The sequence below is a fragment of the Colobus angolensis genome, unplaced genomic scaffold (assembly GCF_000951035.1).
Source record: "Colobus angolensis palliatus isolate OR3802 unplaced genomic scaffold, Cang.pa_1.0 Scaffold57, whole genome shotgun sequence".
NCBI classification, from domain to species: Eukaryota; Metazoa; Chordata; class Mammalia; order Primates; family Cercopithecidae; genus Colobus; species Colobus angolensis.
In genome coordinates, this window is record NW_012119265.1 from 2851583 (window position 1) to 2920316 (window position 68734).

Below are 68734 nucleotides of genomic sequence, written 5' to 3' on the forward strand. Positions count from 1 at the left end.
CAAGTGGAGGAAAAGCTTCCCAGGGAATGGTAACTAAATATTGAAATATCAATATATAGATCTGAGGCCGGGCGCGGTGGCTCACGTCTGTAATCTCAACACTTTGGGAGGCCAAGGCAGGTGGATCACTTGAGGTCAGGAGTTCCAGACCAGCTTGACCAACATGGTGAAACCCTGTCTCTACTAAAAATACAAAATTAGGGCCGGGAGAGGTGGCTTACACCTGTAATCCCAGCACTTTGGGAGGCCGAGGTGGGCGGATCACGAGGTCAGGAGATCAAGACCATCCTGGCTAACAAGGTGAAACCCTGTCTCTACTAAAAATACAAAAACAAAATTAGCCGGGCGTGGTGGCGGGAGCCTGTAGTCCCAGTTACTCGGGAGCTGAGGCGGGAGAATGGCGTGAACCCAGGAGGAGTTTGCAGTGAACCGAGATCGCGCCACTATACTCCAGCATGGGCGACAGAGCGAGACTCCCATCTCAAAAAAACGAACAAACAAAAAACAAAACAAAATTAGCTGGGCGTGGTGGCACATGCCTGTAATCCCAGCTTGAACCCGGGAGGCGGAGGTTGCAAGGGGCCGAGATCGCTCCATTGCACTCCAGCCTGGGCAACAAGAGTGAAACTCTGTCTCAAAAAAAAAAAAAAAAAGTACATACAGATCTGGATTGGATCTCAGAAGCAAGGTCTTCTGAGCTGTAAATTCACAAGTCATCTGAATATAGGTGTTAACTGAAGCCATAGTTTAGGATAAAGGATATATAATGGAAAATGAAGGATTAGGATGAAGCCTGAGACTCCTTCGAGCATTGTCCAGGGTAAGGAGAATAGTCTGCAAGGGAAATAGACCAACAGGAGAAGCAGGAGCTCTGTATCCCAGAAGCCAAGGGGGAAGAATGAAGGAAGGAAATGCTTCAAAAACAAGAGAGTGTAACACTCTGGAATGCAGCTGAAAGGTCAGAGAAGATGAAAACTGAAAAGAATCCATTCGATTCAGTGACCATGACAAGATCTATTCGATGAAAGTGGGTTGAGAATTGAGTGGACGGGCAGAGAGCAGTGTTTTGTTGTTTCTAATGAAATTTACGCATATTAAAAAACCTAATGGGATGGATCCAAACGATCCTTGATGGCGATTTATTTAATTCTCCACTTTATTTTTATGCTTGGGGTCCATCCCATGTAAGAACAGAAGCCAGAGCCCCCAGAACCAACAAAACTAAAGCTTTTGACAATTACTTTAAGCCCAGCGCCAAAGCTTTTTGGGTCGAAAGGTTTCCAACTGCCATAGGAAAGCAAAGATAAGGAGAAATCCTCTGTAGGAGGCTAGGGAAAGGAGCAGACAGAAAAAGCTAAGGTGAGGCCGAGAGAATTCAATTAGAATTCGAGTCCTCCCCCAAAACGCCGCCAGGTGGAAGATGCTCGAGGCCCACCAACCCCTGGAACCTGGCCACGGCCCTGGCAGGGAAAGCGGGATTTGGGGGAGCCCTCCGATGGGACAGACTCCTTTCCCTCCAATCTACAGCTCAGAAGCTGAAGCCCTCCATCCCGAAGGGCCTTCGAGGGGCCTCCCCAACCCCCCTGCTCGCGGAAGCACCCTAGTCCCATGGCCAGCTGGGCGGGTCCACCCCGGGCCCGGCTGGAGGATGCTGCCCTGAGGCGCGGCGGCGGAGGCCAAGTACTCTAGCTGAGGGCAGTGGCCAGCCGCTGGGGCGGAAGCGGCCGCCGCTCGCTCCCGGGTGCTGCCCGCCGCCGCCGGCTCCGGAAACCGGGAAAGCCCAGCAGGTCGGCTCGCCCAGCCCTCCGGCCCCCGCCCTCCCAGCGGCAACTCACCATTTTCCTTCCGGCCGTCAGGGACCTGTCGCCTTCACTCGGGCGCCTTTAAGAATGGCACGGTGGCCGCCTCCCTTCCTGCCCCAGCGCCTGGCCCAGTCGCCCCCACCTATCAACGCGGCCTCAGCGGGCCGGCACGTGACGGCGGACGGCAGGAGGCGCGGCTCAAAATTATCCAGGATGCGAGCGCCTGATTTTTCTTTTTTTTTTTTTCCCCCCCCTGCGCCCTCTACAGGAGGATGCTCTGCCTGGCTGCAAGTGAGAAACAAACCCAAGGTGCATACTTAAAAGTCATGCCAGTTATCCGGACCTTATTAACAGTCTTCAAGCTCTGAGAGCATGTTCATGGTGACATCAGTGTTTTCAATGGTAAATGTGTGTACTGACCGCAGCCTACCTTCCAAATTTGATCTCCTTCAAATCTAGGCACAACTCCTTTCCTACCACCCTCTCCAGAACCCCACCTCTGACCATTGCTGCCTTCCAGGACTTAGTTAACATCTCTCTCTCTCTCTCTCTCTCTCTCTCTCTCTCTCTCTTTCTCTCCCCCCTTCCCTCTCCCACTGTCTCCCTCTTTCTCCCCCCACTCCCTCTCCCATTCTCTCTCTCTCCCTCCCCCTTTCTCTCTCTCTTTCTCTCACACACATTTCTTCTCTCTCTCTCTCTCTCTCTCTCTCGTCTCGTTCTGTTGCCCAGGCTGGAGTGCGGTGGCACAATTATAGCTCACAGCAGCCTCAAACTCCTGGACTCAAGCAATCCTCCTACCTCAGCCTCCTGAGTAGCTGGGACTACAGCCGTGTGCCACCACACACCCGGCTATTTTTAAAATTTTTTTGTAGAGATAGAGTCTCCCTATATTGCCCAAGCTGATCTTGAACACCTGGCCACAAACAGTCTTCCTGCACGCCTCCCAAAGCGCTGGGATCACAGGTGTCAGCCACCATGCCCAGCCTCTTTTCTCCGTACAAGTTATTTATTGAAGTATGAATGAATGATGATTGGTGCTTCAATGAACACTCTTATGGGCCACTGCCTAAGTAAACATCAAGAAGTCTCTGTACCAGAAGCAGACTTAGTGTAACAACCAGATTAGAGGCATGAGCCACCACACTGATGGGGTGGCCTGCCCCTCCACACCTGTGGGTATATCTCATCAGGTGCGATGAGAGACTGAGAAAAGAAATAAGACACAAAGTATAGAGAAAGAGCACTGGGCCCAGGAGACCGGCACTCAGCATACCAAGGACCTGCACCAGCACCGGTCTCTGAGTTTCCTCAGTATTTATTGATTACTATTTTCACTATCTCAGCAAGAGAAATGCATCAGGAGAGCAGGGTGATAGTGGGGAGAAGGTCAGCAAGAAAACATGTGAGCAAAGGAATCTGTGTCACAAATAAGTTCAGGAGAAGGTACTATGCCTGGATGTGCACATAGGCCAAATTTATACTTCTCTCCACCCAAACATCTCAGTGGAGTAAAGAGTAACAAAGCAGCATTGCTGCCAACATGTCTCACATCCTGCCATAGGGCGGTTTTTCTCCTATCTCAGAACTGAACAAATGTACAATCGGGTTTTATACCAAGACATTCCATTCCCAGGGGCAGGCAGACGACAGTGGCCTTCCTCTATCTCAACTGCAAGAGGCTTTCCCCTTTCACTAATCCACCTCAGCACAGATCCTTTACTGGTGTCGGGCTGGGGGACAGTCAGGTCTTTCTCATCCCACGAGGCCATATTTCAGACTATCACATGGGGAGAAACCTTGGACAATAACCGGCTTTCCAAGGCAGAGGTCCCTGTGGCTTTTTGCAGTACATTGTGCCCCTGGTTTATTGAGACTAGAGAATGGCGATGACTTTTACCAAGCATACTGCTTGTAAACATTTTGTTAACAAGGCACATCCTGCACAGCCCTAGATCCCCTTAAACCTTGATTCCATATAACACATGTTTTTGTGAATTCAAATTTGGGGCAAAGTGGCTGGGGCAAAGTTACAAATTAACAGCATCTCAGCAAAGCAATTGTTCAAGGTACAGGTCAAAATGGAGTTTCTTATGTCTTCCCTTTCTACATAGACACAGTAACAGTCTAATCTCTCTTTCTTTCCCTACACACACCCAGTAGAAAATAGTATTTTAAAAATAATCAAAAACAACAGACAAGACTAGAGTCTACCAGCAGGTATATTATAATATTTCTCTCTTCAGTCTCTCATTTTTATCAGAGACAAATCAAGGTAGGACCAATTTGTAAAATAAGTTTTAGTTTTATTATACTTGGCCTTATTATTTGTATAAAGTGCAGCAAGAATAATTATTTGCCATACAGGCTCTCTTTTAAATTGACTTTGTTGGAACTTTTTCCATAAGGAATCTCAGATGAGACTTTTTAAAGCCTTGAGCAGGCTGTATAAACTGGGTGAATTCCTCTCCTCTGGACATCCCAAGATTACTTGGAGATTCTGGGCCTGTTAGAAAGTGACACTATTGGATGGGTGCAGTGACTCACACTTGTAATCCCAGCACTTTGGGTGGCCAAGGCAGACAGATCACTTGAGCCCAGAAATTCGGGACCAGCATGGGCAACATGGTGAAACCCTGTCTCTACAAAAATTACGAAAAAAAATAGTGGGGCATGGTGGTGTGCACCTGTGGTCCCAGCTACTCAGGAGACTGAAGTGGGAGAATTACATGAGCCTGGGATGCAGAGGTTGCAGTGACTGGGTGACAGAGTAAGGTCCCCTGTCTCAAAATAAATATAATAAAAAATAAAAAGAAGGTGACATTCTGTACATACCACAGGTTGGGAACTCTGTATAGGGCTGCATAGACTATGAGGCCAGTTTTCCTAAGGGACTCCTATGGGCTCTATAAGTCAACTTTGATTCCCTAGTCTATTTATATTTGAAAGCATGTCATTTCAGTGAAAACTTTGGTAAAACAACCAGTGTTTCCAATTGTGTTCTTTTATCAAGGAAACAGATTCTTATTGCAATTATGCAAATAACTATATTGCCATAAGTTAAGAATACTCAGGAATAGTTTCCAAATTCTGGAGAAGTCAGATAGAAAGAAATATGCTTGGGCGTGGTGGCGGGTACCTGTAGTCCCAGCTACTGGGGAGGCTTAGGCAGGAGAATGGCGTGAACCTGGGAGGCGGAGCTTGCAGTGAGCCAAGATTGTGCCATTGCACTCCAGCCTAGGCAACAGAGCGAGACTCCATCTCAAAAAAAAAAAAAAAAAAATGTGCTCCAGTTTTTGTTCACAGGATTATACCTTACTCAATTGTTAAAAGCCATAAAAAGCTCAAAAGAAAAAAAAAGTTTTCTTGACTCCACAAAACAAAAAGGATCAGCAACAGTTCAAGCAAAAACTCATAAAATGATTGTTTTCATCTTTTATTACTTCCGTCCATGTAATTAACTTCTATTCTTGATATTTGACACCTTAGCTCTCCAGGAGAGCCTTGGAAGTTTTTCCCTCTATTCTAATGACCCAGTCTCCAAAGTTATCAGAGAACTATATTTAAGAGTATCCATCAATCTTATAGCTGATTATAAACTGCCTTTTGAAAAGGATCAAAACAAGTAACAGGCCAAGTGAGGTGGCTCAAGCCTGTAGTTCCAGCACTTTGGGAGGCCAAGACCAGAAGAAAGAATTCAACTGAGGGGCAGAGGCAGAAGTAGAGACCAAGGCAAGTTTCAGAGCAGGAGTGAAATTTTATTAAAAAGCTTTAGAACAGTGAGGAAAGGAAAGAAAAGAAGGCACGTACAACTTGGAAGAGGGCCAAGCAGGCACCTTGAGAAACCAAGAACACTGTCTAACCTTGATCCTAGGGCCTTTATAGACTGGCTCCTTTCACCACGATTCTTCCTTTAGGGTGGGCTGCCTACACCCGCAGTGTTCCCCTTACCCGGGAAGAGCACACACATGGTGTGTTTAGGATGTTGTATGCATGCCCAACTGAGGCTTTCTTCTTTTTTCCGGTGGAGTCCCCCCTCCTCCCAAAGTAATACAAAGTAATACTCTAACATTTTGTCTCGTTTTTCTTTCTTTCTTTTTTTTTTTTTTTTGAGATAGAGTCTGGCTCTGTTGCCAGGCAGAAGTGCAGTGGCGCCATCTCAGCTCACTGCAACTTCCAACTGCCTGGTTCAAGCAATTCTACTGCCTCAGCCTCTCCAGTAGTTGTGATTACAGGCATGCACCACCCAGTTAATTTTTGTACTTTTAGTAGAGACAGGGTTCCACCATGTTGGCCAGGATGATCCCAATCTCCTGACCTCGTGATCCGCCTGCCTTGGCCTCCCAAAGTGCTGGGATTACAGGCGTGGGCTGCCCATACCTGGCCGCCATTTTGTCTTGCAATGGGCATGCCTAAGAAGTTGTTTCTCCCTGGCACCTGCATTCAGTTAATGCTTTAGTGGAACAGTGTGGACCATTAGGAAATAGTCTCTCCCTGGCATCAGCGCCCAATTTATCACTTTTAAGAGGCAATGTGATAATTGTCAAACCATCACTCCAAGTTCCTAGTGGGTGGGGGAGAGCCCTCTCCTGCCCCACCCATGCCTGTCTGACTACCTGTAACAGTAGAAGGAGTTCATGACTTTAAATCATCTAGTAAAGACAGTGTCTGACCTGCCTAATTTAGACCAAATGCCTAAATTTTGAAGATGTTTTTATTTTATTAATAATTTGTAAAAGTGTCTGTATTTACCATCGATTACTAAAATAATGTGGACTAAAATGCATTAAGGCTTTTATTTTTTTGACCCAATATTTTATTTAAGCACTAAATTTTCTTTAAGCCAATTGATTAGCGCTCTTTTATATAAACATTACACACACCACATGTAAGCACAGACACAGACAGAAGCAGGTCTAGTAGGGTTATACGTTTTTCATTTGCCAGTTTAAGTTTTTCTTTCCCATTTTAGACTATCAGTCTCTTGATTACCTGTTTTCTGCCTTAAACAATTGTCAGCTAGGCAACTCTAAATTTGCATTTTTCAAAAGACAACTCTTAGGTGAAACAAGATACAGAATTCACCTTTTACTCAAACCAAGAAAAAATGGCATGAGTAAAAGTTAAGATGGCCAAGAAAAGCAGACATTCTTACACATCGAGATTTCCTTAAAGATGTACATTTTGAAAGTTGGATTACTGGATTTAGAGTGGAGCCTTTTAAGGAACAGGGCCAAGAAAGCATGCAGTTTCTAACACCTAATAGGTGAGCACGGCTGAAAGGCAGAACAGAACCCCAGAAGCCAAGGAGCTCATTTTTATACCAAATTTCGGGTTCTCAAAAAGAAGAAACCACTACAGGATGCGACAATGTAATGCTTTCACAGCGTATTTCCTTGCTTTTTGTTTTGTTTTGTTTTGTTTGTTTGTTTTGAGATGGAGTCTCCCTCTGGTCCCAGGCTGGAGTGCAGTGGCACAATCTTGGATCACTGCAACCTCCACCTCCCAGGTTCAAGCAATTCTCCTGCCTTAGCCTCCCTAGTAACTGGGATTACAGGCACATGTCACCATGCTCGGCTAACTTCTTTGTATTTTTAGTAGAGGTGAGGTTTCACCATGTAGGCTAGGCTCGTCAACTCCTGACCTCAAGTGATCCACCCACCTCAGGCTCCCAAAGTGCTGGGATTACAGGCGTGAGCCACGGTACCCAGCCCACAGTGTATTTCATTGTAAGGGCATTTTCTGAAGCTGCTGGACAACCAAATGCCTATCAGCCAGCTCTGCAATCAGCCCATGTCACATTCCATACCTTCCAGGTGCACAAGAGCCTGTTTTTCTCATCGAAATGTGCAAAGAAAGGAGTATTACCCTGTAATAATAACTGTTCACTGTAAGCAACTGTCATTAGCCATCCCTAAAAGTGTATTTCCTACCTATTACATACAAAAGCTAACAGTTTTCTCATAAAGCAAAATAATTTTTGATGCCCCCAACAGTAAAACAGGTCAGGTAACACAATGCAAAACAGAGCAAAGCCTTTGATTTTAAGAGGAACCTGTCTGTTTACAATTCTTGAGGTTCCACGAAGACAAAAAATTTTCTACCAAAACACGGTCTGTCGCACCTCCCATGTTTTTCCCAAGGAGTCCCAGGCTGTCAGAAATTACCTTAGGTCCTCTCATGTGGATATACAGGGTGGCAAGAAGATAGAAGTAAATGGAGAAACAATTCAGTCAACTGAGAAGAAAAAATACATTGTTTTTTCCAAAAAACAAGACCCAAGAAGAGAAAAAAGCCTAAAAGCCTTATAAAATTAAGCTGACTTTTAACCATAGAACTCTTAAGAACAAAACAAAAAACTTGGCCAGGTGTGGTGGCTGATGACTGTAATCCCAGCACTTTGGGAAGCCCAGATGGGCAGATCGCTTGAGCCCAGGAGTTGGAGACCAGCCTGGCCAACGTGGTAACACCCTGTCTCTACTAAAAATACAAAAATTACCTGGACATGGTGGCGTGCACCTTTAGTCCCAGCTACTCAGGAAAATGAGGCAGAAGAATCACTTGAACCCGGGAGACTTAGGTTGCAGTGAGCCGAGATCATGCCATTGCATTCCAGCCTGGGTGACAGAGTGAGACTCTGTCTCAAAAAAACAAAACAAAACAAAACAAAAAACGCCAGAGGTGTCAGCTGTTTGTCCTAGTTAACAAAAGATTTAAAAATGTACTTATACTTTTTGAGAAGGAGTCTCACTCTGTCACCCAGACTGGAGTGCAGTGGCGTGATCTGGGCTCACTGCAATCTCTGCCGCCTGGGTTCAAGCGATTCTCCTGCCTCAGCCTCCTGAGTAGCTGGGATTACAGGTGCATATCACCACACCCGGCTAAGTTTTTGTATTTTTGTAGAGATGGGGTTTTGCCATGTTGGTCAGGCTGGTCTGGAACTCCTGGCCTCAAGTGATCCACCCGCCTTGGCCTCCCAAAGTGCTGGGATTACAGGCGTGAGCCACTGTGCCCGGTCACCTCTGTCTTTTAAACCTTTTATATATATGTATATGTCTCCCAGCCCCTACTCCCCCTTCTCCAGTCCCTGCAAAGGTATTTTCCCTAGTGAAACCAATAAGCCTTAACTAAAGCTATGACTTAACCATGAGTGTATGAGGTATCTTCAAAGAGATGTCAAGTGGTTTTTTACATGATCTAGAATCACCCCAAAGGTAGCTTAGAGAAAGGAAAATTCAAGACAGAAAGTCAGAAGTTGTTTATGGAGGGGAAAAGAATCAATAAATAGCAAAGATCAGACAAATAACAAACCAGAAAGGACTCATTCCCTGGGAATTGAACCCAAGCGGCCCCTGTGAAGGGGGAAAGCCTTAGCTACTGAGCTAACGCATGGGGTAGTTACCATGCTCTTTTCTGACGGAGCCTAGAGCAGTCATTTTCAAGCCTACAGAGGATTTTAACTGTTTGACATGACTTTTTTTTTTTTTTTGAACAGAGTCTTGCTCTGTCCCCCAGGCTGGAGTGCAGTAGCACGATCTCGGCTCACTGCAAGCTCCGCCTCCTGGGTTCACGCCATTCTCCTGCCTCAGCCTCCCCAGTAGCTGGGACTACAGGCGCCCGCCACCATGCCCAGCTAATATTTTTGTATTTTTTAGAAGAGACGGGGTTTCACCGTGTTAGCCAGAATGGTCTCGATCTCCTGACCTTGTGATCCGTCCACCTCAGCCTCCCAGAGTGCTAGGATTACAGGCGTGAGTCACCGTTCCCGGCCACTGCTTGACATGATTTTTAAGGCTAATCATGACGTTATTATGTATTCTTCTTTTAATTTAAATCTTTTTCAAAAATTGTTAAGAATACATGATCTCTAAAGTCCTTTTTCTCTGAATGGTGTACTTAGTTCCGACAGAGACTCAACCCAAAAGCCTTTTAGAGCCCAGATGGTAATCTTTCATTTTTTTTTTTTTAATCATATAAGCAAAAGGTATTTCTAGAGAGATGGTAAAGGAGGCATCTTCATGGTCCCCAAAAATTCACTCTCAGAAATGAGCTTAAGATAGCAAAAGATGACAAAAGTCCCATATGGATGGGACATTTTAAGACAAAACTCACCCCAGGGCTTGACACTTTTGGACCAAGAGTGTGCTGACTCATCTCAAACTCCCGGTCCTTTCAGACTGGCCTCCTGACATGAACCCGAAAATTCCTGCCCTCTGGATGGAAGAGACCACAAGAGAGTACCCCCACATGGTCACAAGGTCATGCTCCCAAGGACATCAAACGAGATGAGAGAGAAACTTCATCCACTTTTTGGTTCAGGGATCCACAGCAAAGTTTGTAACTAACCAGTTTGCCAGGGCAGTGGGCTTTTATAAGTTCTAAGCCTGCATTCTATGCTGTGGTATCCTTCTCCTTGACAGAATGACATAGAAAGACAAATTCATAGCACAAAGAACACCAGATTCACTACAATCTAAAACTTGTCACACAAATCCCTGTTCCCATTAATTAAAACCTTGCAGAAAAGACAAACGGTGATTTTCACTTTTCACTTAACTGGTTTGCACAGAGAGAGAGAGGCCAGAGGCCTGGCTAGTCAGGAATCCTTACCCTTTTACTGGCATGCCAGAGGTTTGGGTTATCTTTCTCTGAATGGCTCAGGTGACCCTGCTCTCTGTGCCATACCTGTGGGTTACCTGTGTGCCATACCTGTGCCAAGGTGCCTATGAAAGAAAATCATCTTTTCTGTTTTATGGAACCATGGGCAAAAGCCTCTTGAATTTAAATTTATGGAGTTAATTTTACTTATCTCTATAGTTGCAGGTTAACCATTTGAGCTCTGAACTTTTCCTATTATGCAGAGAACTAATAATGGCAGTCGCACCCAGGCATCCCTGGTGCCTTCCTGAAGGCTAGATGGGTGTCCCCAGCACTGTTTCAGGCAGTGTCCCCAAACCAACAGGACTACACATTTGTACAGGCAGGCATTCTAAAAGATAACAGGCCTACGGAAGTGACATAATGAGGGGTTTCAAATAGTTACAGGATCAAAGTTCAGGATGCCAGAGAGGGAGAGAGGAAAACAGAGAAAGAGAATTTTTTTCTTGGGATTTGAACTCACAACAACTTAGGCCAGGGGAGGGGTGTGACCTATCCCAGTGCCTGCTGAGTTGATCAGACCTGGATAGTGAACTGTTTTCATCCTTCCTGCATGGATGTCTATTCAGGTGACCCAGACCAGTAAAATAGGGAGGCCGTTTCAACCTGTCCCTCACAGATGTTTATTCAAGCAACCCAAACCACTAAGGATTAGGAAAGGAGAGGCAAAGCACCCTGAGTGACAGAAAAGACAGGAAGAGGAAAGAAGACAGAGGGAGACAAGGGAAGGGAGAAAAGGGAAGGGAGAAAGGCATTGTCTGTGTGGGAAGGTGAGGAGTTCCAGGAGGCAGGAGAGACTCACCCATCGTGGTCACACTGAATCAAAACTTCAGTCAGCTGCTTATCAGCCATAAGGGGATCTTTTCCAGCAGTCCTGTCACCTCACAAGTCACCCTCTCAGATAGAGAAAGGCTCTCCACATCCTGTGATCTTGGATGAGCCTCCAAAGAATATGTTACTGACCACGAGTTTTGGGGCTCTCAATGCAATAGGAATTGACATGAGGCCAAAATAGTTTCCTCAGACAAGGCTTCATTGGAATTTATGCCCAGGCATAATAGAGGCAGCACAAGATAGAGAATTCCCTGACTCAGCCTCTGAAAAGAGCTGGTAGGGTTTTTTTTTTATTAGGCAATACTAAATACATTTATATAGCCTATCTCCAATTAATTTGCCTTTTGTCAGCTGATTTTTCAGTGAAACTTCAGAGGGCAAAGGGGAAGTTTCCCCTTGGCTCAAATACCCTTTTCCTTCGGTTTTTTGGTTTTGTTTTGTTTTTTTTTAATGTTTTCCAGGCCAGGCGCCGTGGCTCATGCCTGTAATCCCAACACTTTGGGAGGCCTAGGCGGGCGGATCACGAGATCAGCAGATCAAGACCATCCTGGCTAATACAGTGAAACCCCATCTCTACTAAAAATACAAAAAATTAGCTGGGCTCAGTACCGGGCACCTGTAGTCCCAGCTACTTGGGAGGCTGAGGTAGGAGAATGGCATGAACCCAGGAGGTGGAGCTTGCAGTGAGCCGAGATTGCACCACTGCACCCCAGCCTGGGTGACAGAACAAGACTCCATCTCAAAAAATAAAAAAAGTTTTCCTAACAGTATAAGCTATACAATGTCTGGTCTCATATAGACCCAAAACAGGCTGCAGAGACTGATATATTGACAAGGAGGCCAAATTGATGAAAATGTGATTTAGTGTATGAGAGGTGTGAAATGAATATAGACTATTTGAACTCAGTCTATACAATATATTTAATTAGGAAAACAATATTTCTATTTACAATGAGGTTAGGGAATGTCATTCTGGCTTGGGTTATTGTAGGGTAAGGAGCAAGTTCCAGAATGTTTTCCAGCACTTTTCTGCCATGGAAATAGCCCTAGGTCACCTCTGTAACAAACTCAAGAATCCAACAGTATTAAGCTATGTCAAGGTCACCGAAATGTGCTTTAGCTACGAAAAGATTTGATGTAAGACGAGATCAGGGTAGAAAGAAAGGAGTATTCTCATTAAAAACTGGGGAAAGATCAGAATTAGATTAATCATTTCTGACTTGGACTTTTCTAAGTTCTTCATTCTCTGAATTAGCAGCCTTGCTTGTATGTTTGTATTATCAATCTAAAATAATTTGAAAGATCAGGATCCGGTTAAGAGTTTATTCGAGCGCAAGGTATGAGAGTAGCAGGCTGGCCATGGGCACACAGACACCGAAGAATGGTGATTAGTGCTCCTATGTAGGGGAAAGTGAAGATTGTTTGCTTAGGCAAAAAAGGATGTGCTGAACAGAATTATAACATGTTCCATAAAAAGGCTAGCATACAGACATAAGATTTGATTGGCTACTACTGATTACTCTCTAAAGGGGTTCCTTAACATTCTATTGGAAAGAGGTAACAATCACAAAAGTGTCTATCTCCAACGTCATTTAGTCTAGGTTTGAATGCAGAATAGGGATTCTGGTTAATATGTAACAATCCAATACAAAGGTTAGGAAGCAACAGTCATGCACTAAAGAAGAAAAACAGTATGTTATGTGACTCAGTTTCCAGGGCTGAGTCTTTCCCTTTGGCATAATAAATTTGGAAGGTCCTGAAATTTTCTTTTCTTTTCACAGTTTTCTTTACATATTCCCACACATTCATTAGTTCAACAAATAGTTTTTTTGTTTTGTTTTGTTTTTGATTTTGTTTTGTTTTGAGAAAAGGTCTGGCTTTGTTGCACAGGCTGGAATGCAGTGGTGTGATCTCAGCTCACTGCACCCTTCGCCTCCTGGACTCAAGTGATCCTTCCACCTCAGCCTCCTGAGTAGCTGAGATTATAGGCATGTGCCACCACTCCCGGCTAATTTTTTTGTATTTTTAGTAGAGACAGGGTTTCACCATGTTGCTCAGGCTGGTCTCAAATTCGTGAGCTCAAGTGATCAACTTGCCTTGGCCTCCCAAAGTGCTGGGATTGCAGGCATGAACCACTGCGCCTGGCCAACAAATAGTTTTTTAGGGCCCATTATGTATCCTTCCTGGATGCTAAGGTCCAAAGTCCTTTTCTCCTGGAAGTAACATTCTAGTGGAAATGAGGAAGTGACAGACAAGAGCATAGTAAACAGTATTGTATGTTAGAAGGTGATTAGTGCTATGGGAGAAAAAATAGGAAAAGGGAGGTTGGGAGTGCAAAGAAGGAGGGATTTGTGATTTTAAATAGGATAGTTGTAGTCCTCACCAGGAAGGTTATGTCTGAGCAAATATTTGAAAGAGGGGGACTGGGTGCAATGGTTCATGCCTGTAATCCCAGCACTTAGGGAGGCCAAGGCAGCAGGATCCCTTGAGTCCAGGTGTTTGAAATCAGCCGGGGCAACATTGTTAGACTCTGTCCCTACAAAAAAAGAACAAAATTATCTGAGCGTGGTGGTGTGTGGCTGTAGTTCCAGCTACTCAGAAGGCTGAGGTGGGAGAACTGCTTGACCCCAGGAGGTCGAGGCTGCTTGCAGTGAGCCAAGACTGTGCCACTGCACTCCAGCCTGAGTGACAGAGAAAGATCCTGTCTCAAAAATTAAAAAAAAAATTTAAAAAAGAGAGAGATTTTGAAACTGGGGTAATTAGCCATGTGGATATCTGGAGGAACATCCTATGCAGAGGGAACTGCACTGCAAAGGCCATGAGGCAGAAGCATGTACGTTTTAGGGAATAAGAAGGTAGTCAAATGACTGGAGCAGAATGAGCTGGGGATGAGCTGTAGGACATGAGGTCATATTGGGATTGGAGGGCTGGATCATGTAGGGCCTCCTTAAGTGATCACAAGGACTTTGCCCATCCTACCGTTATGGGGATGGCTGAAGACACCCTACCTGACACTGGACAGGTGAGATCAACAGCAGTTTATTGGTCTTATATACTTCCTGCACAGGGGAAGAGGACACAGCATGGCCCAAGGGTGCTGCACTTGGGAACAGAATGAACAATCAGGAGCTGTGGAAGGCAGGCTTTGTAGTGTGTGGGATACTCAAGAGGGTGGGATACTCCAAAGGAGTTCAGGGAATGCCACCCCCAAATACGATGCCTTGGTATGCTGATTACTTTGAACTGAGGACACGTGGGGAACAAGGGTTGCAGGCAGAGGCTTTCTCTGAGCATCCCCCAATCTGCCTGAAGATGCATCCTCCAAAAGGAATTTGATTGTCATGAATCCCCTTTCTGGGAATCTTATTAACCATATCAATCAGGGAAGATGAACTTGGATTACAGGGGAGGAGACGGGAGGTTTACCCATGCTCAGACAGACTATCACCTATTTTTTTGAAGACTGCTTTAAGACAACTTTTATTACCCAAGGGACTTTTTATCTGTATAACAAGACAACCTTTATTCAGCCAAATTTCCTCCCCTCACTTTTCCATAACTTATATCACCATCACCCCTCAGAAGCCCCAACCCACTATTCCTTTCTGTAGCTCAGGATGCTATATAAGCTTCAATCATCTGACTCTTCTTCGAGTCTCATATTTTGTGGGATTCTCATGCACACATCCATGATTAAATATGGCTTTTCTCCTGTTAATCTGTTGCATGTCAATTTAATTTGAGGCCAGCCAAAGAACCTAGAAGGGTAAAGGGAAGCTATTTTTCCCTCCCCTGCAGCTCTTTGGTTCCTGCAGTAGGATGTGATGGGCTTGTTTGAATAATCCCGTGGGCTGGCAGGGAACTGAAACCCACTACCCAGGGATAAGCAGGCACTGTGCCTGGTCCTCCTGATAAGGACAGCTGTTTGGCTAGGGACTTTATCCACGGGAGCAGACTGGGGAAAGGAACTTGAGGTTAAGCCTTTCCCCATTTCACCAGATGTCAAGACAGCACATAATATTAGATCTTAACTTCAGGATTTGCACCACAGGAAGTCAAAACTTGCAGAATGACTAGAATGACACCCAAATTTCCTAGTTATTTTTTTCTCCTTTACTGTTTGATTCTGACCTAAGCGGGCTGAATCAGAGAAGCAGACTCAGCAGAGTAGAGACTGAAAACTGGGCTGCCCTTCTGTATCTTGATTGTGATTACAGTTACACGACCTCTATACATCTGTGAAAACTCATAGATCTGTACACCAAACATGGTGAACATTACTGTATATAAATGAAAAATTAAATTTTAAATAAAGTTTTTTTTTTTTTTTTTGAGATGGAGTCTTGTCCTGTCACCCAGGCTGGAGTGCAGTGGCACGATCTCAGCCCACTGCGAGCTCCGCCTCCCAGGTTCAACCGATTCTCTGGCCTCAGCCTCCTAAGTAGCTGGGATTACAGGCATGCACCACCACGCCCGGCTAATTTTTGTATTTTTAGTAGAGATGGGGTTTCACCATATTGTCCTGGCTGGTCTCGAACTCCTGACCTCATGATCCACCCACCTTGGCCTCCCAAAGTGCTGTGATTACAGGCATGAGTAACCATGCCTGGCCTTACATAAGTATTTTTTAGAAAGAAAAAGAATAGATTGTGGAGAGCAGAGGCAGAAGAGGGACACTATTCAGGAGGCTACTGTGGTAACCCAGGAAAGGACATGGCCTGGACCAAGGTGGAAACAGTAATTTGGTGAGAAGTGCCCAGGGTCAATAGAATTTTCTGTACCAGGGTTTCTCAACCTCAGCAACATTGACGTTGGATAATTGGATAATTTTTTGTTGTGAGTAGGCGGCACTGTGCATTGTAGAATGTTTAGCAGCATTCCTGGCCTCTACCCACTAGAGACCAGTAGCAACTTCTTAGTTGTGACAAACAAAAATGTCTCCAGACATTGCCAAATGTTGAAGTGGTAGGGAGGAACACTTCCAGTTGAGAACCACTGTTCTAGATGAATGTCCTAAGCTTTGGGCCATAGGCTAAATACCACATTAATCATCAGTGTCAGCTCAGTTGGAGCAGGCTTCGAGTAGCCTCCTACCACTTAGTATGTATACACAATAGAAGCCCAACATCTGAAACCATGAGAGTTTCAGGAACTTGGAAGTTCTATGGGCTATAAAGAGTTAAGCTGTTAGGTTCTGCCAAAGTACTATAAGATTTTTCACAATTCCTGTTATCTATGACCTCATATCAAAATTGCACGTTCAGTTCCGTTTGCCAGTTTCTCAAGTTTGAAACTCAAAGTTAGGACACTTATTATTTATATTCCTACCTATTTATATTTCTAAATTGAGATAAATCTGACCTTCCAGGAAAGCATGTGGACTATAGAAAGACAATATAAATGAAAGGGTTGGCAGCTCCAAGACAAATACATAAGGGAGATTATAACTTTCAAAAACATGTTAATATTTTTGCATTTCTTGGCTGGGCATGGTGACTCACACCTATAATCCCAGCATTTTGGGAGGCCAAGGTGGGTGGATCACCTGAGGTCAGGAGTTTGACACCAGCCTGGCCAACATGGTGAAACCCCATCTCTACAAAAAATACAAAAATTAGCCGGGCATGGTGGCTCGCACCTGTAGCCCCAGCTACTTGGGAAGCTGAGGCAGGAGGATCACTTGAACCTGGGAGGCAGAAGTTGTGATGAGCCAAGATCGTACCACTGCACTCCAGCCTGGGTGACAGAGAGAGACTCTGTCTCAAAATATATATATATATATTTTTGCATTTCTCTTATGAGACCTTCTCCTTGGTCAGTCGGAAGTATCTATCAGCATCAAAGGATAAATAGAACTGTAATGTCAGAAATTAAAAAGAAAAAGCTAGGCTGGGCGCGGTGGTTCATGACTGTTATCCCAGCACTTTGGAAGGCTGAGGTGGGTGGATCACAAGGTTAGGAGTTCCAGACCAGCCTGGTCAATATGGTGAAACCCCGTCTCTACTAAAAATATAAAAATTAGCTGGACATGGTGGTGGGCGCCTGTAGTCCCAGCTACTTGGGAGGCTGAGGGAGGAGAATCTCTTGAACCCAGGAGGCAGAGATTGCAGTGAGCTGAGATCATGCCACTGTACTCCAGCCTGGGTGACAGAGCGAGACTGTCTCAAAAAAAAAAAAAAAAAAGCAGCTTTTGACTTCTAAAATAAGATGTTTGAATCTCGAGAAACACAGTCATCTTGAAAAAGCCTGACACTACCAAGAAGGAAAGGCTTTATAAACTTTTAAAGTTCAGTTAACATTTCAAAATCGAGACCTTGGCAACAGTAAGAGTGGTATTTAATGTATGCCATACGGCAGGGAAAGTGAGGCTATGACATAAGGAAAGTACCTGCCGGGTGGGAGGGAAGGAAAGTCTTCTGCTTGTGATCTGCTGGAGTGTGGGGAGGAGAAAGGGCTAGAGCAGGTGCAGCATCATATCCACCCATTCTGGTTTCTGCCTTGTTCCATGAAATGGCAGTATAGGCAAAGCAGCTCCCAAAAGCCAAAGGAGCAGAGAAACCAAAGGAGGCAGACAAATCGAGTTTGTTTGTTTTGTGTGATTTATTAGGGAAACTTACAGATAGAAATGTTGTCTTGGGCAGCTGCAAGACAATTAGATCTCTACATTACAACACCCCAGACCCAGGGCTTATATCTTGGGAAAAGAGCGTATGTGCTCTTGAAGGAATGTATAGGTGGCTATGGGTGTCAGAGCAGAGCCTGTGATTTCTGCAACAACGCGGGTTGTTTTGGAGGAAACTTAAAATGAATAGGTGTTCCTGTTAGAGAAACCCCTGCTTTTCAGGCCTCTGGTTTAATAAAGCATGAACAGAGGGACTCCATCTTGAGTGAGTAACTAAGCACTCACAAGGCACCTATAAGGTTAATACTTCTGGTCTGAAAATAGTCGCATCTCAAGCTGACCACCACTTATAAATGCAGAGTATTTATAACCATACATCTCCCACCAAACCTTCCAAATGTCCAGATGTCCTAAGAGTGCAGCCCACTTTACTTAAAGATACCATTAACTAGGAGCCTTAGGTTGAAGGATTAATGGTCATCTGTAACATCAATAGCCCCTACTTTAGCGAGCATATCTGCATGTTTCAAGTGCATTTTTGATCCTTGTAGCTTCGTGTAAGTATAGAGGCACTAACAAAGGATGGAATGTTCCTTCTGCTGAAGACTCCTACTTTGTAACAGAGTAGTTTCCAATAAACTTGCTTATTTCACTGTTCTCTCTGACTCACCTCAAAATCTTTCCATACACAAGATCCAAGAACTCGCTCTTGGGGTCTGGATTTTCCAGCAATGTTTCTACATAAAGAGTAATACATCAACAAGACCCATTTTGAAGGCATTCCTGACTCAGGGTTAGTCAGAAGTTACATGGCAGATTAGCATTTAAAATAAAGTCACTTGACTGGGCGTGGTAATCACCTCTGTAATCCCAGCACTTTGAGAGGCAATGGCAGGAGAATCACTTGAGCCCAGAAGGCTGAGGCTACAGTGAGCCATGATCACACCACTGTACTCCAGCCTGGGTGAAAGAGTGAGACCCTGTCTCAAAAATTAAAATAAAATAAAGGCAGTTTTGTTCCCACATCCCTCCAAGCTAGAATCTCAGGGAAGCAGGTGGTTGTAGTGGAAGCATCCAAATAGGTGGGGTATTGGGGCCAGGTGCAGTGGCTCACACCTGTAATCCCAGCACTTTGGGAGGCCCAGGCAGGCAGATCACTTGAGGTCAGGAGTTTGAGACTAGCCTGGCCAACGTGGTGAAACCCCGTTTCTACTAAAAATACAAAAATTAGCCGGGCATGATGGTGGGTGCCTGTAGTCCCAGCTACTTGGGAGACTGAGGCAGGAGAATCACTTGAACCCAGGAGGTGGAGGTTGCAGTGAGCCAAGATTGCCCCACTGCATACCAGCCTGGGTGACAGAACAAGCCTCCGTCTCCAAAAAAAGAAAAAAAGAAAAAAAGAAATAGGTAGGTACTGGAGAAACTGAAGAGATTGGAGCTGGTAGTCCACTTTCCCTCTAGGAAAGGAGGAAAGGCCTTGCATTTGGCTTCGCACCACCTTCACCATGGTGCTAGAGCAAGGGCCTTCAGTGGAAGAGGTAGCCTGATTGGGCATCCTAAGATCACTGCTTCTCAGTAGCCTGCATGTGACGTATGCGAGAATCTACATGTTTACATATTGCCCCTGTAAGTAACACTGGAGATGGTGAGCAGTCTGGTGAACTAGTAGAGCTAAGGAGCCATAGCTTATGAGGGTTTTACAACCAGAGGTAAATGGCTAGAACCCTGGATCTCTGCTGTGAAGGCTGGCCTGGTACCACAAAAAGCCAGATGAAACCCGCTTCACCTTAGTGAGGACCTACAGGTGTCATGCAGAGCTGAGGTCTCATTTTCCTGACCTCCACCATCAGGTCATATGAACACCTTGTACAATCAGATATTGTCTTGGGAAGAATCATAAGAGAGAGAAGAGACTAAACATTTTCCTAAAGGAGACCCCTTCCTAAAAGGCACAATTAAACTTGAAGAGTCTAAGATAGTTTTTTTTTGAGCCAGAATCTCACTCTATTGGCCAGGCTGGAGTGCAGTTATACAATTTCAGCCCACTGCAACCTCCACCTCCCAGGTTCAAGCAATTCTCCTGCCTCAGCCTCCCAAGTAGCTAGGATTACAGGCACCCACCATCATGCTGGGCTAATTTTTGTATTTTTAGTAGAGACAGGGTTTTGCCATGTTGGCCAGGCTGGTCTCGAACTCCTGACCTCAGTTCTCTGCCCGCCTCGGCCTCCCAAAGTGCTGGGATTACAGATGTGAGCCACCATGACTGTCCTAAGATACTTTTTATTGATAAAAGTGCTGGGATTACAGATGTGAGCCACCATGACTGGCCTAAGATACTTTTTATTGATAAATTTAAGCTCACATTTTCTTCTTACTCCATCTAATAGTAGGGTGGGGCTTCTTTCTTTTACTTCTTTTTTGAGACAGGGTCTTGCTTTGCTTCCTTTTTTTTTTTTTTTTTTTTTTTTGAGACAGCATCTTGCTGTGTCACTCAGGCTGGAGTGTAGCAGCACAATCATGGCTCACTGCAGCCTCAACCTCCCTTGCTCAAACAATCCTCCTACCTCACCCAGTTAACTTTTTAATTTTTTGTAGAGACAGGGTCCCACTATATTGCTCACGCTGATCTCAATTCCTGGGCTCAAGCCATCTCCCTGCCTTGGTCTCCCAAAGTGCTGGCATTACAGGTATGAGCCACCATGCTGGGTCTAGAGTGGGGTTTCAAGCTAAACTAGATCAGTTATAGATAACAAAGAACAGCCATTCTTCCTGTTCATCTGAATCAAATTTAAAAAAAAAAAACAACCCTAATATAGATACTTTGTGCTTCCATGTAATCTCATGGAGAAAAGCTTATTTCATTTATTAATTCAGTAATGTGACTACCCAACATATGCTAGGTACTGGTGGCACAAACATCAATTAGGTGTCATTCCTGTGCTCATAGAGCTGGGTACCTAGCAGGCTAAATACACTAGTGAGCAGATGCTCACCCAGAAATAAGAGGGATCCCATACAGTTACATACTGGGTCCTTTGGGAGAGGCATCTCCCCAAGGGTTTGGAAGCATCCAGGAAGGCTTGCTGGAGAAGGGAGCTTCAGAACTGAGTCCTTAAAGGTAACTAAAAGGTAGCCAGGAGAAGGAAGGGGAGGAAAGAAGAAGGACTTTCCAGACATGGGAAGAAATATGCATGGCCAATTCTGAGATCTGCAAATGGCTTATTTCACTAAGTTAAAGATTGGTGTCCTCTTCCCATCCCCAACCCCCAAATTTTAACTTCTCTGAAGTCAGGATGCACCTAAAAATCCATCTTAAAATGTTTAATCTTGGGGATAAAGATGCAGCTTAAAATATCCTAGTGTGAATGAAGTTTATTTAAGTGTGGGGGCCCCTCATTTGCCTGGGGCCTTTCCAAGGCCTTATGCTTAATTTTGTAATTGTAATTTTATGTTCACCTTCTTGGAATGGGTCCCCCAAATGGTATGAGTTTCAGGCTTTGAAAATCTACATCTGCAATATCTCTAGTGTGTTTTAGAAGACTGGTAATTCAGTTGGGCTAAGGTTAGTGTTTGTAATAAGGAGGAGAGGATGCGGGAAGGGGAACAAGGATGAATGGTGAGAGACTGGAGATTTAGAATCCAGTTTCAGTGAAAGATAGACATCCATTGGGACATCTTGGGAAAGAAGCCAGAAACCTCAACTCCTGCCTCTATCCCATATGCCATGTCCAATCAAGCATGAAATCTTATATACTTCTATGACAGAGACTCCTATTTTCCTTTTAATTTTTTTCCTCCTTCTATCAGTAATAGGACTCTCTAGTGTAGCAAGCACATGACTATCTTGAACAAAGACTGTGTCTTCCAGCCTCTCTTGCAGTTAAATGCAGGCAAGATGTGGAGTTCGGATGTACGGTGTGTCCCTAGAGTATCATCCTTAAATGGAAATGGTGTCTTATTTTCCCTCCCCTTCCACCTCCCTGCTAACAGGAATACGAACCTGATGGCTGGAGCTGGAGCAGCCATCTTGGATCATGAGGTGATCTTAGGAATGGAAGCTGCACATGGTAGAGCAAAATAGAAGCCTGGGTCCCTTGCACTGTGGAGCACTATATTGGCCCTGTATTGCCTACTTGTGGACTTTCACTTGAGAGAGAAACACACTTTTATCTTCATTAAGATACTATTATTGTTTTCTGTCACTCACAAAGAAAACCATTTCTAATTAATAATTCACTTTGCTGCAAGTCCTGATGACTTTGCCAGAGTTAGTAATATTTCTTGCCTGACCTTTTGAAAGAATCTATTAATTGATGTCCCTATATTCACTCATATCTGCCTCAGCCTCTTTCCAATTAGTTTTTTATACAATAGCCAAAGTGATTGCTACAAAATGCAAATAGATTGCCACACATGACCCCTTCAATCTTGTCACTGGAGTCTCATTGTTCTTAGTATAAATTTATGTAGTTAAAATGGCATGACTCCTGTATGGTCTGGGCCCTACCTATCTCTCCATCTTCATCACATACCCTGTTCCTTCTCACTCACTATGCTTTAGCCATACTAGTCTTTCAGTTTCTCACCTCAGGACCTTTGCATGTGCTGCAGCTTTTGCCCTAAATGCTCTTCCTCCCCTCCTGTTCCTTTGCCTCTCTCCATCAGACCTCATCTCAACTATCTGTTCTTCAGGGAAGGTTTCCTTGTTCTACATTATATTCTCCTCATTCTCCCCATTATATGCTCTCAGAGCTCCATATTTCTCTCTCTCTGAGACAGAGTCTCACTCTGTCGCCCGGGCTGGAGTGCAGTGGTGCAGCGAGTCTCAGCTCACTCCAACCTCCACCTCCCAGGTTCAAGGAGTTCTCGAGCCTCAGCCACCCAAGTAGTTGTAACTACAGGTGTGCACCACCACACCCAGCTAATTTTTGTATTTTTAGTAGAGACAGGGTTTTGCCATGTTCCCCAGCCTGGTCCCAAACTCCGGCTTCAAATGATCAGCCTGCTTCGGTGTTGCAAAGTGCTGGGATTACTGGCGTGAGCCATCATGTCTGGCTGCCCATGTTTCTTTTTTTAAAAACACTTGTCATAATTCTGCCTTTATATTTTGTTCACGATTCTTTGGTTAACATTTATCTCTTCCCTGAGATACTACGCTCCATAAAAACAGGGATATGTCATTTTCTGATTATTATTGTATCCCTAATTGTATTCTAGAATGTCTGGCACATATCTGACACACAAACATTTTCTGAGTAAATGAGGGAAAATTAGAAGTTGAGTCATGAAGAAGCGAGTATACCAAACAAGGACCTTGGGAACTTTGTCCTCAAGGAAATAAAACATGACAATCAAGGGTTTTTGGTAATGGAGTAAAGTACATGCTGTGGAAAAATCATTTTTGTGTATCACTGTGAGGAATACATTGGAAAATCTATGCTGGAACTAGAGAGACAAGTTTCAGTGGCCATAGCAGATATCCCAGTGGGAAATGATCAAGACTCTAGTTAAGTTTGTATTAGGTCTTGCTCTTTTTGAGAATTATTCAAAGTAAATCAGTTTGGGTCTCACTTTTCTCCACAGAGGGTTTGGGATGTGGCTTTCATGTATTGGTTAGTGAATTATCCCTATTCATCATCCCAATATATTGCTATATTTCCTGTTCTTGTTTTTGTAGATTTATGTTTTTAATCTCTTTACTGTAGTTTTAGTGGACTTGCAGAGGAAGAAAAATTAAATGTATGTGTTTAATGCCACTTTAACTTGGAAATTCCTACATTTTCATTTCATTATAAAAACTTTGGGTTTTTTCTTCATTGTTATCATAAAACTGCCTTTCAGATTGGCCAATATTTTTGTTAAGTGACAATATCAAATGATGGCAAAACTGTGGATGAAAGAGTGGAATACAAATTGGTACATTTCAGTATCTCCACAAAGTCTTTAAAACATATATATATTTTTTAACCATAGTTCTGTGTCTGGAATTGGTTCTTTCTGGTGGGTTCTTGGTCTCACTGACTTCAAGAATGAAGCCGCAGACCCTTGTGGTGTTACAGTTCTCAAAGATGGTGTGTCTGGTGTTTGTTCCTTCAGATGTTCAGATATATCCAGAGTTTCTTCATTCTGGTGGGGGTTCATGCTCTTGCTGACTTCAGGAATGAAGCCACAGACCTTCGTAGTTAGTGTTACAGCTCTTAAAGGTGGCGTGTCTGGAGTTGTTTGTTCCTCCTGGTGGGTTCATGGTCTCGCTGACTTCAGGAATGAAGCTGCAGACCTTCACAGTGAATGTTACAGCTCATAAAGGTAGTACAGACCCAAAAAGTGAGCAGTTGCAAGATTTACTGTGAAGAGCAAAAGAACAAAGCTTCCACAGTGTGGAAGGGGACCAGAGCAGGTTGTCGCTCCTGGCTTGGGTGGCCAGCTTTTATTCCCTTATTTGGCCCTGCCCACATCCTGCTGATTGGTCCATTTTGCAGAGTGCTGATTGGTATGTTTACAAACCTTTAGCTAGACACAGAGTGCTGATTGGTACATTTACAATCCTCTAGCTAGACAGCAAAGTTCTCCAAGTCCTCACCTGACCCAGAAGCCCAGCCTGCTTCACCTCTCAATCCCTGTTTTAAACAGGACAACCCAATTGCTGTTAGGAATTGGGCGATGACTGCTCTAGCTACATCCTGCTGGATGGGGTGAAAAAGGGCCACTGCTGTTATAGTGTCCTCCAGAGGGGAACTCTTTAGGCCAGTGAAAGGGCCAGTGGGTGGGTCCAGGGGTCCTCGGTAGAAGTTGTTAGTTGAGCTCATTTGGGGTTCCATTTGTAAGACCAGCTTCATGGCCTCGATTCTAGAATAAACAAATTTGACAAGGAGGTTAAAAACACAGGGCCTGAAGGCAAGTAATAGCAAGATGGCTGTCACGGGACCTAGAAAGGGGAGAAGCCATGTTGCCCAACTCCAGAGGTTGGTATAAGAGTTTGAAAGGCGGCCGGGCGCAGTGGCTCAAGCCTGTAATCCCAGCACTCTGGGAGGCCGAGATGGGCGGATCACGAGGTCAGGAGATCGAGACCATCCTGGCTAACACGGTGAAACACCGTCTCTACTAAAAAATACAAAAAACTAGCCGGGCGAGGTGGCAGGCGCCTGTAGTCCCAGCTACTCGGGAGGCTGAGGCAGGAGAATGGCGTAAACCCGGGAGGCGGAGCTTGCAGTGAGCTGAGATCCGGCCACTGCACTCCAGCCTGGGCGGCAGAGCGAGACTCGTCTCAAAAAAAAAAAAAAAAAAAAGAGTTTGAAAGGCGTTGTCTGATTTCAGAAGACTTTTCCTGTAAATGCTGGGTGGCATCTCGTACTATCCCTGACTGGATAGTGTAAAAGCAACATTCTTCCCCTAAGAAGGTGCAAAATCTTCCTTTCTCAGCAGTGAGAAGGTCTAGGCCTAGGTGGTTTTGGAGAGTCACTGCTGCCAAAGAGTCTATGTTACTATTCTTACAGGATAGATTTTGTTATTTCTTGCAAACTGTCTGAGAAACCCTTTGAGACTATGTGGTAGTGGGATCATGTATGTTATACTGTTAACTTTTAGCAAACTTTAGTTGAAAACCTTGTAAGTTTGGGATTTCAATTTTTCTTTGCTATTAATAAAACCTCATTCATACATATTAACTTAGAATTGGTATAGATGGCTCCTTCCTGATTCTGTAAGTACTTTAAGATTTGGCTGAGTGCAAACAACTCCCACGTTTGAGCAGACCAATTATTAGGCAATTTTCCTAACTGCTTCTACAAGTGTTCCCTTATCACTTACTGAATACCCATTGTGTCTTTTTTTCTTTTTTCTCCTTAATTGCCTAGGAGGAACCATCTATCGTCCTGTCCTGAAGGGAGTTCCTCCTAGAAGTGGTCAAACCTGTATATGGTAATTAAGATTTAGATCCCCTGTTAGGAAACATGTTGGGTTAAGGATTTTTGATAAGAAGGCTATGGGTTGTCAGTGTCCTCAGTGCTTCTGGGCTATGCCCTTATTCACACTGACAAGGGGGTATTGGAGTGTTATAGGGGCATGGAGAAGATCTTCAATTATCAATTATAAGTTTTAAATTTACCCTGGCTTTTAAGGGAATAGGGTACACTGTTTTCTTTACTACTTCCATCTCTTTCTCTGACTTCTTTGCCTCCCTCTTTCTGACTCCCTCTTTGTCTCTGTCTCTTTCCTTTCTGCTGGTCTTTCCCTGCCTTGCTAGCCGCTTATGCTGCTGTTCTCCCCTCTCCTTCCCCTTTCTGATGGCTTTGGCAGTGTAAGACAGCCACCTCCTTGGGTTTTTGCACTGAGTGCAATAACTCCATGATTTCCTTGTGGTATTTAATGGGGGTTCCCCCAGAGGTTAGGAACTCCCTTTCTTTCCATACTGCAGCATGGGCATGTAGGACAAGATAAGCATACTTGCTATCTGTATACACATTTATTCTTTTTCCCTTTCCCAGTTCTAAGGCTCGGGTAAGCACCACTAGTTCTGGTAACGGGACACTTGGCCCTGGGGGAAGAGGCTTACTTTCAAGTACGGTTACATCACTAACTATGGCATAACCTGCCCTTTGTATCCCATTCTCCACAAATCAACTTCCATTGGTATATAGGTTAAGGTCAGGATTAGCTATGGGGACTTCTAAGAGATCATCTCAAGCGGCATAAGTCTGCTATAATTTGTTGGCAGACATGCTTGATTGGTTCCCCATCCTCTGGGAGAAAAGTGGCAGGGCTGAGGGCCATGCACATACGTATTTGAAGCACCGGTCCCCAAGGAGTAGTGCCTGGTATCTAAACAGGCGGTTGTCTGATAGCCATAAACTTCCTTTGGCACCTAGTATGCCATTTACAACATGAGTAGTCCAGAGATCGAGATCATTTCCTTATATTATTTTGATAGCCTCTGACAGTAAGACGGACACTGTCACAATTACCCTTAAAACAGTGAGGCCAGCCTTTTGCTACTACATCAATTTCCTTGCTTATGTATGCCACTGGTTGTGGGGTTGTCCTGCGAGTCTGAGTAAGGACTCCAACAGCTATCCCTGCTCTCTCTGTGACATACAAAGAAAAGTTTCATCCTATGGGAAGGCTTAAGGCCGGAGCTTGAGTTTGTTCCCTCCAGTGCCCAGACTTCAGGGTTGATTCACTCCTCCAGTAGGGGACAACAAATGGGTAACTTGTCCCCCATATTCATGTAGATAATAGCTCAAGCTTTGGCTAATATGTCCCTCCCTAATAAGGGTGTGGGACTTTTAGGCATAACAAGAAAGGCATGTGGAAAGAGAAAAGTCTCCCAATTACAACTGAGGTGGTGGGAGAAACACCTGGTTACAGACTGTGCCAGGATTCCTCGGATGGTAACAGACCTCGAGGACAGTCATCCAGGACAGGAGATTAACACTGAGAAGGCGGCGCCAGTGTCCAGGAGGAAGTCAATTTCCTGGCCTTCAATGGTTAAACATACTCGGGGCTCAGTGAGGGTGACGACATGAGCTGGTGCTTGCCCCGGGCACCCTCAGTCCTGTTGTTGGATCATCCAGCTGGGGGTTTCTGACCCAGAGAACCATTGCACTCTGGGGCAGCGCACCTTCCAGTGATTGCCTCAGCATAGCAGACATGGACAAGGGGGCAGCTTGTTTCCTGTCTTTTTAAAAGTGTCCTTGCAAACCACACTGATAACAAGCCCGACCGGGTGATTGGCCTGCTCCATTTTCTGTCCTCTCTGAACCCCCAAGGTTTGTTTGTCTGAGTGCCATGACTAAGGCTGCAGCCTTTTCCTGATCTTGCCTTTCCTTTTGGGCCTGTTCCTCTTGGTCCCTATTATAGAACACCGAGGTTGCCAGGTTTGATAATGCCTCCAGATGTTGTTCAGGGCCAAGGGCTTGCTTTTGGAGCTTTCTCCTGATATCTGCGGCTGCTTGGGTAATAAACTTATCTTTTAGGATCAACTGACCCTCTAGTGAGTTGGGTGACAGGGGAGTATGTTTTCTTAAGGCCTCCCATAGCCGCTCGAGGAAGGCAGAAGGATTTTCTTCCTTTCCCTGAGTTACGACAGATATCATTGAATAATTCATGGGCTTTTTCCTAATTCTCCTTAATCCTTCTAGAACACAGGTCAACAGACGTTTACGACTCCAGTCCCCATGATCTGAGTTGAGGTCCCAGTGGGGATCCATACTGGGGATGGCTTGCTGGCTGGTAGGGAATTTGTCCCTTTCTTCAGCTATCATTCTATCATTTACTTAAGATACCAGGTATCTCCAAACTCTCAGGCTGCAGCTAAAACCACATTCTTTTCATTAAAGGCCAGGGTTTGACTTAACAATAGCATGACATCTCTCCAAGTGAGATAGAAGGTTTGCCCTAGACCCTGTAGGACATCTATGTACCTATCAGGATCATCTGAAAACTTCCCCATGTCTACCTTGATCTGCTTTAAATCAGAGAGGGAGAAAAGGACACTTACCGGGTTGGGCCAAATTCCCCTGCCCCTACAGCTTGAAGGGGACATAATTGATAGCTGGGGGGCTTTTGTGGTCCTTTGGAGATTTTTTTGCTGATTTCCTTGTGGGCGGGGGAGACTAGAGGAGGCTTATCATTAACAGGAATGAGAGCTATAGGGATGCTAGGATATGGGGGTAAGCTGAAAGGTCCTCCTGTAGGATGTAAATTGCAAGCTGTGCATAGCTGTGTGTTCTCCTTCAATGAAAAGAAAGCTTGGACATAAGGTATTTCACTCCATTTGCCTTCCTTCTTACAGAAAAGGTCAAGCTGCAGGATAGTATTGTAATTTATACGTCCCTCAGGTGGCCATTTTTCCCCATCAGAGAAAGAATATTGGGGCCAAGCCATAGTGCAGAAAAAAAAAAATGAGCCGCCTTTTTTTGGGGTTTTCGGGTCATATTGGTCCCAGTGCCTTAGTATGCATTTCAAGGGTGCACCTGTTGATGCCTGAGTGTTTCCCATCTGAAAGACAAAACTGCCTGTGGTTTTGCTTTGTTTATTTCTTCCCCTGCCCAAGAACCCTAGACCACAAGGAGGACCAAGAAAAATCGCAGTTAGTGGCCCTTCCTGACGCATTCTCAAAAACCTGTTAGAGTCCTAAGCATTCTCCTGTTAGTATTGGGACTTTACCCGTGTCACCCAAAAATGAAGTGGAGGGCCATACCCTGAGGGAGGGAAGGAATCTCCGGTGTTGGAAGAGTGATGCCTTTTGTCCTCACTTATATGAATATGAAGTATACAATTTTTGAGGCTCCCCATATCCTAGCTTCAGGAATAGCTTTTGTTACGCCTGCTTGTCTGAGGAGGGATCCTAAAATTCCAGATAGTCCCACCTACAATGGGGCTTTGGGCAAAAATTACGTCTTTCTAATTGGCAAGCCTGGGTGCCTAAAGAAGGTAACAGAGTTCTGAAGTTTATACTAGAAATCATTCTTATAGGAGAAACTAGAAAATCACCACAGACAGGGAATGGTTTTTAGAAGCGGGAGTAGCCTTGGAGAAGAGGCAAGAGGAAGTTTGTCTGACAGGCATTAGGACCCAGGAGGCAAGGGTCAGGATAGATAGGATAGATGGGCCAGTCTGGCTTGGGCAACACGACTTTCAGAGTTCTGCTCGTGGTCACAGGGGTAGTTAGAGAGCCCTTTCACATAAAGCCTGATACCCATGTCTTTAGTCCGACGGCCGCGCTAGTCGCTTTTAACTGGCTGACAGGTGCCCGGGGGTATTTAGCCCCCGAATTCTAAGGAAAAACAGGACAGAAGGGCAAGCGAAAGCGGTTCGATGGTGCTCACCGCTTGGTGATGGTCGATAGTCCCTTTGTGGTCGCCAAAATGTGTCTGGAATTGGTTCCTTCCGGTGGGTTCTTCGTCTCACTGAATTCAAGAATGAAGTCGCAGACCCTTGTGGTATCACAGCTCTTAAAGATGGTGTGTCCAGCATTTGTTCCTTCAGATGTTCAGATGTGTCCAGAGTTTCTTCCTTCCGGTGGGTTCGTGGTCTCGCTGACTTTAGGAATGAAGTGGCAGACCTTCGCAGTAAGTGTTATAGCTCTTAAAGGTGGCACATCCAGAGTCGTTTTTTCCTCCTGGAGCCAGTGGCTAGCATTTAGTCCCTTATTTGGCCCCGCCCACATCCTGCTGATTGGTCCATTTTACAGAGCGCTGATTGGTCCATTTTACAGAGTGCTGATTGGTGCATTTTTAACAGAGTGCTGATTGGTGCGTTTACAAACCTTTAGCTAAACAAAGAGCACTGATTGGTGCGTTTAAATTCTCTAGCTAGACAGGAAAGTTCTCCAAGTCCCCACCTGACCCAGAGGCCCACCCTGTTTCACCTCTCAGTTCCACCTCTAGTAATTTATCCTAAGGAAATACTTTAGCTGTAGGGATGTTCACTGCAGTGTTACTTATAGCAATGAAAAAATTGTCCAACAATTGAAGGCTGATTAAACTATATACTTTCACAAATCCGATATGTAGTAATTTAAAATTGTATTGTAGAAGCAAACTTCTCAAACAGTGCTACTCCAGAGAATACGTGGTCATTTGCCAAGGAATATGTGAGGCCATAGGACAAACTTAGTTCATCTTTCTCAAGCACGAATTTTATTGGTGATTTGGGAGTGTGACAGAGGCTACTAGTTACCTGTCCCAATGTCCATTCTCTTTCTTCCTCAGTAACAAAACTCTTGATTTGTAGCAGGGTGTGTTGCTGCTCACGAATAATAAGACTACATATCCCCATTCTCCAGTGTGACTAGATGTGGCTTTAGGATTAAATGCAAACCAATGAGGTGTCAATGAAGTGTTATGAAAGACTTTCAGGGAGACCACCTTGATGGAGCTGACTCACAGGGTTGAGACAAGGGACTGACCTTTTAGCTACTTTCTGTACTTTTAAAAAAGCTTCTGTGCGGTTAAAAAAGTTTTTTAAAAATTATTCTTCAAGTGGAAACAAATATGGGTTCAAATGTTTGGCTAATTCTAATTTGAGGAGTACAAGAAGAGGAGAAAAAGAGGGGGATATGGGAGGAAGTGGATGCTTTATTTCTAAGAGAATCTTGGATAAGCAATGCTGATTTTCCTCTAAGATTAAATCCAATCTGAAAAGGCTGACAAGTCTCGTATAAACTGCTTGTGGTAGGGACTCCTTCTTTTGTGTTTTCACTGTGCCTATGGTTATTTCATTTTGTGCAACCCAAGATGCCCCCCCTTCTCCTTCTCCTCCTCCTCCTTCTCCACCTCCTCCCAAATTTGCCTACTATATAATAGGCAGGGTTTCAGGATTTAGAAACGGTGCACGTAGATTTCAGACTGTGCCTCTCTCTGACATCAGAAAACCTACATTGCCTAAGGCTGGGACAGAGTTGGCCCCAAAGTCTACTTAGAATTTGCCCGCGGCACAGCAATGACCACTGGGCCGCAGCGCCTAGAATGCCCGCGGGGTACCAATCCTGGGAGTCAGGGGCGGTGCGAGTCGGGATCCCCACCCCTGGTCTGCGTAGCCAATAGCTCGGGACGGGAGCGGGAGGGGCGTGTCGTGTCGTGCAGGCGGTGCCGTGATTGGCACGCCGGCTCCCGCTGCCGGCGAGGGTGCCCTAAAGTCTAGCTTGCGAGAACCCCAGGCGAGTGCGGACCTACAAAGTTTGTCCGCGCCGGCGCACCGTAGTGGCTTTTACCCTGGCCTGGCGGGCTGGGTTCAGCCGGGCTGGGCTGGGCTACGCGGCTTGAACCTGGCTCTGTCCGGAGCGAGACCCTGATGGCTGCGGTGTTTCTGGTAACGCTTTATGAATACTCGCCGCTTTTCTACATCGCGGTGGTCTTTACTTGCTTCGTCGTGACCACCGGTCTGGTATTGGGATGGTAAGTGTCCCAGGGGTGAGAGACGAAGGGGCGAACACCCCGGGAGTGGGGTCGCGACGACCTGCAGGGGACACAGGAGCTGGAGGGCCGCGGGCAGGAGGACGTCGGGGATTCGGTGCCCCCGGGTGCCTAGGACTCCGACTTTCTCTGGAAGGAAAACAAAGTGGACCCTGCACCTGCGTCACTGCCCTGCATCACCGTGTGGTCCGCGTCGCTGGGGCATCTTGGGGTGGTTTTACTCAGCTTTGTTTCTAGGCGATAAAGCAGCCAGGAAGGGCTTGGGCCTGGTGTTGGGAGAAAGTGCTTCTCTAGTAGGCTTCTGTCCTGGATTCGGGCCTACTGTGTGTCCAGGATGAGTCAGTCACCTGTGCTACAGTGCACAGACTGGATAGTAAGCGAGGTTAATAGTTGTGATTCTGACCTGAATGGAGCCCTTAGCCTCAGATCCTTCAGAGTAACTTGTAACTGAACTGTTACCGTTTGAGAATTTAATGGTTTCTATATACATTCCACACCTTTTGAAGTAATATTTTGTCGATAGAATTGTAAAATCATAATTTTAGAGCTGGAAGAGACCTTAGAAATAAGTTACACCGAAGGTGGACAGTTGCCTATTGGAGACAAGAGAATGGTCTGTTAGATAACCGCTGAGCGATTCTTCTAGCCTAGAGGTTCAATTTCTATCTTGAGGAGATGCTATTGTATCATGTTTAGACAAGCCTTGTAAATAACAGCGAGTCGAAACCGTGTAACTAGCCCACAACAGTTTTTCTAGGCCGCAGCCTCCAAAGTCCCTTTGAGAAGATAATAGTTACAAAAAGATCAAACAGCAGTTCTAAGTAGATAACTGCCGTGGTCTGAGGTCAGAGAGGACTCAGTTGAAGAGAGACATGAGCTGGATTTTGGAGAATGAGCATCTTGAAAAATAAATGGAGTCAAATATGTATAGTAGGGAATAAAAGGCATTTCAGAGAAGACAGCATCAACAGAGGGGCAGAGAACATGTTAGTGAATAAAGAAGGCTATGTAAAACAAGTTTTAAAATAGCCTTTGGTCACATATATGTGATTGCCTTAAAGAACACGGGCCCGTGTCAGTTTCTGAAAATATATGCCATCTTTAGGAAGTGATCGAAGTTTTAACAGGTCCACACTGCTCCTCACCCTACCAGCAATACAGCGTAGAATTCCTTGCCTTGTATGTGGATGAGGATTGGAAATACCAGTTCCTTACATGTGGGGGTAAGATTGGAAAACAAAGACCAATCTTAACACAGTTGGTTATTCTTGACCCGTCAGATTTCATTGCTAATGTTCATTACACAAAAGTTTGTAATTGGAGTTAGGAAGGTGTTGCCCATGTGGAAAAAGCAGTCTTAACACAAGATTTTTAAATGACTATAATGTTAGTGTTATTCTCTTAATGAAGCATAATTTTCCTCCACTAAGGAAACTAGTAACTAGTTGATAATTGCCTTATGTGCTTTAAATTTTATTTTAAATAGGCCAACTAGTTAGATATCTTAGATATCAGTCTTTAGTACTGGAAAGAGGATAGTCAGGAGCCTCATGTTTGTAGTGGTTAACAGACACTTTTTGGAGTCAGACAGACATAGGTTTAAATCCTGGCTCAGCCAGCTTTAAGACTTGGTTTGAACATTTAATAATTGCCAAATCACCCCATTTAGGTAAGACTTTTACAAGAGTGGAAGCCCATGTAATCATAGAACGTTTGGAAGTCTCGGCTAAGCACTGCTAAGGCTACAAGACCATGTAAATACCAGTCACTTCCATCCTAATTTAGGCCTAACCAGTCATCTTGTGCCTAACACAACCCTTTTCTCCATCTGAGTTAGCTTTGTCCATGTAGATAAACTTTTTACTATGTTTTTTTGTGAACTTAAGCCAAGGCCGCATATTTATTGACTAGAAATGATGAAAACTTGGACACCATCTAAATCTCTTAAAAACGTCTTTCTAATAGTACCCCATCAGAAGGGTAAACTAGTTAATATGCATGTTTTTCACCCTTGTCATTGTTTTGTTTTGTTTTAACCTCCCATAATACCATCCCTACTGTTCATGTGTTTTCTGTCATCGTTTTTCCCTTAGTACTGCTCTTGAGTTTTTCACTGTTTGCTTCCTTCCACTGTTTGCTATGTCCACCTGCACTGTGTGGGAGTGGAGAAAGAACAGGAGCATGTGATTATTGAAATTCCAATAGCAATAGCAAAGAAGCATGCAACTAGAAATATAGTATTTTTCTTTCACCATGTAGTGGTTTCTGTGATCTCTGATAGCTTTTGCCAGGCACTGAGCACAAAGAAGCCCAAAAGTCCATTTACATCCTTTAACAGTTTCAAATAATCAGGGACCATGACTCCAGTAGCTACTCCTGGCCTGCTCTTGACTACAGTTTATTAAGCTGTTGACCTCAACTTCATACCACCCCTCTGCTTTGTGAATCTAGGGCAGAACTCTAAACTACATTTCTTCTTTGCAAGCTGACTGCCTATGGGGCTTTGCCAACAAGAGAGGGAGGCTGGAAGGCTGGAAGAGGATGAAGGGACTTGCTGCTTCCTATTGATTCCTTTTCTTGTCTGTCACTTGCCACGATAGTGCCTCACTCTGGCATTAATACTTGGTCCCACTTGTTCCAGTTTATGCTTTCCTACTCTGCTAGAATCACCCTTATGCACTCCCTTAAAGATACCAGTATCCTTTCCTCAGATCTGAGTCCTGAGCTCCACAGAGTCTCTCCTCCACATTTCTAAACTATAGTAAATTCTCTTTATTCTCTTTTCTCTGTTCCCTTGTCCTAGGAGTGATAGCTGCTTCCTGCTGTTACTACTTCTTATCACATAAGTAGTAACTCTGTGTCCAGTTTTTGCCTTTTCAGTTTTTCAACATATGGTTAACATTTTTCATATGAAAATTTCTCTTGATGTTGATGCTGGCAACTTTAAAAATCAAATCAAATCTCTCTGTTAAAATAATGGATGCATTTTCAGATTCTTGCATGGACCCTGACTGATAAAGAAATTGTCACTAAGAATGGGATACTGGTGAGAAAACTTTCAAAGATAGAATTTGGGGGTTGGTTTGGTAATTTCTTTAGCTCTTTGCCAATGGGAAATAATCTAAGTAACCCACAACATGTAGTGGCATCACAATCGAATTAATACATTTGGTTGACTGTGACAAAATTATTTCTGAAGCCGTGTGCTGGCAGACCAAGTGGCTAAAGTGCTTGACTGTTATGGCAGTAATGATGACTACAGGGACTGAGAAAGAAGTGAGATGGGTGCTTCTGTGTTCACTGGAGCACTAACAGAAAGAAAATGTCAAACTCAGGTCTTCAAAGCATTAGATCGGTCAAATCTTAGAGAATCAGAAAGTTTCTGTGGTTCTAAAGCACTTTATTTTGTGTAGCCACAGAAAGACTTGCTAAAAATTGAACACAGTTTTATTTTATTTTATTTTTGAGACAGTCTTGCTCTGTCGTCTGAGCTGGAGTGCAATGGCATGATCTTGGCTCACTGCCTATAATCCCAGCACTTCGGGAGGCTGAGGCAGGAGGACTGCTTGAGCCCAGAAGTTCGAGACCAGCCTGGGAAATATGGCAAAACTCGGTCTCTACAAAAAATACAAAAATTAGCCAGGCATCATGACAGGTGCCTGAACACAGTTTAAACTGCACTAGTAATAAAATTACCTGACCTTTGTCAGTGTCTCATTTAGAATATTGATTGGAAAGAAGTAGAACCCTGAGACTTGGAATGGGGACATCTAGGTAGACGTGGACAGAGCTGAGAATCTTGAAAAAAACTCCAGTCACTCTGAGCCTCCATTGTTGACAGAAGCTGCTTACTTTCCATGTGTGAGAAAATTAGCCTTCTCTTGCTTGAAGATCCTGTAATAACCTCACCTTGGGCAGTTGCTTTGCAAAGGGCTATCCACACTTAAGACCTGCCTCTGTTATCTTGTCATGAGGCCCAGATCTCTGCATGCTGCCTAGTATAGGGACAAAATCTGATCTGACTGGAAATAGTCTGTCCTTGAAAAGAATTGCAAAATTTTGCTAACTTATATCTGTGGTATCCTGGGGAATATATGTGAGGATGGACTGTAAGCCAGAGAATAGAATGTAACTCTAGATCAGATCATATTTATTGATCTGGGTATATTCTCAAGAAATTCTGCATCTAAAGCATTAACTCATACTTGTTTGGTTGATTGAAACTTGGACTCATTGGTGATCTGTATTTTGTAATGTTGAGATTTCTGTTGTTGTTGTTGTTTTTAAACATTTAGGTTCAGAGGTACATGTGAAGGTTTGTTACATAGGTAAACTCATGTCATGGGTTTGTTGTACAGATTATTTCATCACCCAGGTATTAATCCCAGTACCCAATAGTTATCTTTTCTGCTTCTCTTCCTCCTCCCAACTTCCACCCTCAAGTAGATCCCAGTATCTGTCGTTCCCTTCTTTGGGCTCATGAGTTCTCATCATTTAGCTCCCACTTAAAAGTAAGAACATGCCGTATTTGGCCATCTCTTCTAGGAGATGGAACAGAAATGTTTAGTGCCTTCCAATTTCCCTGTGAGTACTGCTTTATCAGCATTCCCCACATTTTGACACGTCTTCATTTTTATTTGGGCCATGATTTAAAATAATTTCCCTTTTGATTTTTTTCTTGACTTCTAAGTTATTTAGAAGTTTGTTATTTAGTTTCCAAATATTTGGAAATTTTAAAAATATCTCTTACTGATTTATAATTTGATTCCATTGTGGTTAGCATACTTTTTATGATTTGACATCTTGTAAATTTATTGAGGCTTGTTTTATAATCCAAATATATTCTCTCTTTGGTAAATGTCCTAGTGCACTTAAAAATAATATTTATTCTGCTATTGTTGGGTGAGACTTTTTTTTTTTGAGATGGGGTCTCGCTCTGTCACCAGGCTAGAGTGCAGTGGCACGATCTCGGCTCACTGCAACCCTCCGCCTCCTGGATTCCAGCAATTCTTCTGCCTCAGCCTCCAGAGTAGCTGGGACTACAGGTGCACACCACCACGCCCAACTATTTTTTTTTTTTAATTTTTAGTAGAGATAGGGTCTCATCATGTTGGCCAGGATGGTCTCGATCACTTGAGCTCACGATCCGCCCATGGCCTCCCGAAGTGCTGGGATTACAGGTGTGAGTCAACGCGCCTGGCCGGGTGAGATGTTTTGTAAGTGTCAATTAAGTCAAACTGGTTGATAGTGTTATTCAAGTTTTTGATGTCCTTAATGATTTTCTATATATTGGAGCTATCAATTATTGAAGTGGTGGGGAGTATTAGAATTTCTGACTATAATTGTGGATTTATCTATTTCTCTTGGCAGTTGTATCAGTTTTTGCTTTATATTTTGAAGTTCTATTAATAGGTTCATAAACATTTAGGATTATTTTGTGTGCATGATGAATTGACCCTTATATCACTCTGAAATGGACCTCTTTGATCCTGGTAATAGTCTTTGCTCTGAGATCTAGTTTGGTATTAATGTAGCCACTTCAGCTTTCTTTTGATTAGTGTTAGCAGATATATCTTTTTTTCATCCTTTTACTTGTAAACACTTTTTGTCTTTTTATTTAAAGTGGGTTTCTTGTATGCACCATATAGCTAGATCTTATGTTTTTATCCAATCTGATAATCTTTGCCTTTTAACTAGGGAGTTTAAAACATTTACATTTAATGTGATTATTGATATTGTTAGATTTGATTCCACCATCTTGCTATTCGTTTTTTGTTTGTTTTGTCTGTTCTTTGTTTCTTTTCCCCTCTTTCATTTTGCTAGTCTGTTTTTTGTTTCTTTTTCCCCTTTGTTCAGCCCTCATTTGCATTAAATAATTTATGTGATTCTATTTTTATCTCCTTTGTTGGTGTATTAGCAATAACTTTTTTTAGTGGTTGCTTTAAAGTTTATTATGTGTCTCTTATCGCCATCTACCTTCAGGTCATATTTTAAAGAGATATAAGAAAAGCATTATAATTCCTCACGTAGTTACCATTTCACTGCTATTTATTTCTTTGTATCAATCCAGATTTTTATTTGGTATCATTTTTCTTTCCAAGGCATACTTTAATTTTTCTTGTTGTCCAAGTCTGTTGGTGATGAATTCTTTTAGCTTTTGTTATGTTTGACAAAGTCTTTATTTTGCTTTGGAAAAATATAGGTGTAGAATTCTAGATTGACAAGATTTTTTTCCTTTTAGTTCTTTAAAGATATTCTGCCTTCCATTACTTCTTATTAATATTAAAAAGCTGTCACTCTTATCTTTGTTCCTCTATGTGTAGTATATCTTTTTTTCCTTTTCTTTGGCTACTGTAGTGTGTCTTCTTTCTTTTTCTTAGGATTTTCTCTTTATTACTGGTTTTAAGCAATTTGATTATTGTGTACCTTAGGTAATTTTCTTTGTTTCTTGTGCTTGGAGCTCATTGAGATTCTTGGGTCTGTAGGTTTTCATAGTTTTCAACATGTTGGGGAAGATTTTGGCCATTATGTGTTCAAATACTTTATCTGTCCTCTGCAAACTTCAGTGATATGTTAAGACTTCAGTTACATGGCTGCCTAAAAGTTGGCTTACTGATGCTTTTTGTTGTTGTTGGTCAGTCTTTTTCCTTTCTGTGTTTCAATTTCAGTACTTTTTATTATGTTGTCTTCAAGATTACTAATCTTTTGTTGTGCATTATCTAATCTGCTGTTAATCTCATCCACTATATTTTTAATCTAAAACATTATCTTTTTCATCTCCAAATATTGATTTAGGCCTTTTAAATATCTTCCATGCCTCTATATCATATGTGCAATCATTACTTCTGAAACATATGGAATATAGTTTTAGGAGCTATTTTTATATCCTTGTCTACTAATTCAAATATCTGTATGATTTCTGGATCTATTTCTATAGAGTTTTGCTCCTCATTGTGGGTAATATTTTCCTGCTTCTTTGCATGCCTGTTAATTTTTTTTTATCAGATGCTATACATTGTGAATTTTACCTTACTAGGTGCTGGATATTTTTGTATTCCTCTAAATATTCTTGAGCTTTATTCTGGGTCACTGTTAAGTTACTCAGAAATAGTTTAGTCTGTTAGAGGCTTGCTTTTCAGCTTTGTTAGGCAGGACAGAGCAGTCCTACCCAACTCTTATAAAATCAGACTCATCGAAAGTGAATTTTTATTCCATTTGTTAATTTTATTGGTTGTCTCTCAATGTTAGACTTGTGTGTTTTGAAACTTTAGTTTTCAACCTAAATTTTAGTGGAAGATTTGTTTTTTTATTTTTCTCCCTTTGTTATCACCCTCACTGTTTATCCACTTTACAATTTTTTTTTTTTTAGTTGAACATTTTATTTTATTTTATTTTTTCCTTCAACTTTTAAGTTCTGGGGTACATGTGCAGGGTGTGCAGGTTTGTTACATAGGTAAATGTGTGCCATGGTGGTTTGCTGCACAGATCAAACAGTCAGCTTGATATTAAGCCCAGCATCCATTAGCTATTCTTGATGCTCTCCCTCCCCCAACTCCCACCCTGACAGGCCCCAGTCTGTGTTGTTTCTCCTCCGTGTGTCCATGTGTTCTTACTGCTCAGCTCCCACTTATAAGTGAGAACGTGCAACGTTTGGTTTTCTGCTGTTTGCTGAGGATAACGACTCCCAGCTTCATCCATTTTCCTGCAAAGGACATGACCTTGTTCCTTTTTATGGCTGCATAGTATTCCGTGGTGTTTATGTACCACATTTTCTTTATCCAGTCTATCACTGATGGGCATTTGGGTTGATTCCATGTCTTTGCTATTGTGAATAGTGCTGCAATAAATATATGCATGCATGTATCTTTATAATAGAATGATTTATATTCCTTTGGGTATATACTCAGTAATGGGATTGCTGGGTCAAATGGTATTTCTGCCTCTAGATCTTTGAGGAATCACCATACTGTCTTCCACAATAGTTGAACTAATTTATATTCCCACCAACAGTGCAAAAGTGTTTCTTTTAGGCCAGATGCAGTGGCTCACACCTGTAATCCCAGCACTTTGGGAGGCCAAGGCAGGCAGATCACCTGAGGTCGGGAGTTTGAGACCAGCCTGACCGACATGGAGAAACCCAGTCGCTACTAAAAATACAAAAAAAAAAAAAATTAGCCAGGCGTGGTGGTACATGCCTGGAATCCCAGCTACTTGGGAGGCTGAGGCAGGAGAATCGCTTGAACCTGAGAGGTGGAGGTTGCGGTGAGCTGAGATCGTGCCATTGCACTCCATCCTGGGCAACAAGAGCGAAACTCGGTCTCAAAAAAAAAAAAAGTGTTTATTTTTCTCCACAACTTTGCCAGAATCTGTTGTTTCTGGATTTTTGAAAAATAATCGTCATTCTGACTGACATGAAATGGTATCTCATTGTGGTTTTGATTTGCATTTCTCTAATGATCAGAGTGATGTTGAGCTGTTTTTCATATGTTTGTTGACTGCATGAATGTCTTCTTTTGAGAAGTGTCTGTTCATGTCCTTTGTCCACTTTTTAATGGGGTTTTTTTTTCTCGTAAATTTGTTAAAGTTCCTTATAGACTCTGGATATTAGACCTTTGTCAGATGGATAGATTGCAAAAACATTTTATAGTTATTTATACCCAGATTCCTAGACCTCCAGTACAGGACTAGGTTTTTGTTTTTTGTTTTGTTTTGTTTTGTTTTTGAGATGGAGTTTCACTCTTGTTGCCCAGGCTGAAGTACAATGGCGTGATCTTGGCTCACTGCAACCTCTGCCTCCTGGGTTCAAGCGATTCTCCTGCCTCAGCCTCCCAAGTAGCTGGGATTACAGGCATGTACCACCATGCCTGGCTAATTTTTTTGTATTTTTAGTAGAGATGGGGTTTCTCCATGTTGTTCAAGCTGGTCTTGAACTCCCGACCTCAGGTGATCGGCCCACCTCGGCTTCCCAAAGTGTTGGGATTACAGGCGTGAGCTATTGTGCCTGGCCTTTTTTTTTTTTTTTGAGACAGAATCTCTCTGTGTAGCCCAGGCTGGAGTGCAGTGGCACAATCTCTGCTTACTGCAGTCTTGACCTCCCAGGCTCAAGCAATCCTTCCACCTCAGCGTCTTACCGTAGCTGGGACCACAGGTGTATACCACCATGCCTGGTTAATTTTCTATTTTTTTTTTTTTTTTTGTAGAGATGGAGTCTCACTATTGTTGTCCAGGCTGGTGTCAAACTCCTGGGCTCAAGCATTCCTCCCTCCTCAGCCTCCGAAAATTCTGGGATTACAGGCAGGAGCCAGTGCACCCAGCCTAGGACCAAGTCTTATAATGACAGTTCTGCCTATATTAGTATCGACCTAATTCAGCTCCTGGTTCCAAGTTATAAACCTGGCTCTGGCCCTTGTCTGGAGTAGATAGCCTATGCTGGTCTCCTTAATACATGAAGGCTTTGTTGCCACTGTCTGCTGCCAGACTGAGAACCATGAAACCATGGCATAGCCTTACTCATTACTTTATGTTTCTTTGCTTTTTTGGGATCCATAAAGGTATTCGTTCCCAACATTTTATTATAAAAATTTTCAAACATACAGAATACTAGAAAGAATTACACAGTGAACACACATGTGCCCATCACTTAGATTCTACCATCAGCATTTTATTGTAATTTCTCCGTTACATATCTGTCCACATTAATCCACTCGTGTATCCACACATTGGTCTGTCTTCTTTCATGATGCCCTTCAAAGTAAGTTGTACTCTTCACCTGTAAGTTCTAAAACATTACATATTACTGACTAGAGTTCAGTGTTTGTTTTTGTTTATAGTTTCTTGAAGTAACATTTACATATAATATAAGATATACAAATCTTATTTATTTATTTATTTATTTATTTATTTTTGAGATGGAGTCTCACTCTGTCGCTCAGGCTGAAGTGCAATAGTGTGATCTCGGCTCACTGCAAGCTCTGCCTCCCAGATTCACACCATTCTCCTGCCTCAGCCTCCCAAGTAGCTGGGACTGCAGGCACCTGCCACCACATCCGGCTAATTTTTGTGTGTATGTGTATTTTAGAGACGGGGTTTCAGCATGTTAGCCAGGATGGTCTCGATCTCCTGACCTTGTGATCTGTCCACCTTGGCCTCCCAAAGTGCTGGGATTACAGGTGTGAGCCACCACACCCGGCCAAGATGTACAAATCTTAAGTGTACCATTTACCAAGTCTTACCAAACACATTATCTATACAACTTAAGCCTCTGTCAAGATACTGAACATTACCACCAATTTTCTTATGCTGTTTCCCAGTCAGTCCTATTCCTGTACTTCCAGAAGCAACCATTGTTCTTATTTTTATTTCTACCATAAATTTGTTGTGCCTGATCTAGAATTTTGTATTAGAGAAGCATACAGCATTTATTCTTTTGTGTAAGGCTTCTTTATGCATAGCACGATGTTTCTGAAATTTATCCATTTAGTTGTAGCAATAAGTTGTTCCTTTTCAGTGCTGAATCCTTCTATTCTTTTGTTTAAATATACCACAGTTTGTTTACTCATTTCAGCGGGGTCTTTTTTTTCTTAAAGCATATGGGACTCAGGTATCTGTGGGGTCTGTTTAGTTTTTCTTTTTATTTTTTATCTATCACTGATATGTGTTTGGAGAGAAGGGAATACATCAAATAGGCCCCTAACTGTGCTGTCTTAAACTAAAGTTTCCTAGTTTAACTGGTGTATATTAATTTTAGATTATTTTATGTAAATTGAGTAAACTAGCCGTTTTTTAATTTTTTTAGGAATTGAATTCAGCCCCTTTCATTTTCCTTTGAATTCTGTTGCATGTGCATTGTCAGAGTTTACATTTTTACATGAAATTTAAAAGTAGAAGATATATAAATGAAGAGCTGTAGTTGGTGTTTTAAAAGTTCCATTGTCCTGGCTGGGCGTGGTGGCTCATGCCTGTAATCCTAGCACTTTGGGAGGCTGAGGCGGGTAGATCACCTGAGGTCAGGAGTTCAAGAACAGCCTGGTCAATATGGCGAAACCCCGTCTCTACTAAAAATACAAAAATTAGCCAGGCTTGGTGATGGGCGCCTGTAATCCCAGTTACTTGAGAGGCTGAGGCAGGAGAATCGTTTGAATCTGGGAGACAGAGGTTGTAGTGAGCCAAGATTATGCCATTGCACTCTAGCCTAGGCAATAAGAGTGAAACTCCATCTCAAAAAAAAAAAAAAAAAAAAGTTCTGTTGTCCCATAAGTCATATTAGTCTGCGTTTATTTTATTTTATTTTTTTAACAGACGGAATCTTGCTCTGTTGCCCAGGCTGGAGTCCAGTAGCACGATCTTGGCTCACTGCAACCTCTGCCTCCCAGGTTCAAGTGAGTCTGCTGCCTCAGCTTCCCAAGTAGCTGGGTCTACAGGTTCACGCCACCATGCCCAGCTAATTTTTGTATTTTTATTAATGATGGAGTTTCACTATGTTTTGGCCAGGCTGGTCTTGAACTCCTGACCTCAAGTGATCCTCCTGCCTTGGCCTCTCAAAGTGCTGGGATTACAGGCATGAGCCACCACACCCGGCCAATAGTCTGCCTCTTGAATATATATTTCTTTTTCACATTTAAAAAAATTCAGTAAGTTCATGTGTTTGCTGTTATATTAAGTATAATTTATCTATAATCTCCATTCTCCTTTGTTGTTATCAACAGTATTAACAATAGAACTCTTTGTTTTGAAGAATATGTTGATTCAGCCAGCTGAACAATACATAGTCCTTCCTTGTATCCAAGGGGGATTGATTCTAGGGTTCCTACCCCCATATTCTAGGATGCCTAAGTCCCTTATATAACATTACATAGTATTTACATATAACCTACACACATCCTTCTGTATACTTTAAATTATCTCTAGATTACTTATACCTAATAAAATGTAATACTGTGTAAATAGTTGTTATACTGTATGGCTTTTGAATTTGTACTATTTTTTATTCTTCCCCCCATCCCCAAATATTTTTGACGTGCAGTTGGTTGATACAGAGGGCCAACTGTTTTGCAGTTCTGTGGGATCTCTAAAATAACATAAATTGAGAAATTTAACCTCTTTTTCTGACACTTAATGCTAAAAGGAATAGCCAATGAAGCACAACAGATTTTACACACAACAAAGTTTCAACATTTGTTAAAATAATTTTATTTTTTACCTTTTCTTAGGTTTGGTTGGGATGTTCCAGTAATTCTGAGAAATTCAGAAGAGACCCAGTTCAGCACAAGAGTTTTCAAAAAGCAAATGAGACAAGTCAAGAATCCTTTTGGCTTAGAGATCACTAGTCCATCTTCAGCTTCAATTACAAGTTGGTGGCTCTTTTCCAAAGATTTTCTCTCATTGTTTGCCCTCTTTTTTTAGCCCTTTTATTTTCTTTCTCTATTTCTTTCCCTTCATTAGACTTTTAACAAACATTTGTTGGGCAACTATTTTGTTTCAGGTGCTGTACTGTATATGACAGATATAAAGATAAGATTAAGAAGTTACAAACTGGCCGGGCGCGGTGGCTCAAGCCTGTAATCCCAGCACTTTGGGAGGCCGAGATGGGCGGATCACGAGGTCAGGAGATCAAGACCATCCTGGCTAACACGGTGAAACCCCGTCTCTACTAAAAACTACAAAAAAAAACTAGCCGGGCGAGGTGGCGGCGCCTGTAGTCCCAGCTACTCGGGAGGCTGAGGCAGGAGAATGGCGTGAACCCGGGAGGCGGAGCTTGCAATGAGCTGAGATCCGGCCACAGCACTCCAGCCTGGGTGACAGAGTGAGTCTCCGTCTCAAAAAAAAAAAAAAAAAGAAGTTACAAACTTTACTCCTGAAGAATTTATCACCTAGTAAACAGAGGTAGATGTGTATACAAAGGAGCAGAATGAAGTATTACAGGTGTTAATAGTGAAGTCTGTTAGGACACTATGCCATTTTTATTGGTGTGTAGTAAAGTGAGAAATGATGTGTTATCTCTAAATACAGTTAATGTAAGGTTGCTAACCTTTTGAAGAACAATTGCCTTTTTTTTTTTTTTTTTTTTTTGAGACAGTCTTACTCTGTCATCCAGGCTGGAATGCAATGGCACAATCTCGGCTCACTACAGCTTCCGCCTGCCAGGTTCAAGCGTTTCTCCTGCCTCAGCCTCCCAAGTTGCTGAGATTACAGGCGTGTGCCACCATGCCTGGCTAATTTTTGTTTTTTTCGTAGAGACTGTTTTACCATGTTGACCAGGCTGGTTTCAAACTGCTGACCTCAGATGATCCACCCACCTCGTCCTCCCAAAGTGCTGGATTTACAGGTGTAAGCCACTGCGCATGGCCAGAATGATTGTCATTTAATCTGAAACTATGGTATTTTGGTACAAATTATTTTGATATGTTATTCTGTAGATGGCAATTGTTTGCTTTTGTACTTGCTTGGAAAAATAAGTTGTCTGCAGGACCATGTAGGAACCATTAGAATTGTAAAGAAAGAGATGGTTAAATTTGTTAAGGTGAAGAGGCATATTCAGGAAAGCCTTCATAAAAAAGAATATGCTGGATCTGTCTTATTTTTTTTTCTTCATTCCTCCTTTTTTTTTTTTTTTTTTTTGAGTAAGTAGAATCTTGAAAGATAAGTGTTTACCTTTTAGGTGAGAAGTGGAGTGATACATTAAAGAAACAGTAGTTATGGCTAAAGCATAGGATGGGACAGGTAAGAGAGGAGTCTAAGAAGACTCAGGTTCTTCCTGTGGGTACTCCATAGCCAGATCCTTTTACAAAATGAAGAGTGTGGAAAGAATAGCAAGTTTCAGAAGAAAGGCAATGAATTCAGTTTTGAACTTTTGGACTTTGAAATTCTTTTGTGACAGTTTAATAGAAATAAAGAGTAGGCAGTTCTAGATACAGTTCTGTAGCTTTTTTTCTGGACCGAGACCCTGTCCCTTCTATACTTGCTTACATTTCAGGTTTCTTGCAAACAAATAAACCAGATCTTTCTCTGCTTTTCATCCTATTCTAGCTACTGCCGTATTTCTCTTCTTCCCCTCATAGCCAGCTTCTTAGAAGCTGTTTGCATTTGCCTTCTCTTAGCCTGCTTCTTTCTTACTCTGCAGTGCAGTGCAGTGCAGTCTGACTTTTCCCTGCATCCCTTTACTGAAATGGCTTTCTACGACTTCTGCCCTGCACTTTCGACCCCCAGCAGTCATAAAATCCAGTGGGAGTCTTTCAGGGCTGAGTTAATGCTCTCTCTCTAGTATTTTACAGAGTTGACCTTCCTTTGCAATATCCTGCTCCCTTGCGTCTATGGACCATTCTTGTCTATTCATCCTTCCTGCCTCTAACTCTCAGAATCTAATAACTGGTCAGAAGTCAGTTTACTTAGTCAATATAGATCATCAGGCTTAAGTAAATCTTGATTTGTAAGGAAAAATATATGTTGGTTTTTTTGTTTGTTTGTTTGTTTGTTTTTTGAGACAGGATCTTGTTCTTCCACCCAGGCTGGAATGCAGTACTGTGATCATAGTTCACTGCAGCCCCAACACCCTGGGCTCAAGTGGTCCTCCTGCCTCAGCCTCCCGAGTAGCTGGGACTACGGGTGTGCATGACCATGCCTGGCTAAATTTAAAAAAAAAAAAATTTTTTTTTTGTGGGGGTGAGGTCTTGCTGTGTTACCCAGGCTGGTCTCAAACTCCTGGCCTCAAGCAGTCCTTCTGCCCCAGGCTCACAAAGTGCTGGGATTACAGGCGTGACCCACTGTTCTTGGCCCCAAAAATTACAGAATTTCTTATTCATCCTCTTTAGCTGTAAATACTATTACCCTGTGAATTGATGGAAACTGGGATCTCGGCCACTCCTCTCCCAACTCCATCCCTGTAATAGGTAACAGTTCATTCTGACATTTTTCACGTGGGAAAACCAAATTTTAAGATATGACACAGAGAAAACTAATTTGTTTAAAAGGTAGTTGGTTGTGCATGCCTGATTACTGATTAAAGTGTACACCCAGCTACCAGCTACTCAAGAGGATGAGGTGGGAGGATCGCTTGAGTCCACAAGGTGGAGGTTGCAGTAAGCAGTGATCACACCACTTCACTTCAGCCTGGGTGACAGAGTGAGACTCTCTCAAAAAATAAAATAAAAAATAAAGTATACAGAATGGTGGTGGTTCAATAACTTCCCACCTCTGTGGCCATAGGCTAGAACCTGCTACAATGTCACATCTGGCTCTTGAGCAGGACCCACAATGAAACACCTACCCGCTGCAAGGCCTTCCTTCCTGCAGTACAGTTCCACAGGTCTGAAACTACACTGAAAAACTAAGAAGAACTGATACATTATGAGCAAAACACAGGGCACTTGTGAGGCAGAAAGTGTGAGGAAATCCATCAATCTGCTTTTCAGGCAGAAATAGTCACAAATAGAGCCAGCCCTGCAAATGTTTGAGGCAAATGAAAAGTTAGCCAATAAGTAGCCCTCTTAGCTATGCCTGCACACTAGGTGCTAACCAACAGTAGTGTTACTGAAGTCATGAAAAATTCTTTAAATGTGCGGACGTACAGCATGAATACTGAAATATTTTAATTTTTCAAATACCAATGCATATCATTTATTATCTTTCTCGTATGGGGAAATAAAGAGAAGGATTTTGATAGGAATTATACTTAGCAGAGTAAAATTCATTTGTTTAAACTGTGGAAAAGTGGGTATCATTAAAGATGTCTACACAGAACATTAATATAATACTGTAACAATATTTGTGACACTTAAAAAAGTTATTTCATTTGGTGTATAGATAGTTTAAAAATCTTTTTTTTCACCACTGTACCCAAACTGACATATAGCAGAGAAGAGTGAATAATCTGGGGACCTGATTTAACTTGAACCAGAGGCGGCACGTGGTGGCTCATGCTTGTAATCCTAGTACTCTGGGAGGCTGAGACGGGTGGATCCTCGAGTCCAGGAGTTCAAGACCAGCCTGGCCAACATGACAAAACCTCATCTCTACTAAAAGTACAAAAATTAGCTGGGCGTGGTTGCACATACCTGTTAGTGCCAGCTACTCGGGAGGCTTAGGCTGGGGGATTGCTGAAGTCTGGGAGGTTGAGGCTGCAGTGAACTAATGCCACTGCACTTCAGCCTGGGCAACAGAGTGAGACCCTGTCTCAAAAAACAAAAACAACACACGTGCTTTTTATTTATATTTAAGATTTTTATTTTTATTTATTTATTTGTTTTTGAGACAGAGTCTTGCTCTGTTGCCCAGGCTGGAGTGCAGTGGTGCAATCTTGGCTCACTGCAACGTCTGCCTCGTGGGTTCAAGCAATTCTCCTGCTTCAGCCTCCTGAGTAGCTAGGACTACAGGTGCATGCCACCATGCCCGGCTAATTTTTTGTATTTTTAGTAGAGACAGCATTTCACTGTGTTACCCAGGATGGTGTCAATCTCTTGACCTCATGATCCGCCCGCCTCAGCCTCCCAAAGTGCTGCGATTACAGGCGTGAGCCACCGTGCCCTGGCCATACTTTAAAATTTATAATTTTAAAAAAAAGAAAACCAGAGAATCCATTTTAATCTTAGTCATTTAGTTCTGTTTACCTAGGGGTGGGTTGTTGGGATTTTGTTGTTGTTGTTATTATTATGTAATGATATATTTGGATTTGTGTTTCCATGTCTGCAATATAGAGTCTTTAATGAAATTGTAAATTAGGTACTCAGTATATATTAGTTGAGTTGAATTTGATTCAGAAATTCTGCTATCTTTTTGTAAATAGCTTCCTTATATTTTAGCTATTCACCCTGGTAAGAGCTAACATTAAAGCAAAAGGGTTAGGAAAAAACACAACGTACATGGCATGTTTGGAGGCGTTTGTGAACCTCCATTCCCTACAACCTAACACTTTCATCTCCCAATACTCTGGCTTTATTATCCTCATGAATGGTCTCCTTGTTTTTATTACTTCTTCTCTCACAGGGATCCTTCCTCAAGAAGGTTTGTGGCTTTTCCGCCCCATCGTTTCTCCCTTTTTAGTGGCATAGCACATTTTCTACGGTCCTTATTTTTTCACTTTTTTGCAAGGCTGTCTCTTAAACCCCGCTTTATTTGCTTGTTATAGATAGTCTGGGTGAGGACAGTTTGAGAGATGCCACACCCATGTGCTTCACTTATTTTGATTCTGAATTTTCTGGTTTACAGCTGTGTCCCAATTTTGTTAAGGCTGTTCATCTATTGATCTCAAATGATGTTGTGCGTGTACTGAGTTTTAGAAGGCAAAAAAAATACATAAAAATGGAAACTCTTTGCAGAAAAAAAGTAGAAAAAGTAAAAGGAGAATAGTTTTGATGGGGTACTGACATCTTCTGATAGTGGAAATCATTACATTCTCCCCTCAGTTTATGTAATGGACAAGTTTGTAAAAGATTATGGAAAGTATAATTTTATAGATTCTGTAGTTTTTAAAAATTAGTTTCAGAGACATTTTAAAATCTGATTAATCTCCAATTGTCAAAGGTCTCTGATACTCTTCCCACTTTAATTAAGTACACAAAGTCTATAAACAAGTCTTTTAAGTAACTCTGGCTTTTTTTTCTTTTTACAAAGCAAGTAAACAGGGTAGTTTTGTATGTTCTGTAAGCTGTTGGTTGAGTTTTAAAAGGCTTATCCTTCCATTGTTCTTTTTTTTTTTTTTTCTGTCATCCAGGTGGGAATGTAGTGGTGTGATCCTGGCTTACTGCAGCCGTGATCCTGCTACCTCAGCCTCCCAAGAAGCTAGGACCACAGGTGCATGCCACCATGCCCAGCTAATTTTTGTATGTTTTGTAGAGACATAGTTTTGCCATGTTGGCCCAGGCTGGTCTCAAACTCCTGGCTCAAGCGATCTGCCCATCTTGGCCTCCCAAAGTGCTGGAATTACTGGCATGAAACACCACACCCAGCCTGTTCTTTTTTAATGTAAACAAACACATATATGGGTATCCATTCTTGTGAGATAAACAGTAGCATATATATTTAATTTTCTCTACCTTGCTTTTTTTTCATTTAGTAATATATTCTGAAGATCATTTCATAATAGTATGTGCAGATATTCTGATATGCCTCAGTTCTTTTTTTTTTTTAAAGAGACAGAGTCTCACCCTGTCACGCAGGTTGTAGTGCAGTGGCACGATCTTGACTCACTGCAACCTCTGCCTCCCTATTCACTTTTAATAGCTCCTTAGTACTTTATTGTAGAGTACTAAAAAAGCTGGAGGTAGACAGGAAAGGAAAAAACAGAAAATGCATATTGTAAAACGATGAAAAAGAAAAAAACAAACAGAAAATGATTATTTATTATTGTATTGCCAGCAAAAATGTGAAAAGATGTATGTATGAGGCTATTCATTGTAGCACTATTAGTTATCATAGCCAAATGCTGGAATTAACCCAAATGTTCATCAATGAGGATTAAATGAATAAAATACAGTACTCTACTATAATTTGACATTAAAACCTGCTCCAATTACCTATGCAAAGTTCCTACCAATTAAAATTTTTGCTTAAGTATGATTAGAAGTGGTCATGTATCAATGCTACTGAGACTCTCAGACATTTATAGGAGGCATACCCTTTAACAGGTTCTTTTAACTGCCATCATCTGGCCAGCATGGAAAAGGAAGCTTTTGTTACTCACCCTGTATGATTGTATTAGAAGTTACGTTAAATCACTTTCATTCTTTCTGCTTTGTATTTTACAGCTGGCATAACCTTGACAACAGATTGCCTTGAAGATAGTCTTCTTACATGCTACTGGGGGTGCAGTGTTCAAAAATTATATGAAGCTCTGCAGAAGCATGTTTATTGCTTCAGAATAAGCACTCCCCAAGCATTAGAAGATGCTCTGTATAGTGAATATCTCTATCAGGAACAGTATTTGTATCCTTTTATCTGATATACCCATCAGCACTGAAACTTAGACTTCTTATGGATAAAGTGTGCTAACTTACTGATCATTTTTGGCATATTTTTGTTCTTATGGTTATAGTGGCAATTTGCCTTTACATTTTCAAAAAGTATTAAAAAGGATAGCAAAGAAGAAATATATTGCCAATTACCAAGAGATACTAAAATTGAAGACTTTGGCACAGTGCCCAGGTCTCGCTATCCTTTGGTAGCGCTATTGACCTTAGCTGATGAGGATGACCGGGAAATTTATGATATTGTAAGTAACTGAAAAATTTGGAAGCATTACCTTTAAGTGATTTGAATGGTGGTTCTTCATTCTTTGATAAATAGAAAAAGTTTTGTTTTAATTTCTGAGGATGTGCATTTGGCTTAGAAACTATATACCTATTTAGTTTTTATATGTGTAACAGTACCTTCAGAGTATGACTCATTTTTTTGCCTTATGGATCACAGTAATATGACTTTATTTGAAAAATACAAGATATATAATGGCTGAATTAAGTTAATTTCATCATTAACACCTATTTGGTTGTATACACCTATTTGGTTTTTATATATGTAACAGCACCTTCAGAGTATGACTCATTTTTTGCCTTATGGATCACAGTAATATGACTTTATTTGGAAAATAAAAGATATATAATGGTTGAATTAAGTTAATTTCATCATTCTGTATTCTGTCATATTTGCTGTGTAGAAACAGTCTGTTGGGAAGCATGTTTATTCTGAACATGTTTAGCACTGAATAAATAAGCATAATAATGATCTAAAGTGCTCAATTTTAAGATAGTATCCACTCTTTTTTTTTTTTTTTGCCTGCTTGCAGTCACCTTGTTTCCATCAAAGTCCCTGCTGCACGTATATATTACATGTCTGGTCCCTGTATTTTCAGTAATTATAATAATCTCCTTTTCTCATTATGTGCTAAGTATTTTTTCAGTCTGGTAGTTGATTCCTATTAGGAAGTTAAAAGTATCTTAGAGATCTAAGAGGACTGAAACTTTGACAATCATGTGAGTATAATAGAAACTTAGACATGAAATAAACTTTTAATGAAATTGTATCATGGTAAAAATGTCCTTACACACAATTGACTATTTTTTTAAAGTGTTTAATATAGATTATTCATTAATAAACATATGGTAACATTGTTTTGTGATACTTCATAATATGCAAAGTATGTTCACAAACATTAACTTATTTTTTTCTTCCAACAACCTGGTTTCTTAGGACAAGGCAAGTATTCTCCTTTTACAGACTGAAACAGAGTCAAGAAAAATCCCAGTCATTCAGGCAGTAAGATATGGAACAAGGGTTTGACTCTGAGCATTTTTTGTTTGTTTATTTGTTTGTTTTTGTTTTTTGATTGTATTTTTTTTTAGCAGGAATATCTTCCTGCAACAAGTGTACATTGTGCTTTGGAAGGTACAGAGTCTTTGGGAAATCTAGACTCTCCTTACTCATTTGTAGTTAAGCATCTAGGTTTTTGGTTTTTAATATTTTCAAACTGAAGTTCCATTGAGCTGAGGTCAGCTTATTTTTTTCCAAGTCATGGGGAGTAGAGGGGAAGGAAATGGTGATATGTAGGTCACTAGAGGCAAAGTTGCAGATATATAAAATGAACAGGTCTAGAGATCTAATGTACAGCATAAGGACTATAGTTAATATGGTATTGCTTTTGGGATTTTTGGTGCTCTTGCCACATGCAAAAAAAGTGGAAGTAACTATGTAAGATGACACATATGTTAATTTGCATTATTATAGTAACCATTTCACTAGGTATATATATATCATAACATCCTGTTGTACACCTCAAATATATACAATAAAAATACAAAAGTCATACCAGCAGTAGTGTATTTCCAGAACCTAGTACAGTGCCTAGGACACAATAGGGGTTCAATAAATGTTTAATAAGTAAAAGAAAAAAAAAAAGTCATTCTAGGCAGTGTTAATGAACCTCACAGAACTTGACAGCAAAACACCTTAGCTGTACATTGCATGCACCTTAGTGTGCATGACAGGCCTTCTGGCTTCCTCCCTCCTTTCCGTTTCAGTTGGAGATAAATAAAACATGTTAAGTTAGTGTCTCCTATTTCCAGCTTCTTTGTTCTTGACCCTGTGTGCTTGGGTAAGGAAGCCCTTCTGCCCCCACTGTGTGTGCCCTCTCTTCTAAGTTTCTTGGGTTCTGTTCTCCTTTTTCCTTTGGTTCAACACCAAAGAATCATATCGCAGTCATTTTCCCTCCCAGCTTCCCCCTTGCATTCCTTTTCCCTTCACTGATAGTGCTGTCTACTCTAGGTACTCAGGGTCTTTTTTTTTTCTAACTTTTTTCCCCTGTCCAAACAGGGAGTGATTGTGTATCTGTGTAGTAAAATATATATAACATAAAGTTTGCCATTTTAACCATTTTTGTGTATGTGTGTTTTCAGTTCAGTGGCCTTGTAGGCCAGAGAAGGGTTTGCTATCAGGTCCCTGATCACACTGGATGAAGACTCTGTGGCCCAGCTGTAGTGATGGGAGGCTTATTCCCATAGGGGAGCCTGAGTGTCTCCCAAGGGTTAAAAGCCGTCTTCTCTTGAACTTTGTGTATGTGTGTATGTCTCTGTGTCTGGGTCCTTTTGAATGTCTTTTATTGTCATCTGTGGGCTCCCTCCTTTTTTTCTGTTAATCCTTGCTTCTCTTGTCTCTTATTTCTCAGATTGGGGGTAATATTGGCACTCAAATACATTTATTAGTGTATTTTGTATTAGTGTTCTCTGTTTATAATTTTAAAAGCAAATGAACCATTTCCTATTTCTTTTTCACATGTGTTTTTTGAGTATTTTTTCTGTGGGTCAGGGACTATATATTTTTTTAAAAACTTATTACTAAAACATCATTTTTATTTTAACAGCAAAGAATTATATTTAGGTAGTACAATTAGGAACCAGTTTGTTGTTTTAGGTTAAAAAAAGGAAAGCAGGAATTGTTACTATAAAATTTTGACTTTAACATTTTTTCATTTTTACTTAATTACATTGGCTTTTTTTCTGTATTATTCAGATAATACATTTGTGTCAGGAAAAAAAATTAGAAAGTGTAGATAAGCTAAAAGGAGAGAAGTATAATAATCTGTATTCTATCATCCAAAAATAATAACTGTGAATATTTGTATCTTTCCAAATCTTTATATATGTAATTTTAAAAAATCAGGCTAAAATGATACATTTTATACTATTTTGTGACCTGCTTTCGCTTAATAGTATATTCGAACATTTTTTTCATATCAAATATTTACCCACAGCTACATATATAACTAGTATGATAATAGCTTCAGAGGCTTTTAATGTTAAATCAAATGACAAAATTGGTTTGGTTTTTGTTTGTTTTTTTTTGTTTTGAGACAGAATCTTGCTCTTTCGCCCAGGCTGGTGTGCAGTGGCGCGATCTCAGCTCTCTGCAACCTCTGCCTCCTGGGTTCAAGCAATTCTCCTGCCTCAGCTTCCCGAGTAGCTGGGATTACAGGCACGCACCAGCATGCCCGGCTAATTTTTGTATATTTAGTAGAGATGGGGTTTCACCATGTTGGCCAGGTTAGTCTTGAACCCCTGACCTCGTGATCCACCCAACTCGGCCTCCCAAAGTGCTGGGATTACAGGTGTGAGCCACTGCTCCCAGCCAACAAAATTGTTAGTATGAAGTGGTAACTACTATTTTCTACTAACCCTGTCTTTTTGATTTAGTATTAAAAGCCTCTGATGCCATTACTAAATTAATAAATCTTTATAAGCTTGTAAAGAATATTGTGTTTTTGCAACTAATGTAGGGTTTTAAAACTTTTCATTTGTACATAATTTCAAAAAGTTGCAAAAATAAAGAAGTAAAAGAACACCCATATACCCTGTACCTGGATCTCCTATTGTTAACATTTCTGTCCTTTGCATTATTGTTCGCCCATTTATGTATGTATGTATGTATGTATGTATGTGTTGATTGATTGATTGAGAGAGAGAGAGGGTCTTGCTCTATAACCAGGCTGGAATGTAGTGGCACAGTCATGGCTCACTGCAGCCTCAACCTCTTGAGCTCAAGTGATCATCCTGCCTCAGCCTCCTAAGCAACTGGGATTACAGGAATGCACCACTGTACCAGGCTAAATTAAAAAAAAATTTTTTTTTTTTTTAAAGACAGGGTCTTATTGTGTTGCCCCGGCTGGTCTCAAACTCCTGAGCTCAAGCAGTCCTCCCACTGTGATCTCCCAAAGGGCTGAGATTACAGGCTTGAGCCACCACACCCAGCCTGCCCATATGTTTATACATACACATATATATGATTGTATATATATTTTAAATCAATGATTTGAGAATAAGTTGCATACATGATGATTCTTTACCCCTAAATACTTCAGTGCGTATTTCCTAAAAATAAGGATGCTTTCTTATATAAACACAGTATAGTCATCTTCTTTATAAATTTAACATTGATACAGTATTTTATCCAATTCACAACCAATTTTCTTCTCCAGTTCAGGTTCTAGTCTAGAGCCAGACTTTGTATTTGTCATGGATCTTTAGCTTCCTTTAGCCTGGAACATTTCCATACTCTGTCTTTTATGACATGAGCATTTTTGAAGGGTATAGTCATACACATACACATACCCTTTTTGTAAATTAAAAGATTCTCGTTTTGTTTGTCTGATTTTTCTTATGATCAGATCAAAGTTATGCAGCTGCAGCCAGTGAGCTGCCCGGGTGCTGTGTCGTTTTCAGAGTGCCACCTCTAGAAGCATGCAATGCTCTTTTCTCTAATTATTCATGTTAATTTTGATCTCTTAGTCAAGGCGTTATCTGCTTTCTCCACTCTTCTGTTTTTTTCTCCCCCTTGGTCTGTGAGGAGGCACTGTAGGATCATGTAAATATCATGCTTTTTATTAAAAAATTTTTTTGTCCTAGATTTAACATCCATTGATGATTCTTGCCAGATTTCATCTTTACTGTGATGGTTGCAAAATAATTATTTTCCAACTCCAGCCCTCCCTCCAGTCAGTTCTTGGCATTCTACAACAAGCAAGAGACTTCCTGTCTCTCCCATTTGTTTGTTTGCTTATCTGTTGTCTCTATGGCCTCAAGAATTTTTCCCCCAGTGTTTTATAACTCATGACTGAATTTAATTATTTTGGTGTTCAAACTGCCATTTCCCTGTGCTTCCTGCCAAAACTGAGGGTTTGTAGTCAAACTGTGTCCATAGATTACTTGGATTCTCTCAAAAGTCAGAAAACCTTACGAAGAAATATACTCATGTTGTTTTCTTCCATATCCCTTCCACTCCATTCCCACACACCCCAGTCCTTAGAGATAATTGTTGTTTTCCGATTTATCCGCCTTTTTTTATTTTCTCTTTTTTCTTACACAAAAGATAGCACATTCTCTATGCTATGTATGCTGTTTTGTACTTTGCTTTTTTTCACTTCAGAAAATCTGGAAATCACTGCACACCAGTTTGCAGAGATTATCTTCACTTTTTTTTTGAAATAGCTACATAGCACCTCACTGTGTGTATGCTATGCATATTCCATAGTTATTCTGCCAATCTCCTGTGCTTGGACATTCAGGTAGTTTCTAGTATTCTGCAGTAACAAATAATCTTATGCTGAATAATCCGTATATACATATCTTAATATTGTTGGAATTGTATGGTTGAAGTGTAAATGCATGTTGTTTTGTTAGATATTGCCATTGAAATTGTACCTTTTTGTAAAAAAAATTTCCACCAACAATATATGAGAGTGTATTTCCACAGAGTTCATTGACAAGCTTTTGAATTTTTGTCATTCTGATGAGTGAACAGTGGTGCAGTATTAATTTTAATTAAACATCTTTTAATATGGTCATGGTTCATGTTTATATCTTTTTATGAATTGTCTGTTCATGTCTTTTGCCCATTTTTCTATAGGATTTTGGCCATTTTTCTTCAGTTTTTAAAAGTTCTTCATAAATTAGGAATATTAACCTTTAATCTGTGACACACCTTGTGAATATTCTAGTTCGTCATGTGTTTTGACTTTGTTTATGGTGCTTTTTATCATGTATATTTTTAATTCTTATATAGTCAAGTGTATTTACTCTGGATTTTGAGTCACAGTTAGTGTCTTTCCTTACACTGAGACTAAAATGGAATTTATTCGTTTTCTTCTAGTACTTGTACAGTTTTACTTTTTACATTTAGATCTCTTATGCATCTGGAGTTTATTCTTATATACAGTATGAGGAATGCATCTAATTATATATATTTTCCCATAGCTATCCGGTTGTCCCAATACTGTTTATTAAAAAAGCTCTTTGGTGACTTGACATGACACCTTTATTATATTTTTATACATAATTAGGTCTGTTTCTGGACTGTTTATCCTGTTTCATCCATCTGTCTATTCATGTGCCAGTACCATACTGTTTTAATTTTAAAGGCTTTGTAGTCTGTTTTATTATCTGACGGGGCTAGTTGCCCTCATAGCTCTCTCTTTTCAGTATTTTTCTAGCTGTTCTTTTGTGTTCATTTTTCTATGTGAGAATTTTAGAGTCATTGCATGTAGCTCTCTAAACAAGTGTTTTCTCTGGTCCCTGTATGTCCAAACTTCTTAAGACTGTTTAATACTGACTTTAATTCCTCTCCTTCATTTCCTTTTTTAGTCCTCTCAAAGATTCCTTTGTCCATTGTGATCGCATTAAATTTGTAAATTTGAGTACAATTAAAATAACTCTACCAAAAATATGTCAGTAAACGATTCCTCTGCAGTGATTATGATTTAATCAGATCGATGCAAGTTTTCTAATTTATCAGCCTTTTATTTTTGAGAAGCATTTTTTTTTTTTTTGGCGGAAGACAAAGTGTCTAGAAGCAGTTGAAAATCATTTTTCACATATTTGTGAAATAATGTAAAGATTTTAAGTACTGACCAGTGTTCAATTTTTATTTCAGATTTCCATGGTGTCAGTGATTCATATTCCTGATAGGACTTATAAACTATCCTGCAGAATATTGTATCAATATTTACTCTTGGCTCAAGGTCAATTTCATGATCTTAAGGTAAGTCGTACTCTGTAGTCTTATCTCTGTCTCTTTTGTTTACAGAGTTTCAAAGAATGGCCATTTATGAAAAGATGATTATATTTTTCAGTTAATAATTATAGAAGATAACTATTCTTTGCAATTGGATTTGCTAGCTCATAAATTTTGAGCATCTTCTTATGACTCCCAGTTTTAAAGAGTAATTGTTATTTATAATAATCTTTAAACTTATGTCTTTGATTTTCAGCAACTTTTCATGTCTGCAAATAATAATTTCACTCCCTCCAACAATTCCTCTTCAGAAGAAAAAAACACAGACAGAAGTTTGTTGGAAAAGGTGGGACTCTCTGAAAGTGAAGTTGAGCCATCGGAGGAGAACAGCAAGGACTGTGTTGTTTGCCAGAATGGGACTGTGAACTGGGTGCTCTTACCGTGCAGGCACACCTGCCTGTGTGATGGCTGCGTGAAGTATTTTCAGCAGTGCCCAATGTGTAGGCAGTTTGTTCAGGAATCTTTTGCACTTTGCAGTCAAAAAGAGCAAGATAAAGACAAACCGAAGACTCTTTGAAGACATTGCAACACTGAAAAGTACACTTTCTACTAAAGATGCAGAAATTGATGATCTTGGAATTCATTATAACATGGAATCTACAGTATTGGCCATCAATGAAAATTCTATTTTAACTTCATATTTGTATGGTACATGGATGATAAAAATTGATTATTCCTTTCTGCTTAGTGAATGAATACTGAAATTCATCTGTGTTGATACATAAAAATTCATTCAACTCTTGAAAAGAATCTGTGAGTTTGGCCTTTTATTAGCTAGATTTCCTCTCACATTAATTAGAAAAATCTTTCTGAAAGGCAATCCATTGAAAATTTGAGGAGGTTAAAGTCTTAAGATGTAATCTGGAGAGCAATTAAGAAAAAACTTAATTCTGCTTAAAGTAATTGTGTGTTCTCTAGTTTATACAAAAGAGTTGGAATGAGCTGCTTTATATCTTTTCCTGAAATACCAGTTTTTGTAAATATCCATCTGTTTGGTTTCTAATGTCCCTTATAGTTACATAAATACAGGTCATAGTTTTTAAATACTCGTTCTTAAATCATAAATACAAGATATAATTCTTGACTGTTCTCAGTGAATTATAAAATGGTACTCATCTGTAGGAGGCAGATATATAAAATTTGGATAATAAGATTTTTTGGATAATTAAATTTATTAAGTTGATAGTCAAGTGCGATGAGATTAGCAGAATGTGATCTACCAGGGAAGACCTGCGAGACCGTTCATGCCTTACCTGAGGTTTCTGCCTGCACAGCAAATCCATCCAGAACTGAGGTGGGAGGGGGAAGGTTAGAGAGCTAGAAAAATCACTAAAACAAACAAATAACTATTTTTTCTAGTGTATTTTTATTCCAAATAAACCCTGTATCCTTCTGAATAGTAAATTACTTTGTTCATCCATTGTTCTGTCTTTGTAAGAATTGAAAAACTTGGTAGGCAGAAAGACCCCACCCTCTTCTCTTTCCAAAATGACTAAAAGAAAAAGTTAAATCAGAGCCTTCCATGTTTTCAGTGAGAATTATCCTAACTCACCAAGAAAGCAGATCATAGCAAATAAACTGTGACCTTCAGGGAGATTTTTCAAGCCTCTTTTTGTCCTGTTTGTATTAAGAATAATGCCTTGCCTTTATATCTGTATTTTTATATGGTTCTATTCCAACCAGGTATAGCACTCTGAAGAAGATGTTATCTATTCTCCATTTTATAAACCAAATCAAACTTTCATCTACATTCACTAGCTATGTAATAAATACCTTGTAGGAGCCAGATACTTGTTGAAAGTCTGGGCTACAGAGAATCAGTCAAGACTCCTGATGTCAAGTATTTGAGCATAAAAAGAGCATTGATGGCTAATTGGAACCCCCCCTCCACCCCGCCTTGCGGCCTCCCCCGCCCCCAACCCAGAAGTTCCTAAGACTGTTCCAGCCCTGCCACTGGAAGCAGGGTAGTCCAAAGCTGCAGTCCCTGCTGCTCTTAACTAGCAGTATAACAATCTTGAAAACTCTCTTTGTCACGTAAATTGGGGGAATATTCATACTGCATCCTAGCTCTGCTGCCTCTCTATAGATCTCTGTACCTTAACTGTCCTAGACACATAGTTGGTTTCTCATCAGAAGTAGATTCCAACAAGCCTGCATTCTTATTCCGTGTTTCATAACTACTTTTGTAGTAAAATATACATATACAAAACTTTCCTTTTCAACCATTTTTAAGTGTAAAATTAGTTGACATTAATTATATTCACATTGTTTTGCAACATTCACTAGTATCCATCTCCAGAAATTTTTCATCATCCCAAACTGAAACCCATGCCCATTAAACAATTACTACCCATTCTCCCTCCGCGCCAGCCTCTGGCAACCACCATTCTATTTTCTGTCCCTATGAATTTGACTATTCTAGGTACTTCATGTAAGTGGAATCATACAATATCCTTTTGTGTCTGTCTAAACTTAGCATTTCTTAAACATTCATCCATGTCATAGCTTACATCAGAATTTCATTCCTTTTAAGGCTGAATAATATTCCACTGGATGTGAATGCCACATTTTGTTTATCGATTTATCCATCGTTTTCATAACGTAAAGATAACTTGCCTTTAGTTCTTGTTGCAGCTGAAGTAATTGTAAATAGGAAGAATTTGGTAGGTCATCAAGTAAAAACAAGTATACTGATTCCTAGGGTCTTGTGTCAGAATTTGTCAGATGTGAGTAGTGACATTTTGTGAGAACAACTATATATTTATTTCAGTGGATTATTAGATAAAGTATTTGCTTTATATAGATGCTATTTTTCAAAAGTAGCAGCTTTTGAAACCAGGGCAACATCTAAGCAGACTTGACAGGTGAGTAGCCACCTCCTCTTTCTGTGGCCCTTTCTTCCCAACTTAATGGAGTCCATTGCAAAACCATATAGTTTAATTGCACCAGGTCTTCGGTGCTTCTCAACAATTCTTTAGTTTAATGGACTCCCTACTGAACTCCCAAATAGTTATTTCAGACCTCTTCTACTTTTTTCAAGTTCTGTATCCCACCACTATTATATCACCCTCAGTAAAGGACCTTCAAGATGTAGTACGGTGTGGAGGTTATGATGGACCCTGAAGTCAGATAACTCGATTTTTATTCCAGCTCTGTCACTTAATGGCTAGTCACCTTGGAGAAGTTACTTAACCTCACTCTGCCTCAGTTTCCTTATCTATAAAATGATGATAACCTGCCTACAGGCAGTTGAGAGGATTACACCCATGAATATGTGTAAAGTGCTTACACTTGTGACCTCCATAGTAAGCCCCATGTAAGATTGGTTCTACTGTCATTTCTTTGCTTAGATGTTCAAAATCAGTAGACTTTTTTTTTCTCTTCCCCAAGAGAAGAGATGTATTATATCTCCTTTTGAGGCTAACACTTTACTTACGGTCTTGATTTCATCCCTGCTTGCCCCTGAACTCACTTGATTACTCAGTCAATGACTAAACAAATAATTATTGAGTGCCAAAGATATTACACATCTTTGGTCATTGGGGATAAAGGAATGAATAAAATAGGCAAAACTTGCCTTCATGGAGCTTACATTCTAGTAGAGAGAGAAAGAGACCAATTAGTAAAAGAGGATCAGGTGGAAGTGAGTGCTTTGGAGGAGATCAAAGCTGGGATGGGCAGGTAGGGAATGTGAGGGACACAGACTGGGTTACTCTGTATTTGAAGGCCTCTTTAGGAATTTTGGTGAAGACCTGAAGGGGGCCAGGGAGTAAGCCAGTTTGCAGTGAAGAGGTCTTATAATGACTGCAAGGCTGGGCGTTGGAGTTTACTGAGATGGGGATGATTGGAAAAAGCAAGTTTGGAGGAAAAGAACAACTGTTTTTGTTAAATTTTAGATGCCAGTTAGAAATCCAGTAGAAATGTCCAATAAGCAGGTGAATATACTAATCTAGAGTTCAGAAAAGGGGTCCAGGCTGAAGATATAAATTTGAGGGTCATTAGCATGGTACTTAAAGGCAAAAGACCACGTGAGAGCGCCAAGGGAGTGAGCATAGGAATAGAAGTGGCCCATGGATTGACACGGGATACTCCAACATTCAGGGAGATTAGGGAAGAACCATTAGACTGAGGAGTAGACAGTGAGGAGAAAAACTAGAAGAGTGGTCTTTACAGTGATGTATTTCTTAACAGAATTGAATGGGTAAAACAACCACCATTTTATTGTGCTCAGATATTCTGTGGTCAGGTATTGGGACAGGCTTTGGTGCAGATCGGCTTGTCTGGAACCTTATTTGGGAAGACTTGAATGGCTAGTGCGGTAACCCAAAGGCCTGAAGGCTGGAATTATCTGAAGGCTTCTTTACTCAGGTATTTGGTACCTGGGCTGTGACGATGAAAAAGCTGGGCTGAGCTAGGACAACACATGGCCTTTACATGTGGCTTGGGTTTTGTGACAGTCTGGTGGCTTTAGGGTAGTCAGGCTTCTTTAAGAAGGCTCGGGGCTCTAAGATCAAGTGTTTGCAGTGAACAAAACAAAAGCTGCATGGCCATTTTTGTTTGTCTTTTTTAAAAACAGCTTTGTGGAAATCTAATTTACATACCATACAATTCCCCCACTCAAAGTGTACCATTCAATAGTTTTAATGTGCTCACAGAATTTTATAATCATCACCGCAATCAATTTTGAACATTTTTATTACCCCCAAAAGCAACCCTGTGCCTATTAGCAATCATCTCCAATCCCTCCATCCTCCCAGCCCTAGGTAAGCACTAATCTACTTTATAGATTTGTCTATTCTGGACAGTTCATGGAATGGAATCAAATGTAGAATCATAAATTGAATCACACAATATGAGATTTTTGTGACTGGTTTCTTTCTCTTAGCATGTTTTCAAAGTTCATCCATGTTGTAGTGTGAATCAGTATTTTATTCCTTTTTATTGCTGGCTGAGACTTCATTGTGTAGCTGTACCATGTTGTGTGTATCCAGTCAGCATTTGATGGGCTCTTGGGGTTTTCCACTTTTGGGCCATTATGAATAATGCTATGAAGATTTGGGTACAAGTTTTGGTAGAGACATATGTTTTCATTTCTCTGGGTATATATTGTGGGGAAGGAAAAACTTTTAATCTATTTTTTAGATTCAGTCATTGGAGTCCTGCAAATTAAACTGACAAATGAAAGATTAGCAAAAGAAAAGACATTTTAATCACATACAAACGAGTTCACAATGGAATGGTACTCAGAGGGGTGATTATTTGGGGCTTATATACAGTCATAATAGGGGAAGGCAAAAGGGAGAAGGGCACTTGTGGGAAAACAGTGACTTTCAGGAAAGATAAATGGGCCCTTGGGAGATTACATGGAAGATATGATAGTTTTCATGACAAACGTCTATTTAGGTGTGATATGGAGACATCTTATCTCTGGTAATAATAGTTAATCTTCCCTGGTTGTTCCTGAGATGGGGATTTATGATGTTTCAGTTATTTTGACTTCTTTTGGGAGACTCTTCTTTTAGGCAGCAAAGAGATTTCAGGAACTCAAATACCTTCTGCTTAAAATAATTTTTATGTCACAGCAGTTTATTCCAGACCTATTCAATACCTACAAGTGGAATTACTGGCTCATATGGAAACTCTGTGTTGAAGCTTTTGAGGAAATTCCCAATTGTTTTCCAAAGCAGCTGTACCATTTTACATTCTTACTAACAATGCATGAGGGTTCTAGTTTCTCCACATCCTCCCCAACACTTGTTATTATCTTTTAATTATAGCTATCCTATCCTAGTGGGATAGGATACCTATACCACCTCACTTCACACTTGAATACCTTTGAAGTGGTATAATTGTGGTGTATTTTTAAAATTGTGGTTAGAAAAAACACACATAACAGAAGTTACCATCTCACTTTTAAGTATACAGTTCAGTAGTGTATTCACATTCTCATGCAATAGATCTTCAGAACTTTTTCATCTTGCCAAACTAAAATCTGTATCTATTAAACAACTCCCCATTTCTCCCCCAGCCCCTGACAACCACCATTTTATGGTATAACTGTGATTTTGACTTGTGTTTCCCTAATGGTTAGTGATATTGAACATCTTTTCATGTTTTTATTAACCGTTTGTAGATCTACTTAGTTCTTTAACCCTTTTGTTTTTCACACGGAGTCTCGCTCTTTCACCCAGGCTGGAGTGCAGTGGCGTGATCTCGACTCACTGCAAGCTCCACCTCCTGGGTTCATGCCATTCTCCTGCCTCAGCCTCCCGAGTAGCTGGGACTACTGGCGCCCGCCACCACGCCTGGCTAATTTTTTATATGTTTTAGTAGAGACGGGGTTTCACCGTGTTAGCCAGGATAGTCTCGATCTCCTGACCTTGTTATCCGCCCGCCTCAGCCTCCCAAAGTTCTGGGATTACAGGCATGAGCCACTGCGCCCGGCCAACCCATTTTTAAATTAGGTTGTTACAGTTCTCTATTATTGAATTGTAAGAGTTCTTTTTATATTCTAGACACAAGTCCCTTTTCGTACATGATCTACAAGTATTTTTCTCCCATTCTGTGAGCTATCTTTTCACTTTCTTGATAGTGTCCTTTGAAGCACAAAAGTTTTCAATTTTGATGAAATGCAACTTATCTATTATTTCTTTTGTTACTTGTGTTTTGGGTGTCATATTTAAGAAGGCTTTGCCTAATTCAAGGTCACAAAATTTACACCTATATTTTTTATAAGGGTTTTATAGTCTTAGCTTTTACATTTTGTTTGGTTTTGAGTTAATTTTTAAATTTGGTATGAGAAAGTGAATTCCACTTCATTCTTTAACATGTGGATATCTAATTATCCCAGTACTACTTGTTGAAAAGACTACTCTTTCTTCATTGAATTGTCTTGGTACCCTTGTTGAATTGACTGTAAATTTGAAGGTTTATTTCTGGACTCTCAGTTCTATTCTATTGATCTATATGGCTATGTTTATGTTTGTACTGTAGTTTCTCACTTATAGAAGCTTTGTGGTTTCAAAATGGGTAAGCAAAAATCCTCCAACTTCGTTCTTTTTTAAGATTGTTTTGGCTATGCTGGGTCCTTTGAATTTTAGTATGAATTTTAGGATCAGCTTGTCAATGTCTGCAAAAAAAAAAAAAAAAGCCAACTGGGATTTTGGTAGCGATTACACTGAACCTTTAGATCAATTTGGGGAATATTGCCATATTAACAATATTAAGTCTTCCGATCTATGAATATGGGATATCTTTTTGTTTATTTAGCTCTTCTTTAATTTTTTAAAATAATGTTTTAAAGTTTTCAGAGTATAAGTTGTACTCGTTTTATTAAATTTATTTCAAAGCATTTTGTTCTTTTTGATGCTATTGTAAATAGAATTATTTTAATTTCATTTTCAAATTATTCGTTACTGGCATATAAAAATAATTTGATTTTTGATTATTGATTTTTAGATATTGATACTGTACTCTTCAAATTTTAGAACTTGTTTATTAGTTTTAATACTTTTTTAGTGGATTCCTTAGACTTATATACAAGAACATGTCATACGCAAGCAGAAGTAATTTTACTTTTTCCTTTCCAGTTTGAATAACTCTTATTTGTTTTTCTTGCCTAATTTGCCTGGCTAGAATTTCCTGTCTAACTCTTTCCTCCTAGTCTCCATTACCCTTATATGTCATTTACACATGTCAATGTTGAATAGACATAGGCAGAGTAGACATCCTTCTCTTGTGCCTGATCTTAAGGGGGCATGGCCCTTTAATGACCCACCCTTGGAAGTCATACAGTATCATTTCTATTGTACCCTGTTAGTCAAACAGTCACAAGCCCATGCAGATTCAAGGAAAGCAGATACAGACTCCACCTCTTGATCAAAGAAGTACAAATGAATCTTCACCCATATTTTAAAACCAGCACTATTTAGTTTCTTAGACACCAAGTGAATAATGTATTTCAGAGAGGAGAGAGTGATCTATGTCAAATGATACCATTAGATTATATGAAATATGAGAATTAGCCATTGGATTCAGCAATGCAGAGGTCACGTGTGGCCTGGATAAGCCCAGTTTTGGTTATGTCTGTGGTGAAAACCCATTTGGAATGAAGTCAAGTGAGTATGGGCAGAGAGGAATGGGAAGCAGAAGATAGAATCAACTCTTTTGAGAATTTTGTTATAAGGAGAAACACAGAAATAGTGTGGTAACTGTCAATATGGGTTTACCAGTGTTTAGTTTTAAGATGAGAGAAAATAGCAGCGTGTTTGAATGCCCATGAGAACAAATCAGTGGAAAAGGAAAAAATGATAATGCTGGGATACTAGGAGCAATTGCAGGAGTGATGTCTTTGAAAGAACAAAAGAATACTAGCATATCTCCTTTCTCTTGTATCTTCAGTCTAACTTATTTCCTTCTACCTCAAATTATGCTAGATATTACCAGTACTAAAGAACTCCCCCACCCCAACCCTGTTTCTTATTCCACCCTATAACTCCTATTTAGCTTCCATCCTATTACTGTTTCTCTTAGTTCCAGACATCTTGAGAAATTCTGCAACAGTGGTTCCCCAGTGCTGGTAATTAGCAGAATCACAACTCAGATCTTAGACTTATTGAGTCAGAAGATCCCCAGGTAATTCTAATACTGCTGAGTCTGGGACCCTCTGAATCCTACGCTATGGTCATTTTTGTTTTCCTGTTTCTTATTCACAATTATGCCCCTTCTTTTATATTCTGATTATTTGACTTAAAGTGATTTCCCAAGGGTGCCCAGTAAGCTCATGTTTACCCCATGCCATGACCTTTCCTTGCCCCTCATTCTTCATGGCCCCTCTTTGAAAGATTCTACACATAACTATTTTTCTCCTTCTAGAAAGTTACTTTTCCTGGCTTCTGAGTCACCATGTTCCACTGCATTTCAATGGTGCTTAAGAACTGCTTTTAGGGGAGAGGTAAAAGTGCAGATCCCCAGATCTATCTGTCTTAAAATTCTGATTTAATAGGTCTAGGATCTCGCCCAGGAATCACCCCTCTAACAAGCCTTCGGATGATTTTTTTTTTTTTTTTTTTTTTTTGGTACATGGAGTTTCAGTCTTGTTGCCCAGGCTGGGGTGCAATGGCGCGATCTTGGCTCACTGCAACCACCACCTCCCAGGTTCAAGCGATTCTCCTGCCTCAGCCTCCTGAGTAGAGTAGCTGGGATTACAGGCATGCACCACCATGCCAGCTAATTTTGTATTTTTAGTAGAGGCGGAGTTTCTCCATGTTGGTCAGGCTGGTCTCGCACTCCCAACCTCAGGTGATCTACCTGCCTTGGCCTCCCAAAGTGCTGGGATTACAAGTGTGAGCCACCGCCCGAAGCAGGTGGTCCACAGATATCACTGCCATGAATTGAACCTTTCCTTAGGTCTCTACAGGCCTCCCCGCATGCATCATTCATGGGACCAATGCCTTGTTAAGGACCATTTCCACAGAGTGGCAGTGCATGGAATAGACACTGAGGAGTCGAGCAAAAACCTGCTGTTCTCAAAGAGTGCACTGTCTATGCTGTCTCTTATTTATTGCAATCAGCCCTTACTTCTAGACTGATTCTTCTCAAATCAATTTATCTATTTTTGGTCTTTCTGCTGAGTTTGAAACTTTCATTGCAAAGTGGCTAGTGGATGTTTCCACTTATGTTTCCCACAGGCCCCTTCACCATGTCCAAAGTAGAACACATCTTCCTACAAAACCTGTGTATCTCTCACTTTCCCCTCCTGAGTTAGTGATATTGCTATCTTCCCAAAATCCCACATTCCCCTTCTTCTGGCCTCTCGTCTCTCCCCCAATATTCGATCAGTCAGCAAATCTTGGTTCCACTCCTGTATTATTAGTTTCTTTGTCTGTCCCCTTTCCCTGCCTGCTAAACCTGACTTACCCCATGCTCCTAGACTCCATTATACCTTCCTCAGCCTGGTTCTTTAAAGGTAGGTGTACCTCAATGCTCGAGGCCTCAGCAATATCTTTTTACCAGCCATCCTTTGGCTGATTCCATCCATTCCCAAGTTGGCAATTCCTAAACTCTCTATCTTCAGGCTAGAACTTTCTTTTGAACCCTAGACCCATGTATCTCCACTCTATCTTACAGGTTCCTCAACCTTCAACATGTCCAAAGCTCAACTCAGCATGTTCCCCATAACTCTGTTTTGCTTCCTGAGTCCTCATCTTGATGAATGATACCATCCCCAACCCTGTTGGCCAAACCAGAAGCATGGCCATCATTTCTTATCACTCCTCTTTCGTACCCTCTTCTAAATATCTTTCAAGTCTTATCTTCACCCCTGCCTCTCTCCCCACCTCCATGCTAGGCTTCTCACTACCACCATTAGATGACTTTGTAGCCATCTCCTAGCAGTCTCTTGGCCTCCTGTTTGAGTCTTCCCATCATACCCATTCATTCTCCACATCCAACCAGGTAGTTCTTTATAAAAAAACTAATCAAGTTACTTCTGATTAAAACCCTTCAGTGATTCCCATTTACTGTCAGGATAAAAGTTTAAATCTTATCAAGCCCTTTTCTGATTTTGCCTCAGTCTATGTTTGCAGCCTCATTACCTTTGTTTTCCCCTTTCACACTCCACACTCCAGCTAGTCTGTACCATTTCCATGTGCCATAACATACCATGGTTTTTATTTGTTTTTTTTTTTTTCTTTTTTTTAGAGATAGGGTCTTGCTCTATCACCCAGGCTGGAGTGCAGTGTCATAGTCGTGGCTCACTGCAGCCTCGAATTCCTGGGCTCACGTGATCATTCTGCCTCATCCTCCCGAGTGGCTAGGACTACAGCCATGTGCTACCATGCCTGGCTTTTTTTTTTTTTTTTTTT

The 68734-nt window shown here is 41.2% G+C and overlaps 2 protein-coding genes across 4 annotated transcripts in view; one reads left to right on the top strand and one right to left on the bottom strand.

The window, feature by feature from the left end:
- GMFB (glia maturation factor, beta) overlaps positions 1-2095 on the bottom strand; it is a 14707-nt gene extending 12612 nt beyond the window's left edge. For 2 of the 3 annotated variants that reach the window (XR_001004002.1, XM_011961833.1), the window contains exon 1: positions 1836-2095. Coding sequence is in view for 1 of the 3 variants with exons in the window: in XM_011961833.1 (XP_011817223.1) it covers positions 1836-1838 (3 nt within the window). In the remaining 2 variants the exon portion in view is untranslated. Of the gene's footprint in view, positions 1-1599; positions 1767-1835 lie in introns of those variants that run through there. The other variant, XM_011961834.1, reaches the window with a different exon arrangement.
- A 29478-nt stretch (positions 2096-31573) lies between these two features.
- On the top strand, positions 31574-59290 carry CGRRF1 (cell growth regulator with ring finger domain 1). Its single transcript, XM_011961836.1, has 6 exons — positions 31574-31808; positions 44036-44175; positions 50564-50741; positions 50880-51027; positions 57729-57836; positions 58066-59290. The coding sequence occupies exons 1-6, from the start codon at positions 31705-31707 to the stop codon at positions 58384-58386; spliced, it is 999 nt and encodes a 332-aa protein (XP_011817226.1). The 5' UTR covers positions 31574-31704; the 3' UTR covers positions 58387-59290.
- Positions 59291-68734: the final 9444 nt, after the last annotated feature.

What these genes read in the sequence shown, in the direction of transcription:
- CGRRF1 (XM_011961836.1), top strand. Translation starts at nt 31,705, where the DNA reads ATGGCTGCGGTGTTTCTGGTAACGCTTTATGAATACTCGCCGCTTTTC. An exon ending in ACCGGTCTGGTATTGGGATG is followed by an intron (nt 31,809 to 44,035) that starts GTAAGTGTCCCA and finishes ACCTTTTCTTAG; the next exon opens with GTTTGGTTGGGATGTTCCAG. An exon ending in GTCAATTTCATGATCTTAAG is followed by an intron (nt 57,837 to 58,065) that starts GTAAGTCGTACT and finishes TTTGATTTTCAG; the next exon opens with CAACTTTTCATGTCTGCAAA.